Source organism: Pyrgilauda ruficollis, unplaced genomic scaffold, assembly GCF_017590135.1.
Source record: "Pyrgilauda ruficollis isolate IOZ18807 unplaced genomic scaffold, ASM1759013v1 scaffold81, whole genome shotgun sequence".
NCBI classification, from domain to species: Eukaryota; Metazoa; Chordata; class Aves; order Passeriformes; family Passeridae; genus Pyrgilauda; species Pyrgilauda ruficollis.
This window is the reverse complement of record NW_024530044.1, coordinates 2,599,523-2,671,611: the sequence shown is the minus strand read 5'-3', so window position 1 is coordinate 2,671,611 and position 72,089 is coordinate 2,599,523.

Genomic DNA, 72,089 nt, shown 5'->3' with positions numbered 1-72,089 from the left:
AGTAAAGGTGACAGATAAATCTAAGGATTAATTGAGGATTAACTGTTAATCTGAGAGCCACATTAACAGAGATGAAGAGGCCAAACCTCAACAACCTCAGCCCTGTCAGCATTTGGTGTTGACATACATCCATGGGTCAGACACACGCCTGGATGATCCCACTTGCAAGGTGCATAAAAGCAGTCTTAGAACACTCTGGGCTCACAGAACGGACAGAGCCTTAAAAATGGAAACTCATTCTGCCCAAAGTTGATGGATATTATGAGCAGTGTGGCTGGCAGACCAAGGAATCAGTAATTCAGATAAGGCCAGTCTGCTATGAGGTGCTGAAACACGCCCGGAGCAATGTGGGACATCAGCACTTTACAGAAAGAGCTGATGCTCATCCCTTCACCACGAGCTGTAAAGTTATGATAACTTGGGATACAGGAACCCCACACAAAACTCAAACTATGTCTCAAGTGACTTAAAATAAATGTTTATTTTTATAGGATTTGATTTATGAAGATGAGCACTTTATTTGCTCTGAAAGTAAATCGTGTTTGCAAGACTGAGGCCTTTGTCTCAGTAAAAATACAATTATCACAGTTAAATCCATACATCATGCTCAAGTCATATCATCTATATGTGCCAATGATCAAAAGATGCACAAATAATTTGTGAAAATTGAATTACTTTAAAAAGCAATGTCCAAAGAGTGGACAAAACACCAGGCATATTCTGCCCTTCTTTATTTCTTCTTCTAATGTGTTCATTTAGATTTATGAGCAGTTTATAATTTTTTGATGTAGAACTGGATTTCAAGTGGATCACAGGATCTTTTGATCAGTGAAAATTTTTCTTAATACTCTTAGGTTCTTCTTGAAGTAAAGTCAATTTCACAGTAATACCTGTATGTGGAAAACATTTTTATTTTGGAGCAGAACGCTCTTTCTGTAAAGGAAGCAGAACCAAAGTTTCTAAAATGTCTCTTTTTCATTTCTATCACGTGGCTCAATGAATCCCCATAGATTACATATCCCACTGATTATTTATTTGAACTATCTTGATCAAATAGATGTGTAGCTGCATAACAAATAACCTGATAACCAATGTTAGAGACATTCATTTTCCAGAGCACTAAATCTTCATACAATTCAGTTCTTTCACTCAGAAAAGCATGTCCTATTATATATGGCTCATATCTATATAGAAATCTCCAGGTAGTGTAATTTCAGCTTTCAGGGTAAAAAACTTCACTATTTATTGAATAAATGGTAGGTCTTTAAAATTACCAGCAGACATTCATACTCAGTAACAACTTGAAAACCAGGCAAGGCTCTGTTTCTCCAGCTGAAGTGGGAAAATACACCCAGATTCACGTGATATTCATGAGCTCAAAATTTACTCATAGATCAAATCTTTGGAAATCCTATTAAGGGTAACACCTTGAGATGTCATGATTAATCCATACTAGTCCTTCAGGAAATCTTTGTGTAGTCACTTTGAATGCCTCAGTAATTAATTCCTCAATGTCATTTGGCTTGACTCAGGAACGTGATTTAGGCTATGCTGGAAATAATGTTGTCCTCCTCATTGTAGATGAGAAGGATATATGACAATTAGGGATAATTTATGCCCTTTCGTTTTAGAGGTAATGATATATTTTAATTTTTCTTAAAACATTAATCAGATTTTGATACCTTATTGCATAGGTACATACAGAGAAACATCGATTTTTAAAACTTTAGACTGTGGGATGACATGGAAATATTGTTCCTTATACATTTCTCAGGGTGGAGCAAAGTGCTAATTTATTTGGTACAGAAGATAATATACCTCTTGTCACAGATATAGAACAGACAGAAATCTGAGTACAGGGGGGTTTATAAGTTAATATTTCCACTCAAGTGAAAAAAAAAAAAACACCACTTTTTTACATGATACAAAACCATTATGGCCTACATATAAAAATGGAAAAATTACTGTATTGATGAACGCTGTCAATTACTTTGGCTGAGCTTTGATGTCCTGCTCTCATCCATTTCTACCTGCACACATCTGTACACCTGGTGCACCTCCAGGCTGGGCACTGAGGTTCTCCAGATCCAAACCATTCCTGAGAACTTGCTCTGCCTGTGCATGGGGCTGAAGTGGGAAGAGCTGGGGCTATGGTGGGTAAAAATGAAGGGCAAGCCCTGTCAAAGGCAGGCACTGGGACAAGACCTGTGAGAAGGATTAAAGGAGGCTGTTTAGAGCCTGCTGGAACTACCCAAGCTGGTAACAGGGTGAAGATGAGGGGTTGATAATGAGTGGTTGATAATGTGCATTTCCCACCCTCATTTCTGGATTTATTTTTTTTAATTATACAGGCTAAGAATTTGGAAAAACAAAACAAAAAAAAAATTGGCCAAATGAAATCTGTAGTTGAAGTAGATGCCCCACTCTAAAAGAGAGAAAGCAGCAAATATAATTTAGAAATCTCTACAGTTTTGTCATTGATTGAATGATTGAAATTAAAGCAAGATTTTATGTATTTGGGGAGAGAGCACATCTTTGGAGGAAATCTAAACAAGATGTTTTAGATATTTACCACAAAAAGTATTTTCTTGAATTGAATTTGCATGCAGAATAGAATATATATCTAATTAAATATGCTTTGTGCATCTGAACATCTCAAACTTATCCATAGGCTTCAGCTACCCTCATTTTAGTGCATTTATGAGCTAGCTGGACATTCAAAGCTACTAGATCAGAGTTAAATCCTTTAATGGTGTGAATTTCAGATTCAAATCCTTTAGGAGGTGAGCCATTTCACTTGGAAAATGTATTTACATTTAAAGTACTGCTTGTAGTACTTTAACTGAACTCACACACAAAGCTAGAGAAAATAAAAGCATGGGAGACAAAGAGGCAAAAAAATCAACTTCTGTGCACAGAATCCAGAGGCTTTAATAGCAATATGGTTGAAATTCAGTGTGTACGTGCACACACAACACACATATGTTTGTAATATACAGAAATAAACATATATCCTGCTATACTGTAATATACTACAATAGATATATACTGGATATATGCACTCATGTGGAAATACATCAATATATACACAGCTTGATATAGTTTGATAGTTATATCTACACACAGGGATACAGGCCTTCGCAATCCAGTGTAATCCAGGTTCTAAATGCTGATTTACTACTGGGACAAAAGATGTCAAAGCAAACATTTTGCAGTGAACAAAAAAGGGCAAACCCCCCCAAAGAAGCAGATTTGTTACACCCATGCTCCTGCTGTGCAGCGACACGTTTTCTATTCCATTTCCTCTCTGAGGTGAAAACCACAGCTTTATTCCTCAAAAACTGACTGCCTCTAGGTAGGGTTTAAGATGGTTGTAAAAGCAGATGGCTTGCTAAGAACTCTGGCATTGTGATCCATTAAACACTTCCATGATTGGTTTACTTTTTCTTCATTTACAATCTTAGAGGAAAACAGACAGTTGTGCTGCTCAGGTAGGAAGATTAGGAGCTGAACTTCAGGAGGCAGCAGATACCTTTGCTAGAAAATTCTGTGGTACAGCAGTTTCAGTACCTATTCCAGGGCTGTTCTTTTTATGACACTTTCACCCCTCCTAACTCAGATATCTGTATCCTAAAAAAAATGGCCTACTTTATGGATACTTAAGTAAATGATACCCTATCCTTAATATCAAGGAAGAATCCTGAATTTAAGAAAAAAATTAACTAGGTTGTTCCTTGGCAGAAGGATTCTATTGTTTGGGTCACCAGCCACTGAGAGCCACACATGTCACACGAGGTTTGAGCAATATTTGAAAAAGAAGAAAAAAAAAAGTGTGATTTGAAGTGTAAAGCCAATCACATTGGGAAGGTAACTATCTCTTCTTCAATAACAGCAGTAAAAAAACTCAGGGGAGCCAAACGGTGACACACTGCTGACTTTGCACAAATAGACCATATCTATGTTTATTTGCTTTTCCTCCAGACTTTTATTACATTTTAAAATTTATCTATTTCTATTCTATTGATTCTCCATAGCAGTGAAGGCTAAATTAATTTTGTTGTGTGGGTCATTTGACGTATCAGGAGACAAATTTTGCCTGTTAGACATGGTTTAGAGGAGACAATGCAAGTCTAAATGTCTGAGGTTTGGCAGTTTACAAATCAATTATTTCTGTTAGAGAGCCAACTGCCACACCAACTGGGAAAGAGATTATATCAGATTACTGCACTTTTAATTAGCTGATGGTGACAGGCAAGGCTTGAAGAGGAAAAGAAATCAATCAGAAACTGCCAAACTCGGTCAGCCGAGTACACAGTGCCATTATTGAATCTTAGACATTGTTCTGCAGCAGAACTTGATCTCCAGGGCTCTGCCAGGGGACCTGCCTCACTCAAGTGATCCATCTTAGAGCCAAAGGTTATTCTGGAGCAAATATTTCCAAACATTTGTTATAATTAGGCTCTGACAGGGTCTGTCACAGAGCAGAATCTCATTAGAGAGGAAGGAGGAGCAGAGCACACTCACCCCGGTGGACATGGCAGAGCATCAAGTGCTCCTGCACCTGGGAAATGTGTGTGTGAAACAAGTACATGGGGATGCACTTGTGGGCACAGAGCAATGCATTTTGGCTGACAGACTTGAGGGAAATTTCTTTCACCTGTCCAAGGGACTGGAGTGCTTCAAAAGTGAGCCACTGTTTGCTTTTCTATCTCATTGCCTTTGTAACAAGATAATTCTAGTGACCCAGAGCATCCTGTCCTATAAAGCAAGATTTATGGCATGCTGTCTCAGAACCTAATTTTCTCATGCCTTCACCTCACACAGTGATTTGCTCTGTAAACTACACATGCAATGGCCTTACATCAAGAGGGTCCCTCATTGCACAGGCAAAGGGAAGTCAAGGTTAGCACAGCTGAATTGTAAATTTGGGTAAAAACCCAAAAACATCCAGGGACACAGAACAAGTTTCTACATTTTTGCAGGCATCAAGAAAGCAGGGTGACACACTGGCTCTCCGAGTGTGTCAGCTTCAGGTTAAACTTTAGGAAGTTTTGAACTGTAAATTGTACATTGGCACAACTTTTTCCAAAAAAATCATCCATGGACTGACAGAAGGGCAGTGAAGCTGGTGAGAAATCTGGAGCACAAGTCTGATGAGGAGAGGCTGGGGAACTGATAGTGTTAATTCTCGAGAAAAGGAGGCTCAGGGGAGACCTTATGGCTCGCTACAGTTGCCTGGAAGGAGGCTGGAAGGAGAATCAGTGACTTCTCTCAAGTATACAAGCGAAGGTACCAGAGGAAGCGGCCTCAAGTTGTGCCTGGGGAGGTTAAGATCAGACATTAGGGGAAACTTCTGCAGTGAAAGGCATGTCAAGCACTGGAACAGGCTGCCAGGGCAGGGGTGGAGCCACCATCCCTGCAGGTGTTTAAAAGAGCGTGGCACTTAGGGATGTGGTTTAGTCACAGCCTTGGCAGCGTCAGCTTAATGGTTGGACTTAAAGGTATTGTCCAGCCTAAGTGATTGTGTGGTTCTGTCATCCTCAGGCACATATCTGGTGACAGGGACCTGCTTAAGTCCCTTCAGTCACTTGGGTGCCCAGATTCTGCCAGAAGAGGACATTCAGCTCAGTCTAACAGAACATTTGTTGATGCCAGTTATGTGGTTGGCCTAAAGACTGGAGTTGGTTCAAAATACAATTAAATACACACTTCAGGATCAGAATAACATTGTTCAGTGCTTTGCAACATTGAACCATTCCTGGTTAACTATTTAAATGCCTTTAACATTTCAGCTGTAAAATATATTTTGTTCTAGAGATGGAGAAAACAGCTAAGCATGTCTTATTCTGGTACACGAGCATCCTATAGCTTTTTTGTTCCATTTGCTAAACTTACAGTCCATTTCCAACCATATTTATGTGGTTATAGATGTGCCTTTCTTTTGCTCTGTTAAACAGGAAGAATCTTACCTAGCAAATATATAAAAAAAAAAGGCATATTTATATATGCCTATTATATATTATATGGTAAGTAAAACCACTGCATGTCACTTCTGTGGGTTTTGTGAACTTCTGTGCCTGATGTTTGGCATCCTGTAGCTCCATGTGGGGGTTCTGTTTTGTCTGCTCTTTCTTTGGGTTCCATTGATCAGGTGGGTGCAGAAGCAGAACTCCTTTGTCACTTCACTGGAAGCTGTCTGGATGGCTGCAAAGTGTATCATAAATCAATTCTGCTCAGAGGACGGCTTGCAACCAAGTCAATAGCAGAGCAGGAAAGCACACATGCTATCAGAAGAGCCAGAAAGAAAGAAGGAAAAAGCCTAGTGCTGGACTTAAAAAAAATAACTGAGCCGCAGCCAGCTTTTGTCAAACACATGCTACAAGGCCCCATTGCTTGTTTGCTTCCACATCTTGTTTTAATGCCCTGTTAACACAGCATCATGATGAGGATTCAGGCTAAAGCAAGGATCTCCTGTCAGCCGCTGAAAAGTAGAGGGTGTTAGTTCACCCTTCAAATATAAATTTCTAATTTCACCCTGGTGCAGACTACCCAAAACCTTGGAGGATTTATAACTACATCTTCTGCTTTTGTAAGATTTTTGCTTCCTAATTCTATTGCAGCCCTCTTTTTTCACTTATTATTTATGTACTGATATCTGCCAAAATAATTATTGCACTAATAGTTTATGTATTAAAGCTGGAATAAATTTTCTTTTTGCAAAAACTACTTGGGTAATATCACTATACATCCTATATTGTTTCTGGCCCTTCCACCTGTTTGTCACACCTGTTACTCTTCTACCCAGTGTCCTGATCCTGCAAACCATCCTGACACCCATAATATATGATATATACAATGATGTGGAGGAAGAAAAAAAGTTTGCAGAAATTGATGATGTTCTGCTAAAGTCAGTATCAACAATCATTTGTATTAAAACAAGTAAGTAAAATTAAATAAAGTGTGTCAGAGTTCAGATAAAGCCTTAATTTAAACACCAATAATTATCTTCCAGTTAGAGACAGAGTACTGAAATCATTAGTGTAATTTCCCAATGTGTGTGAAACAAGAAACAAAAGTCCTCTGTGTTTAACAGAAATTTAGATTTTCTTATGGTTTGTTTTCATGATGAATATTAATACTCTGAGTATCCCAGTTTCAAGTTGCTTATTTTTTGATTTTGTTCTCTAATAGAAAGGTTGGTTTTCAAAGGAAGCTTAGTGCTTTTTTTGTGGTCTCTTTGTTCAAAAGTTTAAGGATTTTAGGCAATTCCTTTGAGAGTCATTAGTCTTAACTTAAGACAAATATGAAAGTTAATTAAAAGTTTAGTTCATTGACAGATAAAATAAAACTTTACACTTATTCACTCTGGAAAATAATGAGCAGGATTAGCTACCAGCTAATAAGTAAAGACTATGACAAAAACACAATTTAACTTTTCATCACTGCGGTCAGATATTGTACATTTCTGGGCTGGTTTTGATCTTTGTCTAGGCTTATTAGCAGTTATCTCTTCACAGTCATTTCCACACCTCCCTACTTGATTACCAAGTCCAAACATACTTCTGAGAGCAGCTAAAAAACAACAGGAGTTCATATCATTAATGATGGTTCTCTTTAGAAGCAAAAATGGAGATGAGGCCTGTGAAGGTGTAACCTTCCCCTCCTGCAGCAGCCAAAGAAAGAAAATTTGCTTTTCATTCTCTGCAGAGTTTTTCCCATGTCCCAGAATAGCCTGAAAGGAATTTAATTTTTTGCCTAACAAGCAGAGCACTTTGCAGATTGATTTTTTTTTTTTTTTTTTTTTTTGCCTGGCCAGTTCTACCATGTCTGCCTTTAAGAATTGACTCTGGAATTTGATGACTGCTCCAAAGATGTTCTGACCAACAGGTTTTACAAAACAATCTTTTCAGCACTTCCAGTTCTAGGACAAACAGGGAAGGCAGAGACAGAGACTGCTGCTTTTTTTTTGTCTGTAACTGCAGCATTGCTTTCCTGAGAGCAGGAATTGAGTTTCTTATTAAAACAGACACTGAGAAACCATGGAGAGTGTTTTGCTTTCCCCTGCACTCCACACCTCAGTAACAGATTCTGCCATCTGCTCCACCTCAGTCGAGTGGTACCCAGCAGTGTCTGTGCTTTTCCAAACACTTTTCTTCCCTATCTTACTGCTAAAGTGTGATGAAGGGAGCATGAATTTTGAATGCTGCAATTATCATTCAATAGATAGGTTTAAATGCTCTAAAAGCTACTTAAATCCACAGAGGAAAACTTTTTTCATGCTGGTGGGAAAAAAAAAAAAAAGCCATGGAAATAAAGTGGAATAACTTTTTATAGAATTATGCCTTTTGAATTGCTGTTGTGGTTTGACTCTCACTACTTCCCTTATCAGAAATTAGGATAAAGTCCCTCAAAGGTAAAGGTCTCTTTTTTAATTGTTTCAGCTAAAAATGTGTGTCCCATATACCATCCTATGCCTGGTGCTGACCAAAGCAGTCACACAGAAATACACAGACATCCAGCATGGACCAAAAAGTCCCTGACTTCATTTTAAATATGTAGCTCAAGCCACGGCCTGGAGTATCAAGAGATTTGCTAAGCTACAGAATTGAATTAATTTCTACCAATACATAATTCTTTCTGAAATTTTGTTGACTTAGGATATATCATCTGAGGGATAGTTTTCCTCATCAATCCCTCTCTGAATGCTTGTTATGATATGCAGGGTATTTTGAATGGTGGCTTTGAATGGAATGAAGTTTTGCATGTGTCGAGGAATCACTGTACATTTATCACATCCCATGAAGCCAGGATAACTTATTGAACTACTGCTGCACAGTGAAAAATCTTGCAGAGGTTACCAAAAAAATGTATAATTTGGTTGTCATTTCATCCAGAAAAAAAAAAAAAAACACCTTTCTAAACCCTTTGCTTACATAGTCAGGGTCCTGGAAGAAAGAAACACCTGGAGCTCATGAGAGAGACAAACCCTGTGCTGCACTTCCACAATGTGACTGAGGTGCACCCCAACCAATTCCCAACTCAAATGTGTACCCAGGACAGTCTCCTTCCTGCACAGTGATTCACAACACACCCACTAATGTTCACATTTAGAGACAGTAATGTTTTAGTGAGGGTGAAAACACCTTCTATCATAACAGGCAATAGAGAGGAGCTTCAAGCCAATTAGAGAAAATGGACCACAGTGAGTCAACATTCAATAGCTCATGATTTAGAAAAGTATTCACCTTGAAACAGTCAATATGTGCATTACACATGGATATTTAACCAAATACCTCACCCATAGTTTAATTAACTGTGCAAACAATTAGCAGAGCTCTAGCACAAAGCCTGAAAATTCTCTGCACAGCTAAGGTGAAATTCTCCAGAAGTGAACTCTTTGATATAGCTGGTTCTACAGATTGTGAAGAGATCCTTACAGATGTCCAGGGAATCCTGCTTTCATGGCACCAACTTACTGATCTGTGAAATTTTTCCAGAGGAATGGAAGTATGACAAGCTGTAATAACAACCAGTGCTCGGCGGCTGGTGAAGCACAGAAACTTTAGTTGCATGCTGACCAACAATTACAGAATTGTAATCCCACTCATTTCCTGGAAGGCAAATGAAGTCCAAATTAAAGATATGAGTCTTCTGAGCATCACATTAGATAACAGCTCTGTGGCCATCTCTGCAAAAAGTGGAACATCTCTTTCACTGAAAATTACAATATTGATTTTTATTTTCTAATTACCTTTAGGAGGCGAGTAGCTGTATTTTGTTACCTTTCTAGTCCCTGTCCTTGCCTTCCCAAGTGGAGAAGCAGACTGTGCAAGGTGAAGGCTTCCCAAGAGCTGGTGGATCTGCAGGAGGAGAGCACAGTGCTCCTTCAGGGCTGCTCTTGCAGCTTTGCCTTTTCCCCACGCCATCCACGAGCACAAGGTGCTGTCCCCTGGGCTGGAGGGCAAGCAGCTGAGCTTCCTTCAGGAGCCACACACTAAGGGGGATCCCAGGTAACTCTCTGGGAAGATCCTGCATGTTTCAGACTAATGTCACCAATAAACACTGTTCTGAAAACATTTTTAATGGCTGAATAGGGGTCTACAATTACCTGAGACACTTACGAACAAAACACTGGAAAAATGCTATGGGGCAGCAGACTTACTCAGAAAATGCTGGGGGAAAGAGAGAAAGCACAGAAATAATGATCAAATGGCACAATTTTTGCTCTTTTGTTCTATTACAAAAGGCTCCAAGTGCAGCAAGTTTCCAGTCAGATCAGCAGATCTTAAGCAAACACAGAAATATTGTCTTGCACCAGCAGTTTTCAGTTTTTTTCATTTGAGTTTTCTTAATTATTTTCCTGGGAAGGTACGTACAGTAAGTATAAGCCTACTGTCATTCAGCTTTAGTGAACTTAGTAGTCCATAGTCAACTTAAGTCTTCAGAATCTGTGTGCCAGAGGTTAAAAGCTCTGATCCCACACCCTTTTGAAAAATTGATTCGGTAAAGCTTGTCATTGTAAGGGATGGACTGGCTGCCACAAGTGTAAGGATGCCTTTTGATGTCATTACTTCTGCTCCTATTTAAATCTGTGGTCAGACTGGATGAGCAGAATTCAAGCTGTAAAATGCCAGGGGGGGTTGGGAAGGCTGTAATAAGAGGATCCCAGAGGAAAATGATGGCTCTCCTGTGAGGTAAATGCTGCATATCAGGGGGTTCAAATACTGCTGGTGAAGACCACAGGAAGGGAAAAATTAAAAAGCGTAAATAAAAAAGAATCTCGGTCATTGGAAAACCCAGGTATTTATTTTCATAGCAGCTGATCTATAGGAAAAGCAATACTCTTGACCAAGATGCAACAGCAAGCCTGGCTTAGCCTTCTTAACCTTTGCCAATTGGTTTATAAAAGTTTAACTGCATCTGTGTGTCTCCTGGGGACCTGTGCAGAAGAAACATCAAGTGCTGATGTAGGTACTGTGCAGGGCAAGAACAGAAGGAGGAGGAGGTTTCCAAAGGCAGCCATGGTGACATGCAGCACCTTCTTTTCTCTGCCTGGCCATGAATAAATAGTTTTTAATTTTCTCCTGGAAATCACCTTCTCATTTCTCATAAACTTCTCATTCCCCAGAAATATACTTATGGACCTGCTTGGAAGAGAAATTACAGGATCCTAAAAAAAAGTGGCCTTTAAATTCATCTTAGCAAAGCATGTAAAGATGGGTGCTGAGCCAAGAGCATCCTGAGCCCCCGGGGACCACTGCTGTCCTGCTGAATTCCCCCCTCCTGCCTTTCACTTCTGAAAACAAGAGGGTGGCATTTCCTTATTGCTTCCTGCAATAAAGTGAGACTGGTCAACATCTGAGAACAAAAAGCAAGCAACGAGCTACTTAGTGCCACGAAAATAACAGATAAGGAGGTTTTCTTCCTCTAAGAAACTTAAAATCTCCTTTCAGAAGAAAAAAAGGAAAACTCCAGAGATACTGTACACTACATAGAGAATATGACCTTGGTATGGGTGGGGAAAGTTACACAACCCGAATGGCCAAACTATTCCTCTACTTCCCGAGTGGAAAGGTTCTGAAACTGTCGGTTAACGCAACGTCATTTTGTGGCTGTATTTTAGGATGTATTTGAACAAAAAACAACTTATCTTTGAAAAGAGATCTCTCCCGCTAAAACTCTGAAGTATAGGGACTAATTATTTACATCCTTTTTATGACCAGAAAAGAAATAAATCCTTTTATTAAATGTTACAGTTCTTTAATTGACTTTTCTTTCTTCATAACAGCCAATTGAATTTTTTGGTGACTGTGTTTTGTCTGTTTTTACTTATGGTGATCAGTAAAATGATACATGACCTGTAAAAGTCACATATGCAAACTGCCCTTCAAGGTACATCAGTATCAAAAGGTACTCAGTGACTCAGTTTGTGTTCTGAGCCATTCAACCATAAAAATATTACAAAAATATTACCACTTCATGACACTTCTCAAATAATTTCTTTCAGTTCCTGTAACTGAGTGACAATGTCGCAAAAGAAACCCCACAGAACAAATAGCTAGGAGATATGTATTAGCTTATAAATTTGTTAACCACATAGTATTGTTGGGATGTACAGGCTTCATGGCTGCTGCTACTCCTAAGACTGTCACTGTTGGGAAGATGGCAATCAGTGGAATAAATGGAATAGTGGAATAAATGGAATAGTGGAATAAATGGAATAGATGCCTCTCAGTGGCATTTATTGCTCGGGCACAGGCCGTGTTTCTGACAACTGCACTCTGTTATTCGGACTGAGAGAGACTCTAAGTAACTGGGGAAAGAACACAACAAAACTAACACGTTGCTGACCTCTCTGCTGCCAAACGGGGTCCTCCCACTGCTGTTGCATCAGTGGCACAGATTAAGAGGGTTTGTGCACTTCTGTGATATTCCTCTGAACGCTGAGCTGCTCTTATGCAAGGTACTGCCTCATCACAGGAACTACTGACTAATTCTCAAGGAAGTCTGGGCATCCTGAATTTTTTTAAAAGGTGCTAAGGACTTAGGAGAGATCACAGATGTTGAGATCCAGCCTAAAGCATAGTTTAGGAAGGTGTTTTTCTCTGCCAGGCTAAGTTCCCCTATATTCTCACTTGTACCTCAGCACAAGTGAACCATAAATGCACAACCTTGAGATGTCTCTTTTGTTTATCAGGTTCTTGCTTTCTTTGTACAGACTTTTCAGGCTACTATAAATCAAGTAGATAAACTGGTCTCCTTATGGTAGTCGTATCTTTCAAAAAAATTTTTTTTCCCTTTTCTCCATTTCCAAAGGTACAGAAAGAATGTTGAAACCACTATTACCAAGAACAATCACACATTTAGGCTGCTCTCAAAGGTGAGGTGGGCTCTGACCAAGCCACCTTTCTTTCTGAGGATTCTTTACAGAGTTGCTCAGAATGGATTCCTGGTATCATAACGGGAGGACATGGAGCTGTTTCCAAGGGCCCATCACTGTAATCTTACCAGGATGTTCTGCAGGCAAGAATGGGAACACACCTCATACAGTACAGACAGTGTTTGAGCAAGAGACAAAGGACAGAACAAAAGGAAGACAGCTGGGAGAGAGGAAGAATTACATTGAAAGTACTTCACAGTTTCATACAGAAAAACCTTCATTTACTGAGTTTGAGGAGTAGAAAGTTCCAATTCAGAGTTTGATAGCCATTATTATTTTTTAGCTTGGGTGACGAGTATTACTTGCTGCTGGTATTATTTGCCACGATGTCTCAGAGGGTGATGAGGATAAAAACTCAGCACATCTCAGAAAAAAACAGTTTTTTTCTGGCCACCTGCTCAACCACCAACTGTTCACACTTTTTTTTTTCCACTTTTTTAAGCAAATGTGCCAAAGAATATCAAAACATATTTATCAGAACAGTAAAATAATAAACTATAGCAAGGTGTCACATTAAATAGGAAATGTAGTGAAAAGATATATTAAAAAGGTTTGAAAAACACTCCTCTTGCTTCTGTCCTTGAAAGGTGAGTTAATCCCTCCAGTATTATTTTCTAGTTCAGCAGCTCCCTGCAGCTTCCTGGGTTTTATAGCCACAGAAACCCAAAGGAAAGGCTCCCTCCTCCTGCCACCTTGAGACTTTTGCTCCTGGTCCTCCTCCTTCCTCTGCTCTTCTCACATCCTCACATTCCCCAACACCCTTCCATGCTGGACACATCCCCAGACAGAAGCTGCTCCCTTCCCTCCACAGCAACCACATTGCCCAGGCCTTTCCCTCTTGTCCTCACCCCAACTTAAAGGTCACACAGAGTCCTTGGGCACAAACTGGAACAAGCCAACCTAAAAGCACATCCTTTTTGCCACTCTGTTATAAAGGGAGGCAGCTTCATTTGTGCAGACCTACAGACTGTAGATATCTGAAATGGAATTTTCTCTTCTACAGAAAGAATTTCTTTCCTGCTATTTTTTACTATTTAAATTCAGAATGAAAATCAGAAAATGCAGCTTCTAATCTGACAGAATTTCCATTTTTTTACCTACTTAAAATAATTCAGAATATGCTACAGCATATTTTCTGCATGGAATAAATCAGCACATTGGTTATTTTAAACACACACTGATTTTTTTTATTAAAATATACATGACTTCAAAGGAAGACCCAAGCATCCTATTTTAAAAATGCCTTTCCTTTTGTTTTAATCAATTTCTTTTACAGCTTTCCTTATAAGAGTGCCAATTATCTAAATTTAGTTCAGAAGAGAAACAGAATGCTTTCAACAAGCAACAATTCCAATTGCTTATTATGTTAAAAGCAAAAAACATCATAATAAACTCTGCATCCAATACCCATGAGGAAATTGCTAAATTTATATGGTAGGTTATGATTTTCAGAATCATTGGCTGCTTTCTCAGAATTCCTAAAAATTAGTCCTCCTTTAACAGGAGAGCTGAAATTAGGTCTGTTTCTTCTCTTTTCTCTTCTCCTCCCCCACTATTTTTAGCAATTTTTTTATTTTCAAGGTGAAATACTTCCTTTTATTCAAGGCATCTTTCTCTACTTAGGGCTTCCAGGATTAAACTAAAAAGCTGCATGTTTAATATTGTGTCATTGAGTGTAATATTCCAATTGTGATATCTCATCAAAGATTCATGGGGTAGGAAAAACAGTCTTACAAATTTTCAGGAGGGAAATGTAATTTCTTGTAGAGGCTTCCTAAAAACCCATGTGTGACAGAATCTTGTAAACTTCTTCCATTTCTGAGTGCTAGAGAAGGGTCCCCTGTGCTGCATTCCCCAGCAAAGGCCGCCAGTAATCCCCAAACTCTCTCATACTGGAGCAGTGGAAGCCTTTAGGTGACGGTGCAGTCTGAAGCTCAGCAATTTTCTAGTTTTAAGTTCTAAGTATAGAATACCGAGCCTGAGGCTACTCTCCATGCTGTATTCCAGCTGATACCAGACCAGTGATGGCTTCAATTATTTCTTTTTGGAGATGTACTTGCAGAGAATCTCCAGTTGTGTTAAAAGCTCCCCTTTCTGGGTGAAAGTGCAATCTGTGTCTGCACCACTCAGCTAAAACATCCCATGGCTATGGAAACAACCACATTCCTCCTGGGATCACACAGGGCATGGTCAGCAACAGCACCAGCATCCCTGGCTTAAAAATGGAGCCTAGGAAGAGTTGCTGAAGCACAGTATCCTTCATCCCTTCTTTATTTTGGTGACGGTTTTTCCTCATGCTGATGTAAATTAAAATGCCCTCGCAGTCATATGTTGCTATCAGCAGTGCTTCCTCCAGCCTATCAGGTTGGTCATGGGGATGTTTCCTAATCTGCTGTGGAGTTTAGAGTTTACTGTAATCAAGTCAAGGTAAATGTGGTTAACAAAGATCTCTTTATTAAATTCCTAAGTAAATCTGTTTGATTTTGAACCTGGCAGCCAAAGAGCTGAATGAGAGGACAAAGTACAATATCCAGAGGAGGGAAAAAAATGTCAGGCAGCTAAAGGACCTTAAGCTCTGCATTTAACACAGGGGTAGATACCTGTGGATGCTGCCAGGTCTGCCAAAATTAATTTTTCCCTTCTTCAGGAAATGATGGATGTTTTCAGGCAAATCATTGTAGTTCTCCCCTCCCCTGCATCCTCAGAGCACATTTTTGATGATACAAGTATGGCTTCTTGAGCGTATTATCAAGGTGCTTTGTTGTATGCAACAAAAAAGGAGGCCAAAAGGAAGCAAAGCAAAAAGTTGTTCCAACACATCTCAGATCCCAGCAGAAGTCCAGTGTTTGCAATATCAGAATTCCCTCTCAATGACACCCATGGTGATTTGCTTGAAGAGAGGTGGTAAAACAGTACACTGAACTTGGGAAGAATTCTGTGCAGCAACTACAGCAACAGTCCAGCTGCTGCTTTTACTAGAAAAATGGCTTAATTATTTATAATTATGAAAGCTCTATCATGGATCTTTTTTTTCTGGCATTCATCCCTCCCTCTATTTGTCATATAAAGCTGCTCAGAATTAAAATCCATATCCCTTCAGCACCTGAGCAAAGTGTCACTGGCCAGGGCTCTTGTTCTGATGGATGATACCAGTGACAGCTGCCAGAAAACGCCTTTAAATTGCCCACAGATACCTTGAAGGTGTATGCAGCAATACATATCACCTAAAAAGAACCAATATATATCTTCCTGCTCATCAGTTTCATACTTGTACATTCTATTCTTTAATACTAACCCCTAAATCCAATTTCTCTGGAGTTAGTTATTCAGACATCACTGGTATGATTAATAAAAACAGAAGTGGAATTGACAATGGCTAGATTAAAACACCAAGCCCAACCATCAGAAGCTCTAAATTGGTAGAGATGTATTGACAGAAGTGTGCCAAGGGTTTGGGCACTGTTAATTTTAATGCCATTATTTCAGAATCATACATGTACAGGCAGAATATTCACCTCCTAAACCTTACTACTGAAATAAGGCTATCATTTTTACTTTTTTTTCCCTAAACTGTGAGCTGATTATGGATGGGTTATTTTCTCTTTTCTTCTATCGTTTTTGGCTAGCCAACTGTATGTACTTGATTTGTAGTGAGGTTGATTAATCCTAATTTTTAAAGCAGGCACAGCCTGCGGAGAGCTTAAATGGATCTGTGGGACTTTCTGGACATGGCACATCAGTGGACTTTGGAAACACAGCTTCCAGTCTCCTGGGAATTTGTACCTTTTTTTCAGCTTTGGTCAAATGAGACCAACTGCTTATTTTTACTGTATTCAGCTAATTTTGAATTTAATTAATCTGACCAGATTCTGTCAAAACATTTCTAATCAGCTTTAACAGAAATGACAAAATCTGTTTTTCTCAAAATTTATGGTTATCATCAACAACCTTCATCTCTGCACAAGCTTTTATAGCATTGACAGTCTCAAAAGCCATGGCTGAAAAGTGTTCAGAAAGTAGAAACACTGGGGAGAAGTGGCTGAGATCAACCTTCAGGTCAGCTGAAGAGGCCCCAGATGAGCACAGGTCTCTGCTCTGGGGCCAGAGCCGGCTCTGATCAGCAGTGCAGACATCCCCTTCATTAATGTCAACAATATTTACCTGCTTAAAGCTGGGACCACAGTTACAGAGTCACACTGAGGTTCCCTTGAAAATCCAGGTTGTTATTTTATAATTAGCATAGAATATAGACACACTGGACAGCCTCAGCAATAGATTTAATTCAGCAGCTAAGCCTTGGCAGGCAGGATATACATCTTAAACACTCTAAAGCTGTTGATTTAGTTCCTGTTCATTTTAGCATGGAAGCAGACCACATTTGTTTCATGGTGCTGCTGTATCCCCAGCAGGTTCTGCTCTTTCTTGGAGACATATTGTCTATTTTTAAGGTTTCCTTTTTAATATTTTAATCAATATTTAAATAAACAACAAATAATGTCTTCAGTCAGTACAACATAGGCATCATATATTAAACTATTCCCATTTCTTAAGGTCTCTAACAAAAATAAGGAGGTGCAAAACTGTTCCTACTTGAACTGTGCCATTTCATGCAGATGTAGACATTTAACTCTATCTGTTTGGGGTCTCCCCCACCTCCCCCAAATATAATATGTTGTTTAATAGATTTCCATTTATGTTATTTAAACAACCACAGAGCAATCAGGATTTGCAGTGACACAAAAATAAAGTTAATTTGGACTGGATATGCCTGACATTAACATGCCATACTGGAAGACAAAAAATTCTGCTCTCCTCTTCCTTATTTATCATTAAAGTGGCTGGCTCTCACTTTGGGAAAGGGCCAAGACTAATTCACCTTTCTATCTGTTAAAATTAGAGGAGAGGGTTTTGGCAGCAAATTAATATCCATCAGTGATTTTTGAAAAGTTTATTAAGAGATTAAGTATTATGAATTGACAGAAGAGCAATTTTGAAGTAAAAAAACCTACTTGGTTAGATAGCAAAGCAATAAAATATATGTTTAAATGGTAGCGAAATAACTGTTACTTTGAGAGGTGGACTCAGTTTCTTTGCAATATTTATGTCTCTTACATCACCTATTCATAAAATACTTATAAATATTAAAATATGCATACAGTTTTTTCAGAAGAAGCTTCCTTTTAATAATTGTGTAGCTTGACTTTCATTGTTTGAAGATGAAATTGTGGGCTTTGGGGATAGCTTAGTTTAACTTTTATTTCTTTTCTAGACAAGAACTCAGCCTAATATTTGTTTTTATTTCCTTTCCATCTAATATTCATACACAGAGAATGTTTCTTAATGCAAACATGGAGCATTGGCATTTACACCAGTGTGAGCTCAGGAGTGTGAGAGCAGCAAAGAAAGAAAGCTGCCTGAGCATCTCCCAAGTTAGCAAACTGAATAATTGATTGTAATATACTTAATTACTTTCCTTAAATTACATGGTAGGCTAAAAAGTTTCTTTCTGCTTTTAATACATTTGTTAATGATTGAAAACTGCTAAAAATGGTTAGGCTTAAATTTGGATTCTACTCAAATAAGTGAGATATTAAACAGCCCAGATAAGAAAAGCTGCAGCATTTTTTGTTTGATGAACTTGTCAGTTGTGTAGTAGGAAGCAGCAAAATAAATAAAAAAGTTACACAAGGCACATTTTCATGTTTAAAAATAGTTGAAAAATAAGGACCAATATAGTATGTTCCAAACACCTGCAATTACCTCGTGCTGTTTTCTTTATTTGTATGTGGACTATTTTGAAGTTCCCTAATAAAACAATTTGTTCAGTTCTCATTTCACATTATGGCAGACTGGAATAAACTTGTGACCCATCTTGGTACAGGTATTGCTGATAAAGATTTTCAATTTCTGGTTTTTATCCTCACTTAGAATTGTATTGACAAAGTAAAGGTCTCTGGCCTAGCATGGATTGGATTTGGAGCCATGAGAGATGACTATTAAAAACAGTGATTTTTTTTTTTTTTCAAAAGTGCTTCAAAAGCTTGAAACTTAAACTTACATTCAAAGTTAACATGAACTAGAAGTATTAAATTAATCATCAAATAAATCAACTTTAGGTAATATATTAAACTTTGTAAACTACTAATCAAGAGATCAAGGTGAAATCTTAGCCTCTTTTTCCCCCAGTAACAAAATTCAGTGAGGTCTGTGGAGGATTTAGGACTTATAAGTGGGTGAAACTAAAACCCGTCCCCAAAGCTCTGTTGGAAAGACAATTAAATGCCTTAGACTGTGATCTAATCCGTATTTCACATGTAAGACCCTGCATAAAGAAATGTTTACATTCCTGGATATGATGTAAGAAAACTAATTTCCCTGGCTAAGGAATCTGATTATAGACGCCTGAAATACAGTTTCAGAAGCTGGAAGAAAAGCTATCTTTTTTTTCTTCTTCTTTATTAATGTTATTTCACTTTTAGACTAAAACCAACTGCTCTGTCTTTGAAACCCAGCGCTCAAGGCTGTGCTATGCTTGACACTGATGTGTGGAGACAGCTGAAGTAGTTCTGCAAGTAAATATGATCAGGCTTGCTGTTGCTGATAAGATGCTGTATCTGGCCTTCCTACCTAATCCAAGTGAAAAATAGAGTACTTAAACCTGGATGTCACCCCAGCACTTGGTCTGCTTGGTGACAGAGGGAGCTCCTGAAGACAGGTTAAAAACAGTGAGGGTGCTTCCCATTGGGGTGCTTCCCATACTAAGGGCTTTTAAGATGGGACTTAGTTATCTTTGTAAAGGTGACACAGAAAGATTCCAGTAGCCAGGCCTTGCCCTAAAGGCAGATCGTGGATTCCCAAGTTTTTACTAACCAAGGTGTTTAGCAAGAGCCTTCACAGCAGTCCCAGCCAATTTATTACTTATTTCAAACCATCTGAAAAGAAGCTCAAAGATACAGAAGGGAAATTAAAATTCTGCTTAGAAACCTCAGACAGGTGCCTTGGGGAAATCACTACCTACTCTAACACTTTGTAAATGCTGTTTATATAATTCTTGAAATCCACATGCTTTGTATATGTGATGTGTATATAAAAGAAAGAGCAACATGCAAAAAAACCAGTACCTGGTACTGCAGATTACTCAACCACCAGTCCTGGCACTGGGCTGTTCATTCTAGCTGACAAAGAAAGAGTATCCCTGCCCAATGACAGCCACTTCTTTTACGAAGTCAGCGCAATTTGCCAGGAAAAGAATGATCAACAGGGGACCAGTGTTTAGGATTCCTCCTAATAGGAAGTATCAGTAAGAATTTACTGAAACCATGGAACTGAAGGAAGAAAGGAAAATATTACAATTCTTTGTGGGTAACTGTGTGTAGGAAAAAGAGACTTGGAAGAAAACTGTGGAGAAAAGTCTTTCACTGGATCTATTTTGTGGTGGTTTTTTTTTTACTTTATTGCCAAACTCTTCTGTTGTGTGACAAATAATGGCACTGCTCTTGAACACTATTACGCTCACACAGTGCAGTTATGTAGGAGTGATTAGGTTATAGAAAAATAACTTTTTGAATCTTCTTCATCCATAAAGTTGTGCCCATTTTTAGTTCATTTAAAGAAACATGTTGGCTCTAATTACGTTTTTTAACCTTTTGCTTCCCTAATACTTTAAAATATATTTCAGAAATTACTAATATATTTTTCTGAATAATTTTTCTTATTATATTGGCTTTGTCCTACTATAACATTGGGCACATGAATTCAAGTTACTTGAAACCATCAGTGAAATTAAATATGGTAATAAGAAGAAAGCATATTAATAAGGCATTGATACTTCTTTTTCTGGTGACATTGAAGCTATTTAGTCAGTGTGCAAAGAACACCAAACTATGACGTGATCGCTTGATATTTTCAATGGCAATAAAGTGCTTAAGTGAGGGACTAACTCTGAAGAGGTTTCTTTGTACCGAGGAATTCTACAAATCTAAACGGCCCTGTGGATCATAAGAATTTGGCACAAGATCAGCACCTGAAACACAACACTTTTACTCCTAGCTATTCCTCCTATCCAACAGGAGTGGAAGATAAAGACCATATTTCGATAAAGTGATTATCAAATAATAGATATTTTCAGAGGCCCCACAGGCTCCTGTCCTCCTGATAGAGACTGATTCTTGAGCTCCCATTTGTTACTGGAGAGCTTCTATCCTGGGTTCTTGCTGCACTTGCTTACAAACAAATCATAAGGTTGAGGTTTTGTTTTAACACACATTTAAACACACATTTAAACCAGTTAAACTTTGTTCATTTTAGCAGGAAATGGGCTGCTTCAGTCTAGTTTCTAAAGTGTGTTTGTAGAATTGCTTGCAATTCTAATTCTAGCATTGCTTGCAGACTGGAGAAGCCATGCACTGATAAACTGGTTTGATCCCTGTGAAACAGAGGTTAATCCTGTGTAGGGTAATGGAGAATTTTTCTTAAAAATCTTACAAACTGACCTATAAAATTTCATCCTTACATAGCATAACTCCCTGAGCAGCTTTCTATTGAAATACCAACACCTGTATAACATGAAAGAGATTATACCTGTGTCCTCACTGTTCGGTATTTTCTGAGGTTCCTGCCAGCATCTCTAAAGCCTGTGCAGAGGGACTACATGGAATGGTGTTCCTGTTGTGGCTACAGGCTCTTAGTGGAACTGGGCCTTCATCAAAAGAGTCCTTTGAGGAATTTAATCACATTTAATTTGGCTTGATGAACTACACAAGTTTTTCGCAGCAGGATCCTTATGGAGATATATTGTGGCTACAGGCTCTTAGTGGAACTGGGCCTTCATCAAAAGAGTCCTTTGAGGAGTTTAATCACATTTAATTTGGCTTGAACTGCACAAGTTTTTTACAGCAGGATCCTTATGGAGATATATTGTGACACCTTTACTCATTTTGACTCTGAGACAAATGAACTTCAGTGACTTTACTGAGCAAACAAATTCTGCAACTTTTTTCAAAGCACAACTCTCACCACTTTGACTTCACATTGTGCCATGAATTGAAAGAGTGCATAGAAACACTATGCAAGCCATATCACCTCCTGAGTTGTTTAACAAATTGCATGGTCAGCAGCTCTAAGATCCCACTCCGTGCATAATTAACATCAGTAGAGGTTAATTACAGCTACCTATACAGCAATCAAGCAGAGGGTAAAACTAATCTGAGCAGTTTAATTATTAAAAAAAATATGTTATAGAGTCAATGTGGTAATCATCATGCGATAGAGTTTATACCTTTTCAAAACCACATTCTGAAATTCCACCTATTCTGCAAGATTTATCTGCAAAGAATTTTATAAAAGGTGTTGTAAAATCAGGTAGATAGGATGTAAATACTCCTAACCACTAATAGGAACACAAGCAGCTGCACAAATAATGCAATGGAAGAACAGGTCAATGATGAACCTTTATCATCTGAAAAGAAAATTTATCTAAATTTGGTTGTGATGATGCAGGAGTTTTCACTTCACAATTACTCATCTCCAAAGTGCAGTTGCGGTGCTTTTTCTGTTAACCCCCTTTATCCCACATTCTTCAGCCCAAGCTAGAAGACTTTCAAGATCTTACTCTTTTTTCCCTGTCACAAAACCTGGCTTTAAATTTTTCAATGAATGGAGAAAAATAGATTGTGCTTGTGTTCCTTTTTAAATGCTCTTGAAACCCTCTGCACATGGAGCAGGTAAATGTTACTCTGGTAAGCCATTAGAGTATCTTCAAAATTAATTTAATGCTTTATCTCTTCACAGAGAATGAAAAAAAGAACAAGCATGAGAAAAATGAGAGGAAGGAGTCTGTCTTTTAAGTCCTTGAAAGCTGATAAAGACTAGGTTGGCTTCCTAGTGCATGTAATTTTTACATTTTTTTAGTTGCCATCTGAAATTTCCAGTGAGTCTATAAAATTACCTGGTTCATCTAGATGCAGGCATTCAAGGTGCTATGCCTCAGGGATTCATCACCAAATAGAGTAATTCGGTATTGCTATTTAAAGATTTCTTACACTAAAAAGGTGAAGTTATTACTGTGCTGCAAGATCCTTTCTATGGCCCTTCCAATTTGCTGTTCTATCTGTCTTGTCACTAACTTCAAATGCTGCATTTTGAGAACGGTACTGGATCCAGAAAAAAATGAGCTTGAAGTTCTCAGAGAAGAAGAAGATAAGCCTTCAGATGTACTCAGTCAGATTGACAACTCAGATATTTGCACGTACCTCATCAGTTTTGGCTTCTGATGCAATTGAACCAGAGAGCAAAAAACTTCAGAAATAGCTTTGTGAAATACTCAAACAGATTTCTCTGCAGCATACTGGAATGGAAACACAAAATAGGAATCTTCAATCCATGTTCATATAGGTTTTCTTAAACAGTACATAAATTACACATTTTACAGCAGGATATGATGGCTCCATGGCTGCTGGAGGGTGTGTGCAGTGCCCTTGTATTGACCACACGTGGTAAACTTTTACAGAAATCAGCACATGGGGGAAGGCTCTTAAAGAAGGGACTCATCAAATTCCTAAGGAAACACTATTGATTGATTTGTCTTAATCCAATAGACTACTTCTTTGATATATATATATATATATATATATATATATTTATTTATAGCAGGAAAATTTTTCTAAGAATGCAGAATTTACTTTGCTGGCAATGAGATTTACTACAAAATAATCAGCATGCTTCTGCTTATTTCAGTATTTTAAAAGTGATGGTTATTGGCATAGTTAAGAAATACTCCCTTCCTCACCTGGACAGATTTCTAAACTCAGTGAATGTATTTGTAAAAAAATAATTTCATTTTTTGTTCCCTTTATAAAGGCCAGTAGCTGCCTTGAGTATGAGTAAGCAGGTTAGATGTAGGTACTGCCAGGAGAACAGGGAATGCTGCTGGCTCCAGCTTTATGGCTACTTGTCACTCAGAGAAAAAGGTCTGCATTTATCCTCCCATACAGTCGCTATATAATAGAATTAAAAGGCATTATTTCCTCTTTTTTCCCCCCCCTTCTTTCATTTCACAGGAAGAATGGGTTAGGCTGACATGCAAATCACAGGGAAGTCAGCTTATGGTAGAAGAACCTAAACTTGTGTGATGAAGAGATCTTCCTGTCGGTTGAATAAAATATAACTTTGCACAAAAAAAAATGGTATGCTAATAGAATAAAACATTTAAAAGGACTAAAACTAATTTAAATTATTATAATGAAATATTTTTAAAGTATCAGAAATACAAAAATAATTCATAATATATTATAATTTATTTATAATTTTGATTAACATATTTAATAAATTTTTTTCTGGGGGATAAGCAAGAGAATGTTTAACAATTATCCTTGAAGGGAAGCACAGAGTATTTTTTTTGTCCATAAAAGCAAAAAAAATGGAACAATAGAACATTATGGAATCTCTCTACATGGTAGGAAGCATAATGGGGTTTTGTTCTCCAGCCAACATCTTTTACTCTTCCTACATTCTTCTAATCCATTGGAGCTTACTTGCATGAAAAAGCAGATTTATTCCACAGAATTTGGAATTTAAGATGCAATTAACTGAAGAAATTACCACATTGTATAGGGCACAGAAGCAACTTCCAAAACTGTTAAAATTGCTAAGAAAATTCCTAGCACAAATAAAACATACTCCTGAGTTCCTTTTTGTGCCACCAAGATAAAGGAGGATGTGATTTACAATTTTCCATTTGTTATTTTGGTTTCTGTATTTTACTTACTAGTTGTATCTAATTCAGATAACAGATCTCCTTCCTTGTCTTACTGCTTGTTATGTTCTTTCCTTAGAAAAGACTAAGAAACTTTACTTCAAAGGATAAACTTTCCACTGTGGGTAATGCTTTTTGCTGCCACTTTCCAATTTAATTATCACTTGCTAATAAAAAAGTAAACCAGTAAAAAGTAAAACAACAAAACACTAGAAACCTGTACTCCAGAGAAAGTTTTTACAGCAAAAGACAAGAGAAGTAATAGAGCTCCGTAACATTTGCTGCCAGCTTTGATATCACTTCTGGCTAAGTGGAAAGAATCTGGATGACAAGGTAAACTGAGGCAACCTGAAATCTTAAGGTAAATTAGGGAGCATGGGGTTAGAGGCCTGCAAATAATTTCTAATAAAAATCAAGAATGAGCCGAACCGCCGATTCTTTCTGCAATGAAATTGAGATCTATGTACATTTTTCAAATGAAGAAAAATAGTGTGTTAAATTGTCTTCAAACACACTTTGACTTCACATTGTGTTGCCTGAGGTTTTCAAGCATGGAAAAGAACATGTTGTGGGTTTAGGCTTGGATAGTTCCAGCCCTTTCATGATGGGTCTTAAAGGCAAGGTTGGCTTAGATACCTGCTTGGCTTAGGGCCCTAATGAGTTAATTAAGCAATTCATGGTGGCTGCACTTCAGAAAAGGACAAAAGCAGGTATTAAACCTTAGCTCATTTTTAAATGCTGTATATAAATTAAGGTCAAGTGCAGTAGTTAAAATCCTCAGTGAAGAACCACAGGGAGTGCAAGGTCAATGAGTTCCCTGGATGTGCTCACGTTTCCTTGAGGGTCACCCCAGGGCTTGGAGAGGCAGCTCCTGCCGCGGCACTGCAGCTACAGCTGGGGGTGAGCTGGCCAGGACAGCCCAAACCCATTTGCTCAGGTAAGTAGTGCTGCCCAGGGAAGCAAGCATTTGGATGGGAAGAGGCAGAGCATGGAGCATGACACTCCCCAGGGTGCTGGAAGTGTGTTCACCAGAGCAGATTTATTGTAAGCCAGATGGACACATGATATAGAGAACATGGCGTGGAATTCGTGCTCAGCTCTCATCAGTTCATAGCTTACCTAATTTTGGGGTAAGCAAATAGCTATCACTTAATTTTAGCATCTCTAGCAATTGATATTTATGTATTTCTCTCTTTCACTCCCCCCCCCCCCCATCAATGCACCTTTTACTGTTTTCTAGGATGTGTTTTTTTTATAATACTATATTTTTTAAAAAATAATTTTCTCTTACCAAACACACCCACACAAGGCAAACCCTATGGGCAAAGTGGTACTAAAATTAAAATGAATCTAAATAGAACTTAATTTTCTGAAATTAGTTTTGTTCCACTGCATTTAGCAGTCTGAAATAAAAGAAAGCATGGTTTATAATTAACAATGAGATCTAATGGAAATTGAAAAACAACCTCAATTTCCATCAAAAGGGAGGAAAACCAGTTTCAGATGTGAAAATTTGTCTTTTATTTGTATCATTAAATAACAAATGTTTAACAGGATGTTTTGTGAAATGATCGAAGTTATTTGGGACACAAATAACGCATAAAACTCTTGCATGACCTGCCGTGAAGAATATGATAGCCTGCTTTTCAGTGCTTGTCAGGATGTAGCTGTCTAAATGAGCAATACTTTAAAACACTGTGATGGCATTTGGAAGAAAAGTGAACTACACAGCTAAAAACTCCAGGAATTTTATAATAAAGAGTGTTTGGTGAACAATAGGCATTTTTAGGATTGCAGAATGCAGCCAGGATGCAAAACTGGAGGTCAGGAAACAGCACAGATTATAAATATGTGAACTGACAAGAAAGTCACAAAAATTGATACGAGCTGTTTTAACACTTGAGTTGTTTGGGATTCCTCAAGAACTCGTTCTACCTGTGTTTCAGGGACTCTGCCAAAAAGCTTTTCATTCTTGTGTCTCCTGAGAGCCCCAGCAGCCATACCTTGGTGCATGTTGTGAATAGATGTATTGGATACAGCTAACAAATCTCTAGGCAATGGGATGGGCTGGGGGGGCAGGGTGGCCAGAGAGAGATGAGGTTTCAGGAAAGAAAAGGAGAAAGCTATACTGATTGTTTTTTTTTTTTTTTTTAATAGCACTAGTGTTTTCAGCAGGGCTGCAGAAAGACATGGATTTTCTCATGGTACAGGGACTGAATCCCGTCCAGAGGGAGTGGAGCACCTCAGTGCTCAGAGAACAAATCCTGTGGGAAGAACTGAAATGGTTCATTTCAGTTTAAACTATGCTAAACTTTCTTTTCCCATCATAATGATACTATTTACTGCTTCACCTGTCTTAGACAAACTGGTGAGATTCTCTCCCTGCTAGAAGACTCACATGAGAAATCCCATTACTGGAGACTGGACACTGTAACACTACCCAAATTTTGTGAACTATAACAGTGACCATGATCTTGGACCCTTAAATGGACTCTACATAGCTCATCAAAAATCTCTATTTTTTTTCTATGTGAATTTTTCATGGTCTTGTACACCCATTTTGTATTTTTCTGGTTTTCTTTCCTGTTCAAAAATTCCTGTGCAGAAAACCCCAAAACAAACCAAACAAAACATCAAACTAGTACTTTACTCCTCTTGAAAACTGTATTGACCTTTGTTTGGCTTTTTATCCAAAACATCATTCCTTTATGAAGTCATGATAGATGAAGAGCTATTAATTTCCAGATGGGATGCAGGACACCTTTTGCAGATGAGCCTGACTCCATAGCAGAAGCCATACGTTTTAGATAAACTAATATATTCCAGTGACATGGTTTAAAAGCCAACTCTTATGGGGTTTTTTACTTCTTTTTGTTGACAGCCACAGTGGTCTAAGTCTGTTACTGACTTGGCTATGATATTTGATAGCTTCCATTCACAGGGTTCACAAGAAAAAAAAAAATTCTTTATATTTAACAACACAAAATGTTAATTTCAAGTTTCAGAGCTGCTTCTCCCCCTGCCCCTCCCAAATTTCCTATATGTCCTCCGGAGTAGGAGTAAAGTGACTTATGAACATCTAATTCCTGCAAATTATGCTTTTAGGAGGCAGCAAAATAAATGTTATGGTAAAAATTATGAAACAGCAAGACTATATAGCTCATTTCTGTGCCTTTTCACAGCCCCACAGGAGATCACTGAGATCACACCCCACAGCTTCAGAATCATCTCCCTTCATTTGCAATTTATCTCATTTTCTTTCTTCTGTCTTGGTACTCACCATGATTACCTTGCAATGATTTTTTGGCAACTACTGTGAATACAGGGAAAATGGGCAGTACAGTGGCTTTTACAGACCTAAAATCTCAGATGCTGCCACCATGAAATATTGTGCAAAATAAGAGAGGAAAACCTCTGCTTTACAGCAGAGAACCTCAAGCTAGCAGGTGGTTTATCTATCAGCAATTTTTTTGGTTTTACCCCAGGGTTTCTGGATGTGCTCATTTGTCACCCCTCATTATTTATAGCCATGCAGTTTGATGCACAGTACAGAATTACAGTTCAGATTTGCCTGCTGGAAAAAGTTAAAGCCTGTGGTCCGTGACATCTTCTTGAGGAAACAACAGAATTAAATCAGTGAAAAGTGATGCAATGCTTCTAATAACATTTAATTGGCAATTGGATGTTCTAGGGGTAAACAACTGCTAAATAACATCGATGAAAGGTCTGTCAAAAGAAGAATACATTGTCTGATAAGCAACTGTGTGGGCAAATATTTCAATTGCTCCAGTCTAGTCAGACATGCTGTGTCTGAGTAATTCCTGAACCCGGTCTTTTAAATTGAGCTGGGCTGGCTTCCAGACAAGAGCAAATCTATCCTCTGGGTTACACAGCTAAAGACCTCAGTGCAGAGCTGTGATCCTTGTTCCTTATGTCATTTCCCATTCTTCCAATTCCTGATGTTTTATGTTACAACACTCTTTTTGTTGCTGTTGCTTTAATCCCCCAGACGTGGCTATATTTAGAAAGCAGTGGAATAACTAAAATACTGTACAGGGCTTTGCTTCTTCATTACAGATTAGGATCTCAGTTCTCCAAAGCTTCATATGTGGGATACATCTTTGCAGGATTTCAGAGTTACTCTTTAAATGCTTGTGGGATTTAGTCACAGATAAAGTTTAACTGAAATTTTCTCAGTCTACTGGCAAAATTAAATACTCACTATGATCTGTGCCTTTAATGGAGAAGAAAGAGTGAAAACTTTCCATAGATTTTCATGATGATCATATTTGTATGTCCAGTGTCACTTTATTTGAAGAGTTTACACTCATGCTTACAGTTATAGCATCTTTTCAGTACTAAGACAAAACTTTCCATTTTCCCCTCAGGGTTATTAACCACTAGGAAACACATAAACAGAACTCTCCAATCTCACTTGTTACTGGTTTTATGCAGAGAAGGTCAAATACAATTTTGGTTCACCTAATGATATGTGAAAGCTAAACAGGCTGTGCCTTTACATTTGTCATTGCTGCAGAAACTCTGTTTTGAAAATCGGATGTTGTAAGACATAAACCAGTAGAAATGTGATAATACCCATGTGGGTTTTTTCCACCTAATCTATTATGTGAGTAAACACAGATATATATATATAGATATATAGATACATATTACATTTAAAAATACTTCTTCATATTGCTAGTAGCATTTTTGGCATTTTTTAATATAAAAGTAGTATTAGCATACTCTATAGGTAGTAATTTCAGTACACTTTTTCCTGATAAAATTACTAGAACTAGCAAGTAAAGAACAAAAATCTGGACTAAATATGTTCTTATGCTTAAGGCCATGTACCCTTCAAAAGTTTTCCAGAATCCAAGTGGCTTGGATGTCACTTTTAGAAGTGACTCAGATGTTTAATGATCTGTATGTCTTGGACTTCCAGGAAGAGTTAATGTACTACCCAAAGATACATGAAATTTTAATATTTCCTTTATCACAGAGATGTAACTCTTTACATTGTATTAACATGCCAGTAAGACAGCATCCAGCTGGGATGCAAAATAATCTTTCCTTCTCTTTATTTCTAAGATTGGAATTAATCCCTGCATTAGATACTGACAGAATTTATTTTGGGGATTAAATTTGCTCAAAGCTTTTGTTCATAGGAAATGCAGCTTGTGATACAGAGATGACACTAAGCATTACCATAAGCTAATAAAAAGAGAGATAATAAGGACGAAATCAGTAGAAACAAATTTCAAAGGTAAAATTCTGTCTGCCTGCAAGTTTTCTTTTTCTCTTCCCTTTGCCCTTGTACCCTTCCTGCTCTACTTTTAGATTCAAACTCATTTCTTAACCGTATTATTTTAAGGAGTCGATGAAATCATGATAACCCCCTTTGCTAAGGAAGCAGAAGAACTAATTGCTTTTTGTTCACTATCTTGGCTGATGGGTGAGAAACTAAAACCCAATTCATCCAGTAATTGCTATGTTCATGAAAAACAGCATCAAAGCCTTGATGCGTTTTACTGTTGTGCCTTGGGAAGGCTCATGTCTAATTCTTTTGCTGATATGGCTCATAATATAGTCCTCTGACTCTTCTATTTGCTCTTGCAATTACAAGGGTTCTTATTCCATTGTGCATATTCCTCTCAACTAAGATTAGCTTAACTGAACTTCCTTTGAAAACCTGGCTACCCATCAAATGCATCAGGCCTAATGCATTCTGCAGCCACGCAAAATCAATGAACAGCACAATTTTCTGCTTCCTGCAATGATCAATAGGATTCACATAATGGGTGGAAAATTTTTAATCATGACAGCCCAGCATCTAGCTGGCATAAATCTTCCCTGCATTATAACCTCTCCATTTCCCACTAGTGCAAATTTGCAGGTATTGAATAATATTTATGTAGCAGATACATTATGAAAAGCAATACAATTAGAACTTCACACTTCAGTGATGATAGGTTGAGATCCCAGAGGCCCATTTCCTAGACAATGTACTGGCTTCCATGTTCCAAATGCAAAATTCTTTTTTCTCCTGAAACTATGATTTTTGCTGAAACTATACTTCCCTGGATCAAATCTGACATAGCTCAGGAAAATGTTAATTCAGGTTGGCCATCACTAAGAATAAGTACATTTGAATGAGAAAATAATCTGCCACCAAAGAAGAAGCTCCTGTCTCTTACATAGCTTGCTTTTCCTCCTTTGTCCTGGCTCAACTCATGGAGCTGCAAAAATCTCGTCCTTTGAAAAGCCACCAGGTAAGAGGAAAATCAGCTGGTACTGTCCTCATTGACAGTGTGACTTGAGGCACACGTGATTTTTACAGGCTACAGTCAGCTACCACAGGTACAGAAATAAAGGGAAAGGAGGTAACTCTCCTCTGTCTTTTTTAATAACAGTCTACAAATAAATGCATAACTGCAATGTTAAGGGTTCTGGCAAAATTGTCTGCAAGTCACAAGTATACTTCTAATTTACTGTTTTCTCAGGAGAAGTACAAAGGAAATTTTCTCTATCAAAATCTCTATCAAAGAAGACTTAGGTGCCTAGAAAAAGTTTCTTAATTTTAAATGTCAGGAGCACCCCTATGTTAGGGTATGCCAGTGCCTTTTAGTGCTCTTTGAGTCTACAGATCTCAGGCTTTGCTCTTAACTGAAAAACAGAGGAGCATCTGTGGCACAAAGGCTTAAAAGTGTGAAACAGCAGCTGAACTCTTCTGCAAGTCACCCTGAGACATAACCCACCCTTCTGCCTGGTTCTGCAGCCCGTGGGTCCTGCTGCCAAATGAGAGCCAGCCAATCACCTCTTACAGAATATAGTTAGATAAATCTTTACAGTCATGTTCTAGGAATGGATTTAATTTTCATCATCTGCCATTATGTTATAATCACAGCCCTATACATGGTTTAGTGCCAAGCTATTTTTTTTTGTCCTTTCCAGAGTGTTATAAGAATATCTTTATTACTCCTTACGCTCAGTGAATCAGAATGATGATTCCTTTTGATCTTAGCACAGAGCAGGTTTCACTGGATATGAACAGAAGTGCCAGCCAAATGTGAACTGCTCAGAACTTTCACTGGTAAATAATATTCCAAGAAGTCAAAACATTGTGTCACTGCTCAAGTCTGACATAAAAATGGGAAATTGGCAGGGGAGAGCACAGTTTTAGACCATTCTTATTATAATCACAAAAATACAACTGAGAAAAGCAAAGGGTATGTGATAAGCACTGTATTATCACAGTATTACAACTGGAAATGGGTACATATTTGCAGAGGTTTAGAAGGAAAGATTGTCTTCTTCTCCCTAATTTTTTGCAAGATTTTTCTGAAGGACAAAGTATTAACTTGCAGCTTACAGTGAAGACACATGAATATAATTACTCAGTATAGATATAGGATTATAAAGTCAGTCCACCAAATATCTACAGATAGCAAAAGGCTTTTTTTAATATTAATATGGATGAAAAAGGCAGAAACTCAGTGAATGTTTGGCAATGTGTTCTGCTGTTACTTCTAAATTCTCAGGTGTACTTTGGAATGAGAAATGAAAAGCCTCAGACCTTCTTTATTCAGAAAATTGAATTAAAACTGTACAGCCTCAAAAGTCCTATAAGTGGATGCACTTCTTGGCCAACATCTGTATTTGAAGCTGGCAGTTTTCAGCATTACCCTCTTTTGGGATATGGCATGGGAAGCAGAGCCTGCCTGAGCCATGTCTCTGAACTGGGCACAGAGGAATGCTGCATGGCCACAGGAATCCACAACAAATTAAATCTGCAGTTTAAAGCCAATGGAACAAAGGAGCGTTGGATTCCTGCACTGCTTATCTATTGACTCCTTGTCAGTAGATATCATTTATGCTGTGGTGTATATATTTGGTATTTAGTCACTCTTCCAGTCTCTGCTTTTCTCCAAAAGCTCTTTTCTGCACGCCAGGCTAACTTCTAGCATGAAAAAAGAAATATCCACAGTACTAACTAAAAGAAATACATCTGACTGCCAATGCAAAGATTGTCCTGACTACTTCCTGCAGACATTCAGACTAGTGTAGCAGTCAGGCATTTTCTGATGTCATTAAATGACTGACCCTTCTTGATCTTAAACTTGGCAAATTAATGACTCTAGACAGGCCCAAGATGATAAAATGTACACATCTGTTGACAGTGACAAAATTTTTGTATACTATTAACTAATAGGTCACACAAGAAATAGGCAAGTTTAGCACCATTTAAATTAAAGTTGTTAAGTTCTGCCTGTTGTTAAGTTCTGCCTGTTGTAGACATAGCTCCAAGTACTAATACCACTTAGAAATGTCCCTTGTAGCAATGTCCAATTTTAGCTTCAATGCTGTTATTATTTAGCTGACTAAATTACTCATGTATGCATGAACATGCACAAATACTTAGACATATGTAGTTACTTGGGCTGCAAACATGCTAAGCACAATATATGTCTGTTTTCTTCCTATTTAATTGGCTGTATAAGCTTTGCAAGGCACTAATTTCCTCTTAACATCAAGAAAAAAAATTGCATTGTTATTTTTAAAAAGGGCAAGATTAATATGTTAAAATACATTGCTAGCATCATTTGTTCTCTCCACACTCCAAGAAATCAAAATGTTTCACCCTCTTTTATGTTGCCCATTAATTGAGGTTCCATCAGAGCTGGAGAGCTACAGTGCTACAGTCTAGACAATATAAAACACCACCCAGAAATGACAGTGCCTGCTGGAAAGGCTTTATGTTCTGGTAGTCCTTTTTGTCATTATAACTAATTATGTAGGACCAAATAAGCCTGCAATATTAGCTCAGCACTCTAGGGTTCCTAGAAATGGATGCTCCCTGCGATGCTGTGGATATTAGAAAATGCAGTTTCACAGCTTTCTTGTCAGCAGGGTCAGGTGGTCTATTAAATACTGTCAAGGAGGAGAAAGGACAGGAAAAGAAGAGCAAGTTTTGGTGATACAGCTTGGCTCTCACTGCCACTTTCTACTGCTCTTTGATTTTTATTATAGTTTATTCCTAGGTAATAATATATGAACAGAAAGAAATTTCAGTCTGCAGCTAGCTAGCTCAGTCAGATGTTTACAGCCAGTCTTAATATACTGGGGACAGTGGGAAGTTCTTTCAGGGAGGAGAAAATTTCCTGTGAATACTATTCTATATTAACTTCCAAAAAATAATAGTAGTTAAAAAAAAAGAAATAGCTTTGGGGGAAATAAAGAAAATGAAACCTTTTCTATTTATATTTCTCAGATTGCTGTGTCTTTGAATCCAAATTAAATTGGTTTTCAGGAATTCTAATATTTTTTATAAATATCAGGTATTTTCCCAGAAACCTTGTTTTCTTTATTGAAAATGTTTTTTGAAGGAAAACTCATTCTTGTCAATAACACAAAAACATATGAGACTATGCTGAGTACTGAGAAATATAGAAAGGCTTTCTCTTTCTTAGATATTTTGCCTTTGATAGAAATTGAGATGCACTTTCAGTAGTTTGCAGGAAAATAATGGGTTTTTGTGCTATTGGTATTGCCAGAAGTGCTGTGTTGTTATTGGTGATACTTTCTATAAAATGTTAAAAACTATGTTTGTTTGTATTAAGCATAAGATTCACTAATAATCTGGAAGAAAAATACATTCTCCTGATGGCATATCTAAGATAACAGCAATTGTACTGGGTGTTAAATTCCCACATTTCCTTGATTATAGTGTTGCCAGCTTCCCGGCTTTGTTTTCCTGTAGATCAAGCTGGGCTTTCACAGGCTTCACGAACTCTTGACAAGCGAGAAGCTATGAAACAGGTCCACAGCTACATCCAAGTTCCATTTAGTGCCAAATGCAAAGACATTTGCATCTGTACACCACATCTGTGTGCTGTACAAGTTACTAGCAGTAGGGACACGCTGGTACTCCATTTTTTCATGGGGAGGAAGAGATGGTTTCTGTCATGAGTGAGAAATATTCTAAATCTGCGAAGAGCCCTGCAGAGAGGGCTCTGTATGACCACTGGTTCACACTGGTTCAGGGTATTTTGAATCAAGCAGGCAAACAAATCTGCACCATGTTGAAGAACATGTGCACCACACTTCTGACAAGAATATGGCAACAGGTCTCCATTCCTCTGTTAACTACAGATTTGTGGCAGAATTACCATTTATTCAATTCCAGTTTGGTTTTGTCTCTCTGGGACTTACACCCACACACTGTTCTATCTTGTACATCTGCAAGGCCAACTTCTGTTCTCCTTGCTGAGCACACCCTTTCCCTGGCACCTGCCTTGGCTCCACAAGCCACTCATCCCTGTTTCCAGGAATTCATGGGAATGCTGGAAGGAGCCCTGTTCATGTGCCTTGCCTGGCCATTGGAATAAACAAGCCGAGCCTCAGCCTGGCAAGCACAGCCAGGAGATGATTGTTCAGCTCTGGCTTTTTACATTTTCATACACTAGGAAAGCATCTATAAATAGCCTTTGAGAAACATAAACGTTTTAGTATAATGGGATTCATGTTTAATATGGGCAATGACTTCCTTTCCCTTAGGATCGCAATTAAAATGTTTAGACAAAATTAAACAGCTTCTTGGGAAGATACAATGATGCAGAGCACAATATTTAAACAAGCTCCCAGTGCCTGACAGAAAATGGCTCTTTGCAATCAAGCTCCAAAAGGAGAGACAACATAGCTGTTTATCATTGCTCCATATGCTGATGAAATATGGGTACTGGAGCACCAGTATCACAGAAGCTTATAGAAAAGAGGGATTTCTAGAGAAAATGACATTATTTGTTTCTGAAAAACAAATTGGTAGTTGTCTGAGGCAAGTTCGGGACATGTTTTCATTATTAACTAGCATCATGTGATTAGTCAGCTCCAGCTTTGGCAAGACAGATTTTCCTGTACAGAACTGTTTGATAGAAATTGCTGCCTGCCTATTATTTGAAAAATAAAACAAAAAAAAAGAAAAAAACCACCAGGTTTTAATCACAGCATTTTCTATCCTTGTAAGATCCTTGGCTCTGGCTGTAAAGCTCTTGTGCAGAGCTCAAGCAGGGAGAAAAGATATTTGTACAATGCTTTTATGAAGCTCCAGTTAATCCAGGAGCTAATCAGGGATTGTTTAGCCCTTGGCACAAACTGAGATAATCTCTGTGCAGCTCTCACCTGTGCCCTTTTCCAATCCTTGACAATAGTTTGTTGCAGCATATCCAAAATCAGGTAATATTTTAGGAGGACAACTTGGAGCTTTTTCCTCTTTGCTACCCCTGCATTTAGGAACATTGGGAAAGAGTGTTACCACATGGGTTTCTTCAGAATCCTTTTATTCCAGGAGGTGATGGTGACTAAGAACAAGCACAAAGCCTCCAATTCCATCAGATATTCAAGACAAAATTGATCTTGGACCACCTTAAAAGGATAAGTTCAGAGCTTCCAAGTCTTATCTGGAAGTATATGCAACATAGTCACAAAAGATATCTACTATTCAACTTTCACCGTTTAGTTAGTTTAAGGCTTGCTATTCTGGTCCCTCTAAACTACAATTTTACTTTAGTGCTAGCAGGATTAAATTTTTTACATTTCATTAAAATTCTTAGGCCTAGGTGGATGAGAATATATATGATTGCTGAGAACATAATCATGCTAAGGATTTAGATTTCAGAGAAATTCTGAATTTTGTCTGAAATACTGCTGCCAAAACCTAATGAGAAACAGCAAACAGAGACATTTCTGGTTTACCAGAGCTTTTTAATCTAAGCACCACATTGAAAAACTATAGTCTTTGTACTGCAAATAAAGGATTTCAGGACCTGTTGACTTCTCCTAGTGTTGCCATGCTGTCAAAATCTATACTGCCCTGGAGACAGATACTGAACACTCAAGTGAAATCTGTGATTCTATAATGCTTTTCTGTTTCCACTTCCTTTCCTAATTTTCATTTCACTCATTTCATGCTGTGTGTGCAACCTGTCATTATGTATCTGTGGTTTCTGTCTTTACATATCCTTCTTTAATTAATGTCTATGGCCATGGTGAGATACATTCCCAATGCCAGCTTCTGTCTGACTGCCACATGCATTGACCTTGTTGACCTCATCTACATTTCCTTTCCAGCTCTTCAATGCCAGAACGCTCATAACAGTCTGGAGCCTTGCAAGTACTGGGACATCTGTTTCCACAATTTGAGCTGTCTTGGTTCCACCAGAGCTAGAAAGTGGTATTTCCCTCTTGCACGTGTCAGCCGTTGGATCCTCGCAGAGCTTGGTGAAGCCATGCTGAGTGCGAGGCTGGTGCAGCTGGAACCCTGAGGTTCAGCACAGCTCACGGTGCTGGTGCTTGCAGAGCTCCATCGATGCCCCAGCCCTTCTCTGCCTGCCCCATGGTGCAATCAGCATCCATCAGATCAGTGCAAACAGAGCCTGTGTCCAGCTGGGCTGTGTTCCCTCTGCTAGGAATGTTCTGCTTGTTATATCTCATCATGGGGCTTCACACCTGATTTCTGCTGGCACCCTGCCCTCGTGGCCAGAGGAGAGCTCCTGCCCTGCCATCCAGGAAGGGCTCAGCACTCCCCAGGTGGTTGATCTGGCACATCCAACCTCCTCATGGCCTGCCTCTAAATCCTCAAAAGAGCAGCACTTTGAACTGGGATGTTATGGAGACACTTATCTTTACTTTGTTTTACAAGCCTTAGCTAAATTCCTTGTTTGAAATGGCCTTTAAAATACTTGCTGGAATATAGCACAACTTAATTGTTACTAAAAACTCCCCACAATATCTAGAAATATCTAACTACCTAAGTTCTATGGCTTTTAAGTGACTCAAGAAATCTGTTCTTCCTAGTACATAAAGATGAAAATTTCATAGTATCCATGTAGGTAAAAGGCAAGAAAAAATTATTAAAACTAACATGACAAGAAATTGCTAACTAAAAGTACTGAAGAGTCATTAAAAATTAAAACCTCCATTTTGAAATAAGGAAATGTCTGCAGAATACATTCACTTTCTGTAATATTTTAGGCTTTGTCCAAGTACACAATGAATGTTTCTTCCTCAGTATTTTCCTGAAAATCTTTAAAAGCTTCATAGTCCAGACAAGCATTTTTAAAATTCTGATAACAAATGCAGATTGTATCACAAATACTCTTGTAAACTCAATAATGAAACACCTTGTATTTTCCATTAATAAATGCAAAAACAATTAATTTTGAGGACAGAAGCTATTAAAACTCCACATATGCTCTCACTTCCAAGCAAAGTATTTAAAACATGACACAATTTAAATTATTCTTCAGTCCTCACTGACAGGAAAAAAAGAATTCTGCATGCATAATAGCCACAGCCTAAATTGTGGTTTACTAAATAAAGTTACACAAGCAAAGAAAGCCTGCAGCTTGCTCGTAACACAATGCAGGTGTCATTGGGTCACTTTTGCAGCTCTGCTGAATATCCCTGAAGTTCTGCAGCCACCCAAGTTTTATGGGCTAAGATTGAGGGATTTTGAAACCAAGGTGTGGGTAGGAGGAACAGAGGTAAATTTACGAGCAGAATCATTCTGAGCTGTGGCTGTAACCTGCCTGACCTGAACAGCAATAGGAGTTTTATTGGAATTACACAAGCACAGGAGCACACACACTACCAGTCCCTTCCAGAGCAATCCCTGACACGAACACAGCCTGACACATCCATCCCAGGCTGTTTGGTGAGGTACAAAGTAAATACAGCTGTCAGCTGTAAAGACAGCATTTTCTGGTGCTACCAGCAATTCTCTCTGGAAACTCTTCATGTAAACCTAGTGGTAGGAATCTGCTATTTACTAAACTCCAAAACTTGCTATGAAAACAACAGCCTGTTTATGATAAAAACCTCAAAATGCAAAACTGTGAGGAAATCTCCAGAAAGAAGGACTTGATTTTACATTTTTTATGATTCTTTAACACAGGTGTTCTTCAGCAAGTCCTTATGAAGTGACAGTAATGATTTTGCAAAACTATTGCAAGACAGGTTGAATATTTCTCTGGTTAATGATGTTGCTCTAGAAATCATTTGAGTTATAAATGTCTGTTCTGTATATATAATTTCATTTATTTTAAAATGTAATGTTATATGTTAAATAAGACATGTAAGCTAAATGTGCTAAATAGTCTAACAAGGAATTTGCATGCATGTAAAATTAGAGGTATTACTGCAGTTTAATTGTTACAATCAATGTCTACAAAAAAGAGTGACATCTATTGACAAGTTCCATGTTACTATAGAGACAGCATCTGTCTTTGGTCATCCATGTTGATCTAATGATCTAAAGAGGCACATTGGTCTTTTACAGTATACATGCTTAAACAAAAATTATACATCTCTACTTTTAAACAGCTTGGATCCTTTATAAGCACAAAACAATATGTTACTAAAATCAGAACAAAAAAGAAGTCACATACTGTAAAGGCATAATTTTTCCAGATTGCAGGAAACCCCTTTTCCCATGTTACTTTAAGATGAAAGGAAGATTTGGTCAAGGTCAGGCTGAGGCTATGACTGATCACAACATTCTAAGTCAAATTTGGGGTGGGGGTCTGCTGTCTGTCCCACTGGTGCATGGATTGCATTTGACTCATCACAGCATCCACCTTGTTTTCAGCAGGAACAGATGGCAGAGGGGAAGAAATGAAAGGCACAATGAAAGTTAGGTGGTTTTCCAAAAGGAGTAAACTGTCAAAGGTATAAATATTTCCTAACATGGCCTCTCCAAATTAGCTTCTGTGTTTGGTTGCTATAGGGACAGTGTGCAACCAGGAGCCCAGGAGAAGGTGACACTAGCCCCAGGAGCCCAGACGTGCCACAGTCCTATGGGAGAATGGAACAGAGGCACAAAATTCCTTGACAAAGATGTGTGCAGTGCTGTGTCAGTGTTGGCAGGCTGTATCAGCATTGTGTTAGAACATTTCTCACAAGCTGGGGGTTACACACCTCCCTGTGCCAGGACCAGAGCACTCTGCTTGGGAGACGCCTCACAGGGATGTGTAACATCACTTAATTCCTGTCAAGCCTACACCTATTATGTTAAAAATAACAAGGACTTCGGAAAGGACTATTGCTAAAACAACTTTTAAGAAATGCTACAAAGTTGTTACAGAAAATACTGGACTGATTTTTGAATGAGTCATGACAGTCTGCTGAGGAACTAAAATACATTTTGTTTTCACAACAGCACCTAGATACCATCCTGATTCTTAAACAGTCAGGGCACATATTTGAATGAAGAGCAATCACAGTTGCATAAGGTCTATTAGTGTTTTCTGAAAAAGGAAAAATATCATATTTTTTTCCTTCAATTATATGTTCTTCAGGAGTGACTCTCCTTCCAATAGCTTGATTTCAACAGAAAAGAAATTTTCTTTGGCTCGTTTGGCTCCCCCAGCCCCCCAGAAGGAAGGCAAGTTTACCTCTTTTTGAGTCATCAGATCTTTGTTTGAAATTTTTCTAATGGCCATGCCACAGCTAAAAACTGATTATTTACCCCTTATTTGCAAAAATTTAGGCTACAACTGTCCCTGCCCCTAAAAACTGTTGTGCTAATCTACATCCCATAACCATATTATCTATTACCCTGAACATAGGTAAGGAACCTGGAAACTGTCTTCAGATGGTCAGCAGAAATATCTGCTATTGGAGAGGAATAAAGAATTAATGCAGATGCTGAAACTCTGTGCCCTTGCTTCAGCAAACAGCAGCAAGATGGAACCAATCTATTCCTGTAGCCATGAATAATTTCAAAATTCAAACTGCTTTTGCTAGGTAGGAGCAAAGAAACAGCTCTGATTGTAGGGAAAGGTCTGAGCTGATAGTCAGGAGTCTCTTCTGCTTCCTCCACACTTGTCCAGAGTCAAACTCTGACACAAGGTACAGTCTCAACCTGTCCCAGCCTCCAGATGCAGAAGGAATGAAATAACACCAGATAAAATGTAACATGGGTTATAAATACAGTCCTCTCATAAAATTTTAACAAGTGGAGAATAACACCACCAGAGGAGACTGAAGACAAAAATTAAGCTATATAACTATGTAGAAGGAGTGACAACAGATTACAGGGAAAAAAACCCCAAACCCCTGAAACTGTACTACATAAAGAAACGATTGACATATGTATGTATTTTGCTTCCAATAGTCAGAGGTGTTAAAAATCAGACAGAAGAACCCTTCCAATTATGAAATTTACTTATAATTTCTTAAAGGCAGAAATTATTTCATTTTATTGTTAAAGCATTACTCATGCTGTTTACTCAATACATAAACATTGGTCTGCTTGCACTAGCATAGCAATCTTAGGCAAAAAAGCTTTGATGTCTCAGTGATTGCACTTGATATTACATCTACTCAACTGCAAAGGCAGCCTGCCCAGAGCTTTCTTAGCTGTTTTCTTTCAGAGAATATTTTGGGCCAAATTGAGTAATGTAGATTTAGAAGACTGGAATTTTAGTTCACAAAAAAAATGCTTGAAGCTACAAAAGATAGTATGTGTAATTTTCAGGCAAGTGGTGACCGTGTGCTTTCTTCACATTCTTCAGAGAGAAATGTCTTTATTTAAATCAGCCTGTGTTTATTGTTTGGGCATTACTCTGACCACTGCATTTCCCCATCACACCTGAAGGTGATAACGTGACCGGCCCTTTCTTTCAGCTGATGAACTTCAAGCAGTGCTTCACTTCTTAAGGTTTTATCTAGCACAACTAAAAAGCGGGAAGATTAATATACTTTACACAGGAGCAGGGGATGTGGATGGGAAAGCCATCATGGAAATAAGCAGGAAGAATATGTTTGCTTATTTTATTGTTTCCTGAGGGTTGTTCCTCTCCTCCCTTCCACTCCATCAGTACATAAATTATGTTTGTGCTTCCTTACACCCATTGAATACCAAACCTCCCACCACCTTCCTTCTTATGAAGATCATGAGCTAGAGGAGCAATAATAGCCACATTCTTAGGCTACAATAGCAACATTTAGAGGTATTTGTCTTTTCCGTTTTCTGACAGATCCATTACCAGTTCATTAGCCTTTAGTGGGTAGAGACATTCAGTAAACAAATGAAAGTAACTCCATTTAAGAGCTAGTGAGCTAAAATCAGCTCTCCTGCTCAGCCTGCTAATTATACGGAGTGTTGCGAGTGCACACAGAAACAGAGCCATCCTTTGCTGCGATTTTAGAGCATCTCATCTTAGAATTCCTGATGGCCAAGACACACAATTAGCTTTCTTTGTCAGTGGCTACAAAGATGTGAAATGGAAAACTAGTCCAGCAGCATTTGTGCTGCTCCATCTTGCTGTAGTCCAGAAAATATAGAGAATATGTATTCTAAATTCAAAAGATAATTATCTTCCTCTTCCACTCTATTCCCTTGTTGAGGTGACAGACTGCTCCAAGTACTACAAAAGCACAGTAGTTAAAAGGCCAATCTCTTAATTTTAAACTTAAAAACATGTTAAAAATACATGCAGGAGGAGTGACACATGAAAGCCCAGTGTTGATATGCGTGGTACAAATTATTCTGTAATGAAATAGCTCAGTATAAAAGCCACCATAGGAAGCAACAGCATTACTTGTCCTTCTCTACATACTTTTGTCTGCCCCACATTCAGGCTTTACAAAAACCAGGGAGCCAATCATTTTCTAATTCTGGGACAGTAACCTCTTAAAGATAGTTACATTAAATGAAGTTCATCAACACAATGGGACTTTACCTTGACTAGAATGGGGGTAAAAATACCCTTTACCTTTTCCACCTAGTGCACAAGTCAGGAGAAACACAATTTAAAACATAGTAGAAATCCAATGCCAAGCCCTTATTGCTAATATGCCTTTTTTTTCTTTTCTTTTTTTTTTTTTTAAGTGTTTTTCTTACTAGTACTTAGTTTCTGTGCCACATCAGGGCAATAAGCAGGCTGCTTCTCAAAGTTTTAACAAGGAGCCAGGTTCACAGCCTGTTTCCCCCTAAGAAGGTATTGAGAGTAAGGTAGTTACTATCCAGAGCTAATCTAAGCCTGACTCAAGGTTAATTAAATGGCAAGAAATTGCAAGTGCTATTTTAACTTAACTGTTTTTACTTGGGGTGAGTTTGAAGGCAAAAATGATGATTCAACATGAGGAACCTAAGGTTTTCACTTATTTCAGAAGACTAAATAATGTTGTTAGTGCAGATGCCGGCTGCACTTTGACAAAGTATGATGTAAATGTCAGAGAGACACATTTTGGGAAGATATGTTATTGCAAGGTCCTGTTGTAAAGATGCTTTTAAGAAGCTGTTGTCTCTTTTCCTAATTGATCACAGGAAGTGCATCTCTTGGAGAAGCAGTGAGAGCTGGGATCAATGACAGGCTAGTTTAATGCAGCTCTTAACAACAACCTGCAGAGATTAGGAGGCTGTCAGAAAGATAACACCAGAGATTTATAGATTGTTTTCTGAAGCCATTCTTGGCTCTCATGGGTGCTCTGTTATGTTTCTCTATGCTTGGATATGTAATATGTACTCCCCATACAGATCCAAGCTGTAGTCCTCATTTATGGAGAAAATAGCCTTGCACCTTTATGTGCTGCTGACTTCCAACACCCTGGGAGAGCAGGAAGACACGTGTCTGGAAGCCAAGCCAGTTAAGTAGTTAGAATGGCTCAGAGAAATCTGTGTTATAGCTGCAGTTTCTTCTGTCACTTGAGTAGGGCATAGTGGGCCTCATTCAGCTCCTATAACACCAGTAAATCGATGGGGCAGCATTATCAACAAATGAGCCCCCTGGGTGCTGAGTCGGGGCTCAGGTGCTGCAGTGTTTGGGTTCGAAGGTCCAGTTCCTGAAAGGCACTTGGGTCCTCAGGAAAGGGCTCCGCTCCATCAGGGCAAGGAGAGTGTCTCTTTTCTCACATCCATAGCTTGGGAAGAAGTCAGACTGAAGTGCCCCAGGAAGAAGGGGAAATAAAAGGTGCTCTGCTAACACAAGAGGGGAGCAGCACTATTGATTTTCATGGAATTAGGCTGCCCTGAACTAGCTGAGGATCTGCTTCCCTTCCCTCTGACAGAATAAGTCAATGCCAGCATTGTTCTGGCCTTTCCCAGCCCAACTTCTATATAGCAGCCTGTCAGAGACCTTTATATATTTATGGGATTTGCCTTTTGTAGCTTTAAAGACATTGCATGTTTTACCTAATATGAGAGAGACAGGACTATTCATTGCAATTATTCCTGAAGATCATTTCACTTGTCAGTGGCCAGAAGAGTGGAAAGTAAAAATGAATTACCTGAACAGTCACTATTTGAACAAAGGGCACTATGGTGCAGGCAGAGGAGAAATTTTGGATGTGCAGGGAAAGGTTACTCCCTCAACAGCATATAAATTGTAAAGATAAAACCAGTTAACCGCTCCTTTATGGAATATTAGGAAGACTTTCCTATGACTTTTGGTTTGTTTTATTATTGTAAATCAGGAGTAGAGAGACCTTAAAGATAGAACTATAACGTATTGGGCAGTCTCAGCCCACAGATTAATCTACACTTTTCCAGCTCCTCAGAGGACCTGCCATCATTTTCATAAATAGATGACAAGGACAAAGATGGACAAAGCTAATTAATTTTGTTTCTCATGAGCTGAGTGAAGTGTACAAGGTGATGACTTAAAACCTCAGGAGCTAAAGATATATAGCAGATAAAGTGGGCTGATGTGATTTCTTAAAAACCTGAGGAAATGCCACCAACTTCTACATGAAATTTGGATTCTGTTTCAATTAGAGAGTACAGGAAAAGGGGAAAGATACTTAAACACTATTTTTCTTTTTTTAAAAAAATTTAAATCAGAAGAGTTGAGCTGAGTTGGGGCACCAAACCAAAGTGCATTTTTAGTGAAACTAGCACTGGAAAACGACTGGAAGAGAGAGGTGAGTCAGTAATACTCATAACTTACAGTAAATAAGGAGTAAATAAATGTACAAGACAGTTGTTTCCTCACGACTGTTGGATTAGTTTTAAGGCATGCACCTTATGAAATAAGTGGGGCAGGAGATCTTTCTCCTTTTTAATGCCTTTTTATTAAAAAGAATCAGCTCATGTGGGGAGAAACCAACGGGTCGCGCCCACGCCGCTCCCAGGAGGGGCACGGAGGAGGAGGATGATGATGCAGCTGTGTCTACTGGTCTGCAGGCAGAGCTGGGGCCTCCATCCTCACGGGAGATTAGGAGATTCCACCTTTTCGGTTTAGCATTTCAGGTCCTCTCTCTAGTTAACATCTTTTTAGGTTAGGGTGAGAAGTAAAAAGGATCTTAGCAGGTACTGGATTACGTTCCTCATCCTTTGACATCACTTAGGTCTTTTAATTCTATGTTGGCTCGTTGTTTTTAGGGTTTTTTTCCTGGAAAGTTACAAAATTCAGTGAAATGCATTCTGATCTGCATACTACCTCTGATGTCACACCCTTCTCCTGGTACCTTGCAGGGTCCGATGTCACTCCCTGGCAAGCATCAGGGGGACAATGGCTAATCACCAACCATTAACAGGTAATTGAAGAAGAACTCTGCAACATGAAGCTAACTTAAAAGCAACTGGTTCAACTTGTTTTAACTCTGCAACCTTAAAAAAAATAGATAACTTTTTATTCATAACACCTTACAGGTGGCGTTTTGATCTGTGAAATGAACAACACTACAAAGCATTGAAGGATCTAAATCCATGAAGCTAGCTATAGCTTAAAATACAAGTTGTGTGTATCATAATGCGCTTGAGAGAAAATTTAATGGTTTCTGGGAAGATGAAGGTCATCCCTCCAACATCCCCCACTTCCTCCTCCTTTCCCCAGCTCCATGGGCCAAGCTGTTGCCACATTACATGGGATATCCCTTTGGTCAGCTGGCCCAGCTGTGTGTGTCTCCCCACAGCACTTCTTGTGCAGCCTCCTCAGTGGCCAGAGCAGGGGAAAAGCAGAAAAGGCTTTGACTCTGCAAACCTTGCACAGCAATACCCAGAATATCCCTGTGTTACCCACTCTGTTTCCAGCACAAATCCAAATCACAGCCCCATGGCAGCTACTGCAGAGAAAAGGAGCTCAGACCAAAAGCAGCATGGTGCACAACCACACAAAGATGTCCAAACACAGAAATGTCTAACAGATGTTCAATACAAGTCCTCCACAGCTTGGGCACTAACCAAAAACAGCTAGGAGAACAGATACTAAAATAATAAATATAAAACTAATAGTACAAATGCATTAGGTAACATCAAACATTGGGCAGATGCCCACTTCTTTCAGTCTGGTAAGAGGATGGAATATTACAAAAAAAAAAAAAAAAAAAAAACCCAAAAACCCCAACCAAAAAAAAAAAAGAAAAAAAAAAAAAAAAAAAAAGGAGAAAAAAAAACCAACAAAAAACCAAAGTCAAACAAACAAAAACAAAAACCACTACCAAAAAACAATTAAGCCTGTTTCCTGGGCATAAAAAGATGGGAGTATTCAGTTTAGCTGAATATAAACCATTAAGTCTTTGATAAAATCCATGTGGCAGACAGATCTGAAACAGGTGGTTTTTTTCCTCAGCCTTGGTTATATATTTAAAGCAAAGATTAGGAAATACTTCTCTACAGCAGCTGGAGAAATATGCAGTGAAGAAAGTCTATATCTGCACTATATTCATATGAATTTTGTGTGAAAAAATTCTCCAAGGCTAGATAAAAAAAGGAGTTGTGATTGTGAGAGCATCTGCCCAGGAAGAGGCCCTTCAGAACTGAATTAAAGCAGCAAGAAATACTATGTTGGAAATTTAAGTGGGGAATTTCAATATTGAATACAGTTTTAGTTGAAGACTATAAGATTATTATAAATGTTACAGAGGATGGAGAATGCATGAGATCAAATTATCCACAAGAAGTTTAAAGACTTTTTTACAGTGACTTCAAATTAACAACAGTGAATTCAAATTAACAACAATATTGAGGGGTTGTTAAGGCTCATTATATGCAATAAAAGAAATATATGGACCTGCATAAATAGAAGGAGTTCATGTTAATTCCACATGACTTAAGAAGTAAAAAGACAAAGAAAGATGCGCTTCCAACGCATTCGTTTATTGAAACCACTTCCCCAGTGTATACTATCAACCAGAAGCTTGATCACACCCTTGAAGAAGGTTTCACCTGGCCTGTGACATCTGTCAGTGATGACTCTCACTCACCCAGTGTTTATAGCCCAGAGTAAAAGTACTTCTGCCCTGTAGGCACGAACTCAGGCTGGACCCCTCCCACCAAAGCTGGCTGCAGAATAAGGCCTAGATTCCATCAAAACACAAAAGCAGAAAGCCAGTGTTGTTTTGCTTTAAGTTTGTGTGACTCAGCCAGGCTGTTTAGAGCAAGAAGCGCTTATAACAGGCAGCTAAGGTGCCATTGCAGAACAACAAATATATTTGGCCATTTGATGGCAGTGTTAAATTGTGCATTGCAACATCTTTGCTAGGTTCAGGTTTTGCTGTTAGGACCATAGCCATCTCCTGCGCCTCTCCTTCTAGAGCTTTGGATTCATGGCTCAAACCTCCTTTTTCATATATAGATGTCATGAAAGAAAAAAACATAAAGGCAAAAAACCTGTGAAGATTAGGCACAGTGTGGATTAATTTATCTGGCAAAATAGCAGTATTGCTACTTAATATTTGAAGATCTCTTGATGTTTTGGATGACTTGAAGCCCCTACTACAACATTCTGGATCATTCTATCAACAACAACAATAAACAACAATAACAACAACAAAAAACAACAATAAAGTAATTTGTAGTCAGAGAAGTCCTTATAAGAAATCCCAGCAATATTAAAGGAAGCATTTTTCTTCACAACTCCAACATTACACATATCAACCTGTAGGGATAAGTCTAGAAAGACAAGGAAGATTTGCATTTCACTCTTGTACAGCTCCAAGATACCAACAACCAGGGCTCAGGACCAGTTGCTATCTCTGAACGCATCATGCCACATAAAATAGCATTCATTCCCTTCTAGACAGTCTCTAACTACATTTACAGCTCTAACTCCTGTCAGCACATCATTCAGTTGAGGAAATTATTAAATTGCATGTTCTAATTTTTGTTTGGTTGGTTTCTACATGTTTGTAACAGGCAGCATTTTTTCAGAATTATTAATTGCACAGAATTACTAGAGAAAGTGATGCAGAAAGAGGTTTACATACAGCCTACAACATCTAAGAGAGAAGTTATGACATTCACTTTGATCTCACTCTGCATGAAGGCTCCCAGCCTTTTCCCAGCATTCAGGTGAATGCAGCAGGGACAAGTTTTACCCCATGCTTTTCTTGGGTCATCATTGATCCAAGCAACCAAAATTATTCTACAAACATCCTGAAGGTTAGAGGGTACTCTGTGAAACTTCCTCCAACATTCTCACTTGTCTTTAACTAAGTGGGATTAAATCCATTGGTTTTTATCTACAGAAAATCAGGAATAGCAAAAATAGGCCTCTCTGACTTTTCAGTCTGGACACTGAGTGCAATGAACAAACACAAGTACCTAACAGTGCAAAGGTATCTCTGAAGTACACAGTTTTGAACTGACAGATTTCTGTCTGTGGTGGGTTGATCTTGGCTGGCTGCCAGACCCCCCTTCACCCCATCTCTCACTCCTCCTTCCCCAGGAACAACAGGATTAACAAAAGCTCATGAGAATAGCAGGGAGATTGGCTATTACCATCGGGGTAAACATACTCAATTTAAAAAAAAATTAGTTTCACTTATTGACAATTAAGGTAGAGTTGGACAGCAAAAAAATGAAACAGAGGATTTAAAAACATGCCCCCATTCCTGTCTTTCCAAGCTCAATTCCACTCCCTCATTTCCATTTCCTCTCCCTCCACAAGTGGTGCAGTGGCATTGGGATGGGGATAAGAACACAGCAGTACCTCTCTGGAGCTCCTTGCTCCTCATTTTCTCTTGCTTCAAGTTGGGCTTCTCTCCATGGGACACAGCTCCCTACTGTGTTACAGAGCCCTCCACAGCCTGTGAGGAAAGAGGAGAAAGTAAGGAAACCTGTATTACAGATTCTTAAGCCTTAGTCATCACACTACTTAAAATTATTATTATCCCCCCCCCCCCCCCCCCCCATACTAGAGCTCAAGGCTTTTTATCCATTTTAAACAGGCCCCAGCACCCTGTCACAACCAGATTTCTACCCCAGACACCCACCATAGATGCAGCTCAGCAGTGCAGGCACCACCCAGAACTGGGGCTCTAAAAAACTACTGTGTCCCCAGGAACCTCTGAAATAACCCAGGCCAGGGTTAGCAGTGATTGCACTCGCCTGGTGATAATTAGGGCCCTCATTAAAGAACAGCTACAAGGCACAGGTGGTATGATTTTTTCATTTTAACTCTCTTTGAGAGGGGAAAAGACCTGAAAGGCCCTAGTTCAGCTATCCCTGGCTGCACAGTGCTAATTTGTTAGTGAGGAGATGGCTTTCTAACTCGTGTTCCTAACACTTTCTATTTATTGTCTCAAGCAACATTGCCCACTAACATGAAACATGGGAAGGAGCAATATAATAATCAGTTTTTTAATTTTGAGTTTTTTGCTGAAATAAATCTCTGAATCCATTATGTTTCTGAATATCAACTGAATATTTGCTGCTTCCTACTGTCCACCTTAAGTGACCTACAAAATCCAGCTGGAGTGATCTTTGTAGTTGACAAGCTGCCTTCAGTTTTGGATCTTCCTCTTTTTCCTGGAGCATCAAATATAACCAGATAGGACGCTGACCTCAAGCAGTTGTGATGAACATGGGAAGACACTGCAATCATATTAGCAAACCCTAAATTATTCAGAGTACTTTCTGATAAAATGGTGTTTCAGGACAATGAAAGCAAAGAACAATTCCCAGCAGATTAGATTTTTTTCCCTGTTGCTGCCTGTAATTATTTCTGTCGGATCAGTTATTTGCTATGCAAGCTTACCTTCAAAAGCATGTTTGTTTAAAAGAGAAAGAGGAAGAAATCCTTTGTAGGACCTGCACATGAATAAATGGCTCTAACAAAGCATAATGAATAATAATGACAAAGACCTGTCAATTGGAATTTTAAGCATTTTGGCTCATGAATTGGAAGAGCCAATGATATCAAGATGACTGCATGTAGCAAATAAGTGGGTATTTGCCAGTGCTGCCTATCAGTGAATATTACAGATGAGTGTTCCTAGTTTGCATATTTCTGCAAATAACATTTCTCCTGTAATTTTACTGTAATTACAGTACAGGGGAAAACAGTATGGAACTATTGTCTTTATCAATGTATTCTGGTATTTGAGAGCAAATCTCTGAGAGCTTGTACAATCCAAGAGAATGACTGGGGATTTTTTGGTTTCTCTTTTTTAAAGGGACCTTGGTCAAGAGTAGCCAGACAGAAGTACAGGTGAGTCCCAGCACTGCTACACGAAGGGTGACTCAGGGAGTCACCCTTTGAGTGATGGGTGGTGATTTTTGTCATGTTCTGTCCTCAAACCTACTGTATGCAGGAAGGTAAATATTTGCATAAAAGTGCACAGAATGAAACACTTTTTAATTTCCCCATTGTATTATTATCAGTTATCTCATAACCAGGATTTGATATAAGGTGTGCATTAAGATAATGACTTCTTTAGACTACTCCATGGTAAACACTGCTTTCTGGAAAATATCTTTTTGCATGAAAACTTAGTTTCCTTCCAGAAATTATTTTGGGGGGAACTGATTTTTTTAATCTCTATTTTATTTTTCTATATGCAGTTGCCTAAGGTAATACAGCCCTCCTAAATATATGGTTTAATTTTTCTCATTTCACTGACAGAGATAGGGCAATATAGGTGAAATGAATTTGTGAAGGAGCTTTCCAAGTTGTGCTTATACCTTTAATCACCTTCAAAATTAAACAAAATATGAAGTTATACAAATATTTAGATATTCTACTATAGCAGACAGGAGCTGAGGAAAGGACAATAAATGTCATAAAACCTTAGTTTTCCATCCAGTTTTCCTTGACAAATATAATTTTCCTTCATACAGCCTCTGTTGAGGAAGGCCCATGGAGAGGAATGGCCAGGCATCTATCACTTTATCACTCTGACAACATTCGTTAACAATGTCACCTTTCCTTTAAACCCAGAGTTTGCTCTAAGAAATCTATTTTTTTAACAATATACTGTGTGGCCAAGGCAATTTTTAACATCTATTACTCCTGTGTATTGTGTTTGAAATTGATAGTGCTGAATGTGTTACATTTCTAGTATCAGATACTCATTGTGGGAGATAGAAATGCTGTGAAGGCCACTAACATCTCATTGAAGAAAAAGAACAGAATCTGATGGCTTTCCATTGAGGGACAGCTGCTCAAAGGGAGGTTAAGTAAGCACAATATGTTGGATACTGCTTTTTCCCCACTGGAGAAATGTGTACCAAAGCACTTCAGAGCTCTCCATCAGATCAGCGTTCTGGTGTCGGTGCTGTAAACAATTTCAATAGGATGCTGGCTGGGAGAAGGAGAGAGAACAGAAAAGAAAAGGAGGAAAACAAAAGGCAGGGATCTCTTGAAGAAAGTGACAATTTTTATTTTTTTTTTGTTACAATAATGAACAAGCATACATATTCCTTTTGAAAACAAGTGTTTAGCTCTGTATAGACAGGTTTCCATTAATAACAAAGAGCAGTGAAGCAACTGAATACGTGCCAAGATTCTGCCCTGTATTTTAGTAAATTGGAGCAAATTCCCTGAATTTAAGCAATAATCCTGCACTGACTTAGTTTATTTCCTGGTGTGGAAAATCAGCCCTACTTCAGCATGTACATCAGTTGTGACAGGAGCCAAATCAATCAGACAGCCAAGGTGGATCTGCCTAGATCTCCATGTGAAAGTGAGCTGCCCAGAGCAGCCTTAAGTCATTGACTCAACAGCCTGGTGTCAGTAACAAACGAACTAGGGCTTCTCTCTCTGTCATCAGGGGACACTTGGCTGCCTGAGGACACAGTGTCCTTCTGTGACTCCCTCATCTCCTGCCTCAGCCTGAAGCCATTGGCAGGACCCCCCTGTGCTGAACTGCTCTACACAGAAATAGCCATCTCCTGTTCTCCCAGTCATTCCCTTTTCACAGGGAAAGCCTGCAGACTGAGAACTAACCAAGTGGGAACACCCTTCACACAGCCTGATTAATGTTTCTACAGGTTTCTTAGGAGATAAGTACTATTTTATTAAATTCTCACTCTACAATTATCAGAAGATTTTCTAAGTTAAGGACTGCTCTATGCAGCTGAGTATATTTTCTACAAGCCTCTAAATTTTCTTCTTTTCCAAAATGTTTTTTAGATTCTTAGGCTTTTTTTAATGGGAAAACTTTTTAAGACAGAAAAAGGGAGAGAAAAAAGACTAAACCCCCTGAAATGTCATCTTAAATACCAGTTAAACTCCATATTCTACCCTTGGGTTTCAGGTCCCTCAGTATATAATAAGGTACCACTATGTTATATATCATGCAGACCTATGAGACAGGAAAAATAAAAATAGTACTTGAGTGTTGATTTTCATTTTCTCTTATCAACAGCTTTGTTCTAAGGTAAAAGTAAATGCCTTCTGAAATCTGGCTACTTGATTCTCTCTTCCATTTGTGTTTCTAACATATAGATAAAGCAAGTGAAAATAGATCTGAAATACACACACACTCTGAGAATGAGTGGTGATGAGCATCCTGTGGTACAAAGTGAAATCTTGTTTCTTGTGAGTTGTTGATAGGGTGTCACAGACTTCCCCTGGATCGCGGAGTGCAATGGATCTTTTCTTAAGACTGCCCTGACAGCTTCATGTAACTGAACTAATTCCAAGTGATGTTGATTTAATTCATTGAGATGAGAGTCTGATAACTGCTTTCAGTCTCCCATAGAAAACAACGTGCATTCCTGCTGCTCTACACAAATGCTAACAACAACATGTTGGAACACAAAGCTCAACAAATCATTTCAGCATTTACTTTAGCCTGCCCCACTGCAGCAAAACACTTAAGCACATGCCTAAAGGTACAGACATGCTCAAGTGCCTTTCTGATTAATGATGAACTGGAGCCCAAGTGTCTAATTTCAAGGCTAACATTGTGTCTTATTGCTAGATTGGAAGAATTACTCATTCTGGTAGTATCCAGGGGGATTAACATCACATTTCACTTCCCTTTCTCCACGAATGCTGCTGGAACACAGTGGATGAGCTGAGCCCATGGGCTGGAGGAGCTCTGAAATATTGACACACAATCAGACTTGCCAGCGAGTGATGCCCTGAGTTCCTCGACAGGCAATCAGGATGACTCCCCCAAAATGAAGTTTTACAAACTGTTACTTCATCATTTGAATTAATGAATCCTGAAAATCAGTTTTCAGGAAATAGTGGGGAGGCAATTGTTAAAGTGCTTTAACATCCTGTCAAAATGTCACCTATGTGCAGGAACGGCATGTGTTCATTTTAAAAAGAGAGAAATGCAGAAAAACACATGACAATCAGATCTGAGCTGAGGAAAAAACTCAACCAAACAACCCACCCAGAAAAAAAACCCAACCAACCAAACAAACAAAAAAACAAAGCTCAAAATGACAAGGGAATAAAATGAAGGATAAGAGCATTGTCTTTACTGTGAATCCTCATTTCAGTCTCCAGACAGTGAAAACAACAAGGTCAATGTCTCAGTTTAAAGAATGCAGCCCCCCCATTGCCAAGGTACCCGAGACAATGTCAGACTTAATTGACAGATTACTGTCTAATCAATGATTTCTCTGATTAGTGACCCACTGACAATACAACCAAATCAATGTGTTTATTCCAGGCGTTAGACCTGATGCTCTAAAAGAGTGAAAACCAGGAAAAAAATTACAACATTAAGTAACTTGAATCCCCTGCATACCAATTACACCTGTCATTCAGCTTGCTTATTTACAGGGTTTGAAAGGTTTAGTTGACAACAGAAGGGCTAATAAACAGAATCCAAGTCATGTTTAATTATATCAGTTTTATTATCTTAATTAATCAGTCCACTGCTCTGCACGCTAATATCATAATGTTGTCTTTTTTTATAACAGGCTACCAAAGATTTCTTTATTTCTCTTTACTTTTTTTTGGCCCATATCTATTGTGGCATTCATTTTGTTGAATTCACACTCATAGACATTAGGCCAGTGTATTAAATCTTTGAAGACTGCTCTTTAGCTGGAGAACGAAAACACCCTGAAAGCTGAATGGAATACCAAAAAGACAAGAGAGTCTGTACTCTAATTAATTTTAGATGAAAAGGGAAAATTAGAAAAGACAATAAGGGATTTAAAGCCCAGAGGTATTTGGACAGGAACTTGGAAAAGACGGTGTAGCTGTGCTACTGATGATAAAAGTCCATATACCAGTGCTTGATTACAACCAGAGATTATATTTAAAAAATTGTAAATTATGACTTAATCTATGCCAAGAGTAGATAGATATGCAATATCCTTCTGGTAGCTGAGATGAATGTGTAAGGGGAAAACTGGATAATACTGATTTCAATTTTAATTCACGTTTCAAATGCAAACTATTTTAATTATGTCTAATTGAAATGATTTATTGCCTTGAGCAGCAAGGAAAAAGACCTGAACAGAAATTCAACTTCTTAATCTTTGTGCCACACGTTGTTGCTGTTCTCCATTTGATTATTGTGTTGAATGAGAAATGGGAGACACGTCTGTGTCATGCCTTTGCATATTTAGCTTTTTGAGCTGAGTTGAATCAGGATATAAAGAGAGGATATGGTTTCCATAGGGGAGACCCAATGATGTGAAAAAATGAACCATTTAAAGATGCACTGACGGCTTTCTTTAAAATAAACACAGCTTAAGTTCCCAAGCTAGCAGTAGATGTGTAAGCTGAAAATACCTCAAAAAACCCCCCAAAGATATTCTGTAAATAAAGTTTCCTTTTTTAACTGACAAAACTTCATTTTGGAATGGATTATTTTTGTGGCTGTAGGAAGTGCTGTTGCCACCAACCAAGGATTCTTCTTATATTTCATAATTTCATCCCTGAAGATGGGACCTATGGATCCACCATCGCAGAGCAGTGAACTGGCTGCAGACCTGCCCCAGTTAGCAGTGTCTTCTCATTTCCATGGGCAAGCAAAACTCTGCATTTTTGTGACAGCCTCAATGGGCAGATAGAGTGGGATACTCTGGGTAAGGCAGCCTCTGGGTCAGTGGCTTGGGCTGGCTGAGATGGTGGCTACAGCATGAAGACAAGAAAACAAAATCCCTGTTTCCCCTTCCCCTGGAACAGTCTTTGTGCAGTTTCAGGGCTTTTGGGGAATGAAGAAGTTCTTCCAGAGTAGTCAGTATTCTGAAGTCACAGAAGGAACCTCTGGAGGTCAACTGGGCCAACCATCTGCTCTAAGCTGAGCCTTGTTAGATTATTGCTGTGAGTGGTAAATAATCACTTTACTGAACAGCTCTGTCAGCCTCTGGCTGTCCATTGCAGCATAATCAAGGCTTTGTGTCTAAGCCAAGGGGTGATGCAGCCTCAAAAGAGCATTCCCAGTTCTCCAAAGGCAAGCATATCTGCCCCACTGCCCTCCCCTAACATCTCCTGGCTAGCTTGAGGGAAGGTGACAGCCAGCCCTCCAGGGCTTGGAGGGATTTTTTCCTGGTCTTCAAAGGGAAAAGTTGGCTAAATATATTGAGAATTGAACTTTATTCTATTTGCCTCTGTGCTGTATATCTGCCTATAAAGCAAAAAATATGGACTATTTCTGTAAGAATATCCATTGAATTTAGTATTGATAAATTTGCTGATTGAAGTGTGCTTCAGGAGGGGTACTAAAAATATATTGAAACTCCATTGAAATATATAGCTTTTCTGTGCATTTTTAATTTTCCATAAGAAGCATAATTCCTTGTTCAACTGATTCTGAAAAAAAAAAAAACAAAAAAAAACCCAAAAAAACTAAAGAGGAATTATTTTCTAGTACAATCTGTAAGACTTTTTTTCTAAGGAATGGAGGTGAAAAAGCAGTTGTGGTAGTTTTTGTACATGGTACACAACTGACCTGAGGGAAAGCAGCCTGCCAGGAACCTCTCACGAGGACTAACTATCCATAGAAATTCCCATGTTTGAGTTGATGCTTGCAGACAAGCAAAGGCTGATGTCAAAGTTCTGAAGGCCAAATTAAGACAAAGTTTTTCTAGTTTTCTTTGAAGAGCAAAGCATTTTGGACTATCTTTCAGTTCCTGTAACTCAAGTCTCCTTGACAGCCCATTATTTGTTCGGTCATTACGTTCTCTTGATTCTTTCTGACAAAGTTATCAAACACCCCACTGGGACCACAGCCAAAAAAGCATTCACCTTTATACAAAGGGCCAAATCCTGATAAAGAATGCACAGCTGGAGTAAATACACTGTTTGGTCAGAAAACAGAGCTAAATGGAGATTTCTGCTGCACTTTGTCACTGCTGGTGCAAATCCAAGCCGTGGGAACTGCAGGATATAGGAAGAAATAAAATATACAGCTCAGCAGTGCAGGTATCTCCCCACACTAACACTCCTGCACAAATAGCCACAGTAGAGCTCAGATTCATTATACAGAGGTGTGCTTTTATTTTCCTTTTATTGGCTCTCTATTGTCTATTCCTCCATCCATAAGGAAGGTGGTGTTTCATTTTTATCTTGTTCACAGCTGCAATGGGAACAATTAATCCTTGTTCAACAGTGGATGCAGTATAGTCAGTCATAGCACTTTTTTTAGTGCTTTCAACTTGTTACTTTTTGATATGCTTATTGCTTTTAATTTTATTGTAATTGTTGCTGAATTTTTCACAGTTTTTATTTTAATGATCTGAGGTCTTTTCCTTTTTTACATGTCCAGAGTGCTGAGTTCACAGCCACCCTTCATTCTGCGCTACATTCAGATCTCATGTATCAAAATAGATATCACCAGTATGCATTCTCTTATCAATTTCTGAAGAACTCAGAGTGACTCCTGGAGACAAATGTGGTGACCTTTTCTAAACATCCCACAACTAGAATTAATGATTATAATTGCCTTGCTGTTCCACTGGTGTCAACAATGGGTACACAAACACATTAAGTACTACCCCAAACCCAGCATAACCTGTGCTGTGAGTCCATCTTATTTTAAGCAGAAAATATTCTTCTTTGCTGCAGCCTACTTGTACTTAATCTTGCAGTCCAGTCATTCCACAGCCAGTCTATAGCTGGTTTATTCATCTATATGCATATATAATTGCATATATTTACGTTTGTACATACATGCAAGCACACATCTCACAGACCAAGGAGCAATTAAACATGGTGAGTCCCTTAAGAGACAACAGCTGAGAGTGAAGGAGGTGAGAGAAGAAAGAAAATGAATTTATTTAATTTTACTGGAACATTTGGATCTTTTTTTACAAGGTCCCATTTCCTCTTACTCACACTAAAGTGCTAGTTTTGGTCAATGCAACTTCCAAGATTTCCACTACTGATACAGAACTCTAAACCTGTCGCTTCCCTTTTCACAGGTTAAAATTCCTCTGCTGTGCACTTTAAGAAATATGATTCACCTTGTAAAAGGCAACAATCTGTCAGCTCTGGGTTCAGGTACCTGCTTATCTCCACTGCTAGTGATTTTCTCCAGGTACAGGAGTGCAGGCAGATAAGGAGGAGTGTCAGTGTAGTGCAAATACACCATCATCTTCTGCTGAGACAGACAAACTAGGAACACGTGCTCTTTTAACCTGAAGCCAGCATTACATTGGCCATTAGGAAGATGGGCTTTTAAACTGAAGGACAGCTGTTGGTTACTGATTACTTTGTGAACAAGACTATTTAATGGACTCTAATTTCCTGTGACTAATTCATTCTTTGGGCTCTGGAAGTAATTTTGGAACAATGTAACAGGTGATGCTAATAATTATCCCTCCCTATAAAATCTAAATCTCTAAATCAAGATATGTATTTTTCTCTTTTTGTCTTTCCTGACACTTAATCCCTAAAGTACTTTACAAAATAAGGTAGCAGAGTTACAGAAATAAAATAGCAGGAGATGGAGATAAATTGAAATGAAAAATAAATAATTGATGAAATGTGTATTTTTCTTCCTGTGCATTGGAACAGGCTGCCCAGGGAAGTGGTGGAGTCACCATCCCTGAAGATATTTAAAAGACCTGTAGATGTGGCCCTTAGGGACAGGTTTAGTGGTGGGCTTGGCAGTGCTGGGTAAAACAGTTTGACTCAATGGTCTTGGAGGTCTCTTCTAACCCAAATAAATTCTCTGATTCTGTGTTCCAAGGTGCTGTCAAATATTGGACCTCTGTCAATGAAGTTGCCTTGTCCATGTTTAAGACAGAGGAGGTGCAGTCCAGCTCAGAGCACAAGCGTTCACTGGTATTTTGACAGCTTTTTCTTCTTTGCACATCAGGTGGGGTTCTCCATTCAGTAAGGAACAGAAGTGAGATGTGGGTGTTGTAGCTAAAGCAAAATGCAGCCCACAGTGCTTTGTACAGCCAGCACACACAGCAGCCAGGAAGGCCACCCCTCTTCACCTGCATCGCTTTAAAAGTGCGTGTGTCACACGGTCCAGGTCAATACACAAAGCTTTTCCTGCACCTGCAACTTGCTATTTGCATCTGATGCAGGAACCTTGCCTTGCATCCAGTAAATTCCTGCTCCTTTGCAGCTGTTCATCAGCTGAACCCTGGTGGGAATCTGTGCAGAGATGAAATGATAAGTTCAGGCAAGTGCAAGGTTCTGGTTGCTGCTGGTAAATCTCCTCTTGAGTCAAACTAAGCCCTTAGTGCCCTTTCTTTGCCTTTTCACAAGGGAAGAGTTTCAGCCAAGAGTTCAGTAGTAAAGAACAAGAAACCACCAAAAGCAGGAGTGAAAAAACCCCCATTGGCTGTTTATGGTTGCTTTTTCCAAGTCACCCTTTCTGGCACTCTGTCGTGTTTATGTTCTCGGTAGCAAAATGCTCTGATGTTCTCTGTGTAAAATCAGCTCTTTCATGTTTTCTAGGCCACTTCATATATCTTTATTGATTATGTCTGTGACTCTTTAACAATGACACTATTTGCAGAAATCAAAGTGGAATGCGTGGAAATAGTAGCAATCTTTTTAAGTAAAGTAATTCTAAAGAAAAAGGTATATGCTCTTCCATTTATTTACAACTTATTTTGAATGCAGATCATTGGTATTTATTTGAATTAGAGTGATATGGCAAAAATCTAGAAAAAATATGAAATATGATAACTATTATAGTCCTTATTAATATTTAATAATTTAATGTGTAGCTACAGTCACAAATAAAAATATTATTCTCTCATTCTGCTCTCACAGCTTGTATTATTTTTATGAAAAGCAGACTCTCATTACATTTGTTGGTTTTAATCAGTAATGTGATTTCCTTCTCTGTGCCAGGCAGTTTGTGAAAAATGAGGCATTTCCTGAAAAACTCTCAGTTATAATGTTTTAGAATCAAAACACCTTACCTTACACCTTACATAAGTTTGAGAATGATTACTCAAACTTATTCCCAGAAACAGTCTGGGAAGAATCTGTCTTTTTTTGATCTCGGATGTGTATTGTCCCAACTAAAAACTCTTGGATTTCTGCAGTTCAAAGCAGAAGGCAAAGGAAAAAGATTTTTTAAGGACTTTGAAAGGATTTAATGAAAGGTAAGACAGTTGTTTTATTTTGGTATTTTTATTTATTTTATAAATTATTTTCCTTTTCCTACACTACTTTCAAAATCAGAAAGACTTGAAGCCAGCTAAAAGAACTTACCCTGTGAAGGAGAGGAACCTCCACAGAGGACATTTATGAACAGTGACAACAGAAGGAGGATGTGTGTGTGGCACAGAATCTTTACTGGATATGAAAGCAAATATTTCTGTGTGCAGAAACCACAAATAGAAGAAATCAGATGCAGCTTGGATAACAGCCAAGGATTCAGCATTGTAAGGACCACAGATTATAAACAGCTCAGACACCATTGCCACCTTCACAAATAGGACATTATATGTTCAGATGACAACACTTTCTGCAAAGCAGTACTTTTGATAACTACTCCACAGTAATTTAAGATCATCGTATTACTGGATGGAATACAAACAGGTAAAATAATCACTCTGAAGATTAAACAAGTGGAAGACTATGTAAGTTCAAGTTATTTTTTCCTCTTCACTGGATATTGCTACTCCTGTTACGTTTGTTTCTGGCAGATGTAAAGTATCTCACTTGAAAAACCACTGTATTTCCAAGAGAGCTCTGGATGCACCAAGTACTCTTGAAAATCTAATCTTAATTGTGAATTTTATGCATTCAGAAATTTAGTGGTGACCAGCTCTGAGACAGTACCTTCTGCCAGTAATGAAGAGAATAATACAGATTGTATTTATAAGTGGGAAGTAGTGTGCATATGCAACTTTCCCAAAGTAAAGGATCAGCATTTGCCAGATGCTTTGTTTCAGATGGTAGATATTTCCTAGGGACAGCATAAAAACTTGGTAATACATGATCACTTTAGTGACTACTGGGAAATGAAAACATTTTATGGCAACTGCTCTAGCTGCTGCAATACACTTTAATCTCTGACCTGAAGTACAGCTGCTACTTCAGAGCAAACAAAAGAGGCTTGCAGAAGACCAAGGATCAAATTTCTTGCTGTTCTGCATCTTGTATCATCATTTACCATTGTGAAAAGAGGAATAAATCATCTGCTTTTCAGACCTGATTGTACTGTGTATCCACTTTACAAAAGGATGAAGGATGACACAGGTAGGAAGACAATGGGGAATATGCCCACAGGGATTTATGTCTGCACTGTTAGGCAGTTTGGGTTTTGAGCTCTCGTGTTTTTCCCTTTGGACAGAATAATATTTAGGGAAGACACTTTATGCACATGCAAGAGAAACCAATACATTATTGAACAAATCTATGTTGCCATGTGCTGATTGCTGTTTGCAAAAATGTGCCATATACTGAGAAACTAAATAATTCAGGATGGCTATCCTGTTTCCATGTACACATATCATAAACAAAATAGGAAAACTCTGTTTGCTGCCCTTGTCAGTAAAAATCAGCAAATTTTCAGTGATGTATGGAGGCAATGTGGCAGAAAACTAAGAGTTATGAACACTGAAGTAACAAAGTTTTGCAATGTATATTCTATGACAGTCAGTAGATTAATAGATAAGTAATACTACTGACACTACTGGACTCTTATCCTGGATTTTTTTGAAGTACTATATGTGAATGTATACCTTAAGTGTTTATGGGAGAAGAAAAATCTCTATCAGGTATACCATTTTGGGTTTTTATAACAAATGACAGACTATTTAAACTCCCAATATTTCCTATATGTTAGCTGCTAGAAACCCAGACTACCATTTCAGATGCGGCAAATTTAAGTTATTAAATGTCATCCCTGCAGTGGTACAAACAACACAAAATATGACACAAAACTAACAAAAATAAAATATGAAAGACATGTAAGTGTCAAGCCAGATTTGTGCAGTCATTGGTAATCTGGTTTGAGGTGTAGATTGCAAGACACCAGCATTTAAATCTGTTCTACATCTCAGGGTGTTGTTGCCGTTCACAATATTTATGTTTCAATACATTCACTGCCTTTGTACTCCAAGGGAACTTCTAGTTCCTATGAGAGGAGCCAGATTCCCAAAATCCTGCTCAGAGATTGATAAACTCCTGTTGACCATGCCTTGTGTTCAGGTGCTGCAAAGAACTCCCCACAGGATCAGCTTTAAAGGTCAGTGCCAGTGCAGGGCCAGCTCACAGGCATTGCTTTCTCTCATGTCCACCTGAATGTTTGATACAATCTGTCCTAAGACTTAAAATATCCAAGCTAATGGCAGAACTGGTTGCCCCTCATGCTCCAGGAGAAGTGAAAATTTTTAGCCAGAATTTTTAGCCTTTTTTCATTGTTGGATGAAGAGGTGATGTTTCCAGTACTTCTAAGGGAAGAACAGTAGCAGAGCTGGCACATTCCATAACACCAAGAGAGATGTATGTTGATGCTATTGCATCACATTTTTCTGGAAGCTGTATTTTGGTATGGAGGATTTAAAGGCTTTTAAATTAAGATAAATATTGCAAAATATGTTAAAGAATTAAAACATATGCTTGCAATAAAAGATAAGCCTGAATCATTTAATAAATGAAAGAATGTGAATCAGTCCCTAATTTTTTTTAAAAATTTTCTTCATAAAATTTTCTTTTCAATCAGATTTTGAACATACTTAATTCTTTCTTCCTACAAATTAAGAGAATGTAGACCTTTGAGAGGGCTTGTACAGCTTTCCTTCCCATAGCCAGTATTTCCATTCTGTACTGCAGTGGGGATTTCTAAACTGAATGGGAAGCAAACCTCAAGGGAAGATGCAAATGTAGCTAATGTTGTCATTCTCAAGACAATGAGGAAGCATTCAAACTGTAGTTTGCTTAAATGAAATTATTTGGTCAGATTGTTTGAACTACATCACCTCTTCATCAGGCTCAGTGGCTAGAATATTCATGGGGAATATCTCCTTAATAATTTGCTTCATGATAACAAGTATTCCACTTGGCAGGGCAAAACAGAAATAAAATAATCCCTGAAACAGGTGATTTTGAGGTCACCATTGTCAAACTGAAAAACGTCTGCCTCATTTGTTGGGTAACAGGAATGAGGGAGAGAGGGTACAGATCTCTCGCAAGGCAGAGAAGATAATGAATAGTGAAGGATTGTGATGATTGTCACTCAAATAGTTTTCAGTAATGAGATTCAGCCTGTGTGTTCCTAGCAACAGATGCTCTCAAAGCCCCTGTCAGGAATGACCTTTAAGCACAGTATTGTTGCAGAGAACCACAATATTAACTTCCTCTTCATACATTCAGATATCCCACATAATGCTTACGCTCTGCAGAACAATGAGATTTCAGGTTTTATTTCTCCAAATCTTCCCCTCTCATTTCCTCCTCCAAGGACTGTATGAAAACAAACAGGCTGGAGCACAAGAAAAGGTTTGCTGTTATGGTGGAATACAAGCACTAATATTTGTTTGTCCCATTATCTGGGAAAAAGGCTGTGCAAAACATGGGAAGCTCTGCAGCAGATGGAAAGATTTTTTGCCATTAGCATCATTCAGCTATTTAAGCAGGAGTGAAAAGGGTTCCTCTTTAACCCTTCAAGCTGAAAATTCTTTCCTTCTGCAACAATGGGTGAAAAATATAATAAATATACTAGAAAACTTATTTTTCTCTGCCAGACAACCTGCTAGAAATTCAAGATAATTAACACAGCAACAAAGAAAAGCTCTTTCATCTCATCCTTTCCCTACCCACCCACTCTCTTCCTTCTTAAACAGAGTAATGTGTTAGAAAAATAATAAGTCACGTCAAATTCAAAGCCTGGTCCTGAGTTTCCGGCCCCCACAAACACTAATGCAGGATAGAATGGGGCCCAAATAATCTTAATTTTCTGACTCAATATCATTTCATATATATCTGACTTGATATCTTTGAACATAGCTATAGTATAGTATAAACTATATAACTTTCTTTCCTTTTTTTCATCTAAGAAAACTTCCCCATAAAATACAACCAAATTTTAGAATTCTTTCCACCCTCTTTCCACTACTTCTCCTTCCTTCATGTACCTTGAAGAGTACCAGGAATTCCTGTGGATTTGTCTGGAATTAACTGCATATATCCTATGACAGACACAATTTCTGCCCTGGACGAAGCCCTCCAGCTGGGAGCATTACCATTTTTAACTGCATTTGTTTATCCTGGGGAGTCACTGTCACATGTGTAGTTGTGCTCTATTTCCAGAGCTAGTACTCCATAAATGACACAACTCTAACTGGACTAAGGTGTTGTGTATCAAAATGAAAATAGTAGCACAACAATGAAAGGACAGATAACTGAATGAAAAGGAAACTTCCCAACCACCCATATTAATGCCTCTACCTCCTTTTGTCTGGGTGGGAGCCAAAAGGAAAAAGGGAACAAGCTTTGATTTATTAGTTTGGGTTCTCATAGAGGGGCTGTAGAAGTAACAAAAATATTTATTAATGTTTGCAAAGAGTGTAATTTAATATTGATTCTTCTTTCTCAACCTTGTTTAGCTACTGGCATGTGGAGACTATGAAAATATAAGAAATATTTATAATATTTATTACTTCAACATCCACAACTGCAGCATTCTTCTGGTGTATATAACCTACTGAATTAATTCTTTCTTCTCTGTGGTTGATAATTAGAATTTATGTTCTTGTTGTGAAGCCTCACATATTCTCATTTTATCAGCAGCAACTCAGATTAATACTACAAAACCTCAGATACTCTGTGTAAAGATCCCTGCTTGACAAATTAATCAAGGAAAGAGTTTCCTATTATTAGTGTTCTGTATTTTGAACAGGTGTTAGCTAAACTTTTTTGCTTTTTTTTTCTTTTCCCCTCTGATTTTGCTCTGAAGCCCTGAGCCTATGGTAGATCCCTTCTTTGCACCTCCTGGATTCATGTTCTTGAGTTTCCCCTTTGCATGTCATTAATCAGCTTATTGCTTTCTCTGAACTTTTGGGTGTTAATAAATTGAAGGGAGTTTTGTAGCTATGGGAACAGTGGAAGAAATGGAAAATATATTTATCAGAAGGAATCCAGGTACTCAAGCAGGTTTGTTAATCAAAGAACCTGTTACAGAATTATGGTTGTGACACTGATGATAACTAACCAGAATGTGATTTATCATAGACAGCATTGGATCTTCCCTCAATGTGCATTTTAAAAATTGTTTTTCATAGAAGTCTTGAAAGAAAGAAAACATAATTTGGGGCAATTCTATGTCCTGTGTGATAGAGGATCACCACAACTGGTTTACATTATCTGCTTCTATATGTTATGAATCACCATAATGCTTGACTATTTTATTTTCCTTATGATCTGGGAATTGACAGGATGTGCACATTTGCCCTTGGGTTTGTTATTTCATCCTCCTGCCTACCATTTGCATGTGTATTTTCATTTCATTGGCTCCCATCAGTTCCTTGCACAGGAAACAGTCTGTTTGAAGGAATGCAAAATGGTGGCCTGGCCAATTGCAAAGTGAACTGTGCCGTGATACCAGTTTAATAATGCATGACTGAATCCCCACAAGCCATAACTCACTGCTAGTACTATTTCTTCCTTTATCATGTGTCAGTTCCCTTTCCTGTCAGGATATCAAATGGCTGCAAAGTGCAGCGTGCTGTTTTCCTTATCTTTGAGCTAAATGTTCCATTATATCACATTTTAGGCTTTTAGGATTGCATAATGAAGCACACATAAAATCTAAAGTGATCCTGAGTGGTGTATTCACAATGGAATATGCTGCAGAGTGATACAGCAGTGGGACTGAGTGTTGCACTGTGCTAGGTGAGAAGACACACAACTTAAATCATTCAGTCATTAGAACAGCAGATACCCTGCTCTTGGTTTACTGTAGGATTTTAGGGAGATTTATATACATCCACAGACAGCCAGAGTTCAAGGAACTTAATTGGGCCGAGATAGAGTCTTTGCAACTCTGGGATTCACCATGAGAAAATGTTTTCTGGATTAAGCCACCGTGTGTGTGCTTGCTCAAAAAGATTTGGGCTTAACCTTTGAATTTTTACAGCATGAGAAGGTTAATCTCTTTGTTTTACAGTATTCCTCCTCAAATGGGAGATGCCACACTGAAGATGTGGCATATTTTAATCTTACTGTTCTTTTGGATTTCAGCATCAGATCTGAAACACTAAATTTTTTAATCAGAATAGCTCATGTGGCATTAGTGTAGCTATAAAAAAACCCTACTTTTCTTCTTTAGTGGAGCAACTGGAGTAAGAAACAGATTGACTAAGATGCCTCCCAGAAAGATGTATTTGAGCTGCCAGGTTCATATGCTATTTTTTTGATATTTTGCTTTTCCACTAACAATGGCATATCTGTTATATCATTATTTTTAAAATAAACAATCTAATAATAAGTGTTCCTCCACAGTATGCCACCAAACAGATGCTCAAAAGAACAGCAGCAATTCAAATAAAAACAAAACAGAAAGCCTAAAAGGTCACATCACTTTTGCATATTGTAGGTGTCAAAATTCAACTGAGCATTAATATTAAAACTTAAATGTGTCAGTTGTTAAAAAAACTTCCAGAACCTGCAAAAATATCTGAGTCACTTAAACATTTCTGACTGTGTTATGAACTTGGAAAAGTACACTGAAAGTTATTATTACATTTAAATTGAATTTCATCTAAGGTATACAGATTCATTATGAAAAAAAAATAATTCCAACAGTGATTAAAAATAAAATCTCATTTAAAAAGCAAATTTTAAAGTATTTAGTTATTTACAAATCCCAAAGCTACAGCTGTGCACCATACAAGTACCCACAGGCACAGCAGCAAACGTGGGGCTCCAGCTCCAGTTTGGGAATAATTCACTGTAATTTCCTATGGAACATTTACCTCTCCTGCCCTCTCCCCTCTGTACCCACAAATCTGCTTTTGCCTTATGATCTGCCCTCAACCAATGCCTCCTTTCTCTTGTGGCTGTGCTGACCTCTCAGAAGGATTAATTAGCTCAGGAGCAGCTGCAGAGCAGAGCAGGGCAGTGATCTCACTGCCTCAGGTAGGATCACCCCCTTGGATGTTGGCTTTATGATCTAGTTAATAAAATATTTAAACACCTCATTTTTATGCCCACAGGGAGCCACAGGCATAAAGTGTTACTTGGACAGCACAAAGCAGAGACAGATGAGTGGGTCCACATGCAGGCTGTCTTTCCCAGATGTGCTCCATGGGCAGAGACAGGTACTGATATCTCAGACAGAGCATCTGGTCCGTGTTGAAGGTGTGAACAACCCAAGGATCTGCACCCCAAACCAGACCAGTGCTGCTGGGGACACTGCACTGAGTTCTTGAGTCTGTTTTTTTCACACACACAAAAATACCCTGATTATTTCCCCCCATCAGTCCTAACATTGAAATCCATCTATATCACAGTAGAATTAGTCTTCATTCACCTTTTTAGATTTTTATTTCTTGTTTGGAAGAACTTGTCTCAAGTTAGCAGAGGCTTGCAGCATCCTGATAAAGTGAACCACAGAAAATACAAAGCACTGGGGCCAGTTGGGATATCACAATTGCCAGGTTTGCTCTTGGAAAAACCACAGTCACAGGTTTCTGGAGAGGGGGCAAATGTAAATGACAGCAGACTCTCTCAAGACACCAAGCTCATTTTCAACTTCTTTCCTGTCTGGAAGATTACACAGCTACAGGTTCACAAAGTAAACCCAGTGATCAGAGGCAGGAGCAGCTGGATCTCCCACTGCACTGAGTGGGAATTTGCTGCAGCCTCTGCTCTGAGATGTGCAGGGTGGGAGCTCAGAGCACTGAAATTGTCACTTTAATGTACACAGATATAATCACACACCTTTTACATGAGTACCATCTGAGCTAAGCCATTAGCCTTGCCTAAATTAGCCTGGCTGTTTATAAGGTATTAAATGCACTACAAAGCCTAACATGTTTGTTATGCTCTATAATCAGAGCACCTGTTTAAAAGCTCAGTGCAGCTGTACTTCCAGCAGATTACAGGCCATTAGGCAAGTTAGCAGCACCTTATTTTTATAACCTAATCTCTCTTCCTCTTTCACATTTGAATTTTAGAACCATAAAAATGAGATTCTTCCCCCTCCACACACTTTCCCCAAGTCCTTCAGTGACTGAGATGAGGAGAGTAATATTAATATTTATACAATGCTCAGATCTAACTTTCTGTTGCTATGGTAAAATATTGTCATAAAATATTTCATTAACTTTTAATCCTATTTAACACCGTTTTCCCCTGTAGAGAATATACTGAAACTGGATACTCGTGGGACACAATTTTGATGAGAAATAGAATCACAGAATTGTTTAGGTTGAAAAAGACTTTTAAGGTCATAAAGTCCAACCATTGACCCAGCACTGCCAAACACACCACTAAACCATGACCCAAGCACCGCATTTACACATTTAGCCCTGGGGACGGTGACTCCACAACTGCCCTACACAGTCTGTTTCAAGGCTTTACCATCCTTTCACTGAAGAATTTTTTCCTAATATCCAACCTAAACCTCCACTGGCACAACTTGGGGCCATTTCCTCTCACCTATCACTTGTTACTTGGGAGAATTGACAGACCCCCTGGCCACAGCCTCCTTTCAGGGAGTTATACAGAGCAATGAGGTCTCCTCTGAGCCTCCATTTCTCTGGGCTAAATATCCACAGCCCCTCTTCATCAGACTTGGGTTCCAGACCCTTCCCCTGCTTTGTCTCCCTTCTCTGGACACCTTCTTCAGCACTTCAAAGCCTTTCTTGAAGTGACAGGTCCAAAATTCAGATTCAAAAATTCTGGTTTGGCTTGAATTAGAAAACTGATCAGAAATCCTTGGACTGGATGGAGTTTCCAAAATGTGTGTTCACAGTGCTGTTCTAGCATGCATCAGCTATTTGGAGGATCACAGGAGAGATCTGCACTCTCCTGTGGAGGCAGCAGGAGGGAAAGAGTGTTATCCTGATGTCTCTGAGGTGCCTCACTGGGCTGATTCTCAAGGACCAGGCCCTCACTCCAGCTGTTTATTCTTCTCAAGAGCTTTAAAAAGACAGTATAGGGAGTTTCATATAGGGAGTTATCATAACCTTCCTTTAGTCCTATTTAGTACTTTGCTTATACATAAACAAAAGTTTATGTCAAATGGAATAACTTAAGACAGTTAAAAATTATAATAAAACTATTAATCTCCAGTTCAGTGTGGCCCATGAGAGAACAGAAAAGACACAGCCTGACATGGAAGAAGACTGTGATGCACACATTGCCATGTCACTGAAAGAACTTCCCCAGCCCCAAAGATTGCTTTTAAAAAGATTGATATAAATTACAGCAATAGTGGAAGGTTAAGATCCTTTTGTTAGCAGGGTTGCAATCCATTTGTACAACTGATTTGTACAACTAGATTACTGTAAGTAATTTTAATGTCCTGCCATGGAGTACCTCTTTGTGAAGGAAAATACAATCAGTCACAGAACACCATGGTCCAAGTTGCAAGTAATGTTCCTGTAAGCACTGTGCAGGCCCAGTCAGGGCAGTTTGTGGGATCCCTCAGGCACAGGGCTCAGGATGAGGCAGGTTAAGTACCTCAGTTTTCCCCAATGTGCACCTGGCTCTCTCCTGCAAAAACTCTCTAGCTAAGTGCCCACAGCTGCGATGGAAACCAACTCTATAATGTATCAAAACTAAACACCTTTAAGTCAGTGATTCTTTTTTAAAGTATGTGCCTACACTTTGATTCTCCATGAAAGTCTGAAGAACCAAGCAAATCAGACATCAGTGTGATCATCAATGCTGTTTTGATTAGGAGTTATGTATAATCATTTCCCAACAACTGAGCCCAAAGACCATCTCCAAATTGCCAGAAGGCTCTTTCTTTGGGAAATCTGGCAATCTGGGTCAAGGTTTATGACTAATTACATCATCACTAACATTTTTAGTTTGTTTCATTGTACTTCATTCTGGTTTTGAAACACAAAAAACCCCAAACTAGAGTGAACACTTTGTTTTCTTTTAAGGCCTGCAAGTGTTACGGTGGTATCTTGAGGCCTTTCTCTGGTCTAATTATTCCTGCACATTTATTGCAGTGTTCATCTTTGAAACCTGACATCCAGACAAGAAAAAATTATATCAGAAATCACACTTTAGGTTACAGACCATGAGCATTTGAAGGTCCAAAGACCAATTCCTCTTTGGTGTGTGCCAGGATGACAACTGAATAGACTTCTCTGCTTTAATTCAGTGATTATCTGCATGAACACAGATGTCTATTGATCTGTTGATACATGTCTATCCACTACAATAAGTTTCAGTCCTTGCTGCTGGAATTGGGTCCATTATCCTTTCCATGCAAGTGATGGAGGTTTAAATTTTGGGTTTGATGGAAAAGAGTAGTTATGAGAGTCATCAATTCTTTAACCTTGTGGCAATCTTTCCTGAAAACTAAATGGAGAGTACACTTTTAATTCCTTCTTTACTGTGTTTTCAGGAAGATACATGTAAACAAACCCCTTAATTAGCTCTGCTGCTTATTTTCGATATTTGCAGCAATCTTCCTGAGTGTTATGCAAATTTCGGCTGAGACAGCCTACAAATAATCCAATTACAATACATTATCTATTTATTATGTCAGGATTTTGATTTATTATGTTCTGCTTGGCAACTGCTTTTTACTGTGTAAATAGAAACAAATCCAGACAAACCCAAACTCAGTAACCAGGGTTTTTTTAGACAACAGAAAAATCATTAAGTGATAGTCAAAGAAAGTTATGATATAGATGCACATCACAAATACAATATTCATTAAGGTAATTAGTTTTGTATATAAGAGTGAAAACAACATCACTGATTCATTCCTGTTTCATGGAATCCATGGGAAGGCCTGGGGTTCATGAGGAAAATTAGTTTTCGCTGTCCCTGTTCCATTTGATGATTTTGGTGGCTGTGTGCTACCTTTTCTGGGTCAGGGTGTGGTAGGAGGGATGGAGGGAGCAAACCAGACCTTGCATGGTGCAGGATGGCTTTGGATGTTATATTACTTCATTTTTTGCTCTTACTTTATAAGACTTACTAGCACGTATCACTGAATGCAGTGTACCAGGACTGACCTTAAATCCCCCTTCAGAAAGAACATGGTATTCTTTTCCTCACTCATCACTGTCATACAATGAATTTCACTGCAATTTACCTATTCAGACAAGAAATCTCTGACAAATGGCCAATTTAGCATTTTCTGGAACACATCTAGTGGCTGTACTTTACCTGGATATGACCTGCCCTGAGTCCCAGTGCATTCACTGCCCTGGAGAGAGGCTGCCTGGCTCTGCTCTTCCCAGGAAAAGGAGGGCTCCCCCACAAGTTGCCGAGGAAGAGCTGGCCTGGCCCTGCTACTGGAGCATTGTCACCTTCTTTCTTCGTCACTGCTGCAGCTCGTTCTACCACCATGGTTTGGGAGCTGAAGTGTGAGTTCACCTTCTGTGGAACTGCTCCACCAAAGTCCCAGCAAGGGAGGGTCTAGTTTTCTAAAGGTTTTGTGAGCTTGTTGTCCTTAGCAATGCTATTGTTTACATCAAGCTTGCTGTTATCCTTCTAATCTCGTGTTTCATGTCTTATACGCCATGAAACTAGCAATTATAAGAGCTCAGTTTGTCATTCTTTTCCTGATGGTTGTGTTGTTCATTAAAAGGTTATCTCGGTGCTCCTCTGCCAGCCCTCTGAACCCATGTCAGAATGGAGAATGTGTAAACCGTGTAATTTTATGGAAAATGGCAATAAGCCACAGTGCCAGCTTTCAGTCGTATCCCCAGCATGGCAGTGCACACAGCATTGCTTGGATCCTGTTCCACAGCACCCATCACCTGCCCTGAGCTCATATTCCTTTTGGTTTTGGTGCCCTCTTTAGAAGTTAGGTCATTGCAATGTTTACTGCTGAGCCTTTCCTGCCTGGAAAGGTCAGCCTGGCATTACATTATGTGGCCATCATTATAATTCCTGTGTGGAGCCAAGTCACAAGAAATGTAAGTCGGAAAGTGAAATCTTGACAAGCTTAATGGTCATCTGAAGCTACTGTGATTTATTAGTTTGTCCCCTGAAATAAACGTTTAAAGTTGATTGTGCTCTTCAATAACAGACCAAGTGACATAATCTGTCTCAAATTTACTGGAGTGGCAGCCAGAGCAGGACCTTGCTGAGCCCCTGCATACGTGCTGTCTCCTGAGTGCTGCTGGAGAACAGCTTTGGGCCAGTGGTTCCTGGGCTCAGAAATGCCAGGCAACACCAGGCCTGCATGGCTTTCTGCTCAGGTAGTCAGCCTCAGTAAATGCTAAGGAGCTTTGACACAAAGAAAAAGGAGGGGTGTTTTTGCCAGTAAAGAAAAACAAAAAAAGCAAACAGAATTTTATTTTTTTTAATAAATTCTCAATCTATCGAATTCCAGAGTTATCTGTAAATGGATCTCAACTTGGTGTTACTTTTCTTTGAATTATTTTATTTTAGCCTACAGAAGGATTGCAGGGTTTATTCCATATTGTGATCATGATTTGCAGTTTGGGATCACATAATTAAGTGGAGTTTCTGTTCTTTGATTGGATGAGTACCTAATTAAAAGTTTTCAGGGAATACTTGTGAACACTTCATGTGTTTTGCATATTCATCAAAGTATTTGCCACTCTGTATTTGCATGCATATTCATTAAGTTATCTTTACCTACAAATTGTTCAGAAATAATTGATTCTTGACTATT